We start from the raw sequence: 70,065 nt of genomic DNA on the forward strand, positions 1-70,065 counted from the left end.
CTTCCTCACCTAATTAAGAGTGGTTGAAGGAGACTTCTGGGAAATGGTAGATCAGCAATCAGAACAAATCAACTTCTTTAAGATTTGGAATCCAGGCACTGGAAAATAACAACTCAGAAAAGAAAAGAAGGAAGGAAGGAAGGAAAGAAGGGAAAATTGGAGCCCAAAGAAAAAGAAAAAGTGAAGAGAAAAACCTCAGTGCAGAAAAAGGAGGAGGTAACCTGTACTTTCTGTAGTAACATGAGAGCAGAGAACAGAATCTACAAAGCCACAGTGAGTGTGAGTGACTCTAGAGGCCTCCAGGGAGAACTGCACCAGTAGATGTAGATGCTACGAGCTGCAACAGCTGGTGAGTGACTCCAGTCCAAGCAACCACCATATCCCCTGGAGAGGGTGCTTCATCAGATGCCAGTTTAGGGAAAGGACAACTGAATTTGGGACTAAGAGCAGCCATGGGTTGGCTTCATCTCAGGGCAGCCAGTGTTGCAACCCCACAGTGACTGGGGAAGGGATCAGGGAGCCATCATCAGTCCAGCAAGACATACCCATATTGTTGTAGGCTGAATGACTTAGGCCCAGCTCCACAACCAGAGACCAGAATCAACCTAAACATCTGCAGATCTGAGACTACCAAAACTAGCACCTGCCCTAATCTTACTGCAGGCTTGCTGGGATTAGTCAGCATGGAGCTACTCTCTGATACTTCTTTTTTCTACCAACAAGAACAGAGTCACATCCTGAATTGGACACTGCCACAAAACTGTAGACCCCAGAAGATAACCACAGACTCAAAATCTCACACAAAAATCTTTTTTTCTTTGCTATTTAGTTTCTCTCTCTTTTGTGTTCATTTGTTGTTTTATTGTGTGTGTGCATTGTTTTTAGTTGTTTTATTTTGTTTTGTTTTGTTTTGTTCCTATTTTTGTTTTTTTCCCTCTCCCTTTCCCTCCCATCTGCTTCACCAGTTTCTCAAGGATTAGATAATCTTCCCTTGTCCTTCACCCTTCCTTCCACTCTCTCACTTCTTTTATTTCTGTTTTTTCTCTTGTCCATTTAAAATTTTCACCCATTAAGATAAAATTGCTCTGCTGAGTGGATACTTACTGTATATAATTTTCCAGTTTGTCTTAGATCTTGTTATATAACTATAAATCTTATTCTACGGTTAAAGGTGGCAAATTAATAGTTATCCCAGTTTGTCACATTCTATGTTGTGCTTGATGCTAATGTTATTGCTAATTGTACTGCTTTAGCTAAGGTAACATAATTATTGTGGTCAATTTATCTTCTTTGTATTCCAATACCTAGATTGCTGGGGGGTTGTGTCCATAAGAAATACTATAGTTCAGTACCAAGGAACTTCATGGTAGGCCAAACAGGCAGCAATCATTCACCCCTAATAAATTAAAGAGGCAGGATCTTGGACAGATTCTAAAGGCAAAGCCAACTACACTTAGAAGACACCTCTGAAAAGTAGTCATTTCCTAAAGAGATCTCCATACTACTAATAATACTACCTACCATAAGCAGTGCAGAAAGCCTCCATGCAGAAAACAAATAAACCAAAAAATGAGAAAACATGGAAGGAAGATATAACCCATAACCTCCAACTAGCCCAAGGCAAATCTAGGGAGCATTGAGGTGAAAGAAATCAAAAACCTGCCAGTTGAATTTCATGAGATGGTGGCAATAAAAGTAACAAAACAAATCAATAAACAAAACAGAGACAATTAAAGAAATGACAGCCATAATGAAGAAAATGATTAGTGAATCTAGAGTAGATACAGATTTTTAAAATAGAGATTAGTAAAGACATTTTTAAAAATAGATTCCATAAAACAGACTCAAATAGAAACTCAGATTAAAAATTCTCTTTTTAATTTTTATTTGGATAAAAATCCTACTGAAAGTATATGCAGCAGAATCAACCAATGTAAAGATAGAATATCAGGTCTAGAAGGCTGGGTTGTGGTTGTTGATCATCAAATGAAAGACCTCTTAAAAATAGCAAGGGACCATGAAAATATCAATCCAATATCTGCTAGACAATGCAAAGAAGACTAATATAAGAGTAACTAGAATCAATGAAGAATCAGAAGATAGCACAAAAGACATTTTAAAAAAATTTTCACGGAAGTAATAGCAGAAAACTCCCCAAGCATGGAAAAACAACTTGAGATCACAGTTAGTGAGGCATATAGAACTCCAAATAATTATGATCAGAAAAAATAACACCAAGACATATAATACTCAAGATTCCAGAAATTCAACACAAGAACAAAATATCAAAAGCTGTTAGAGAAAAGAAACAACTCACCAATACAGGAAAACCCATCAGAATCACACCTGCCTTCTTAACACAAACCCTAAAGTCAAGGAGATCTTGAAGTGCAGTATTTCAAGCCCTACAAGAAAACAACCTCCAACCTAGATTGATGTACCCTGCAAAATTGTCTTTCAAAATTGGAGAAGTAAGATGCTTACATAATAAAGAACACCTGGGGGCTGGGGATTTAGCTCAGCGGCCAAAGCGCCTGCCTGGCAAGCGCAAGGTCGTGAGTTTGGTTCCCGGTACCGGAGAAAAACCAAAAAAAATAAAATAAAATAAAAAATAAAGAACACCTGAAGAAATTCATGACCTCCAAACCAGCACTCCAAAAAGTTCTAAAGGATATTCTAGAAAAACACAATAAGGACAACAATTCTAAGAATCCCAATAAAATAAATCCACCAGCAAGGCAAGCAATTAAACAGAAGGGAAAAGAAGGGAACCAACAACAGGAAAACCATATGGCAAGGATAAGTCAATATATACCAGTTATAACCATCAGTGTGAATAGTCTCAATTTGTAAACAAAAGAAAAAGATTGGAAGAATGAATCAAGAAAGAAGATCCAACAATATGCCCCACAAAATAAACACACTTAAGCAGGCATGCTGGCACATGTAATTCCAGCACTTGTAAGGGTGAGGCAGGAGGATCTGCAAGAGTTCTAGGACAGCTTGGGCTATATAATGAGTTCAAGGCCATCCTGACATACATAGTGAGACCCCGGTTTTGTTTTTTTTAAAAAAAAAAATTAATTCAAAAAGAAATTCATAAACTGAGGGTCAAAGGTTGGAAAAAAATACTCCATGCAACAGGAACCCAGAAAAAAGCAAGAGTAGCTATTCTATTTGCACACAAAGTAGATTTCGAACCAAGACTGATGAGAAGAAACAAAGAATGTCACTACATATTTGGTAAGGGAACAGTCCAAGGGGAAAAGATAACAATCATACATATATATGCAAGAAAAACCAGTGCACCCAACTATACAAACAAACACTAATGGATATGACAAATCAGATAAGTTCTAATACAATTGTAATGTGGGGCCTCGTACACCACTGACACAAATACACACATCAACTAGACAGAAAATAAGCAAGAAAATATCAGAACTGAACCAAAACTTTGAACAAATGGACTGAGTAGACATCTACAAAGTGTTCCACCCAACAACAGAATACACATTCTCAGCAGCACATGAGACTTTTTCCAAAGAGACTACATACTAGTTCATAGAACATGCTTAAGTAAATGCAGAGAATTGAAATTATCCCATGCATATTATCAGACCATAGTACAATTACATTGGAAATCAATGGCAAAAGAAACCACAAAAACTACATAAACACATGGAAATTAAATAACACCCTCCTGAACAACCAATGGGTCACAGGTGAAATTAAAGAAGAAATTAGACAATTTCTATAATTTAATGATAGTGCCAATAACCCATACTGGAACTTATGAGATGCAATGAAAATAACTCTATGATGGAATTTATGTGGGGATTTCCCACATCAAACTCAAATAACCTAATGTTGAACCTTGAGCTTCTAGAAAAGGCGGAGCAAGGGAAACTCCAAAAACACTATGAGGGAAAAAACTATGAAAATCAGAGCAGAGGGATATAGCTCAGCAGCACAAGCACTTGCCTGGCAAGCGCAAGGTCCGCAGTTTGATTCCCAGTGCCAAAAAAGAAAAAAAAGTCTCACCCAAAAATCAGAGCAGAAATCAATGCAATTGAGACTAAGAAAACAATACAAAAATCAGTGACTCAAAGAGTTTGTTCTTTGAAAGAATAAATAAGATAGACATATCGTTAGCAAAAACCTTATCCAAAAAAACAAGAAAGAAAAGACCCAAATCCATGCAATTAGGACTGAAAAAGGCAAAATCACAAAAAAATCCCTCAGAAATCCAGATCATCAATACCTATTTTGAGAACCTGTACTTTAATAAGATGGGAAACCCAGAAGAAGTGGAAAAATTCCAAGATACATATGAATTACCATAGCTGAATCAAAAAGGTATAAAAATGCTAAATAACACAATATTAGTCAATGAAACTGAAGAAGTAATTTTTTAAAACTACTAACAAAGGAAAACCCAGGACCTGATAGATTCATTCCTGAATTCTATAAGAACTTTAGAAAAGATCTAATGCTGCTAATCCTCAAACACTTTAATGAAATTGAAAGGGAAACAATACACCCAAATTCATTCCTGGAAGCAAGCATTACCCTGATACCAAAACCACAGAAGGATCCAACCAAAAAAAAAGAACTGCAGGCCAATGTTCTTCATGAACATTAATGCAAAAATCCCTCAATAAGATATTGGCAAACAGAATGCAGCAAATCATCAAGAAGATTATACACCATGACCAAGTAAGATTCATCCCAGGGATGCAGGGATGATTCAACACAAGCAAATCAATGAATGTAATACACACACTAACAGAATCAAGGACAAAAACCATATGATCATCTCAGTAGATGCAGAAAAAGTGTTTGACAAAGTCCAATATCCATTCATGATAAAAAAAAAAAACCTACAGAACATGGGAATAGAACCTGAAAGAGTGAATAAAAATTAGGAGGTATGACAGATATTGTGAAATGTAAGGAAAATGCTCAAAAGTACAGAGCAACTGGGGTGAGGGAAAAGAGAAAAGAAAGAAGGGGAAATTATGTATGTATATATGTATATACAGGATAGCTAACATAGTTGTATTACTGACTTCTATGGCTTTACTGAAAGGAACAGTTAGTGATTAATTATTTGATCAATCTTGCATGTCTTTATTTGTTTTCCTGAGAAACCACTTTGAAGATATCAATGTGTAATACAACAACCATTGTTAATTTCCTACCTCTTTGTCTGTAACTCTATATTGCTTGTATTGTTCTTATGCTATTTTGTAAATGGATGTCTGTTTGTTAATATGTTTTCCTTCTTTTATTTTTAAAATAAATTTTAAAAAAAGAACATGGGAATAGAAGGTCTTTATTTCAATCTGACAAAAGCCATATATGACAACCAACTGCCAACATCACACTAAATGGTTTAAAACCAAAAGCTTTCACTCTAAAATCAGGAAGAAGACGAGAATGCCCACTACCTCCACTCCTGTTCAGTATAGTCTTGGAAACATTAGCCAGCACGATTAGACAAGAGAAAGAAATAAAACAAATGTGGATAAGAAAGGAAAAATGTTAAATTGCCATTACTTGCTGATGACATGATACTCTACATAGAAGACCTCAAGAACTCCACCAAAACACTCCGAAAACTAATGACCAAATTCACCAGCATAGCAAGATACAAGATAGTCAGCTTACAAATCAGTAGCCGGACTTCTGGGATGATGGCAGAGTAGTAAGAAGCAGAGAAAGAGCCTCTCTGAGATTTGGTGTCCAGACACTGGAATATAGCAACATGAGGAAGGAAGAAGGAGGGAAGTAGACCCCTTGGACCTAGGAAGGATCTGAAGTGAGAACTGAAGCTCATGAGGTGAGCAAGGAGAGAAAATTCAACAAGTAAGAAGGACATGGTGGCCAGCGCCTTCTCCCTGAGCCAAGACTCACTGTGTGGGAAGGGTTCAAACCTGCAGACACAGGGTGACAGCCGGCCACCCCAGAGGACTCCATGGAGAGAAGCACAAGTGGAAGAGAGCAGTGAACACAGCGAATGCAGCGGCTGGTGGTGAATGGTACGAGATTGGGTGCTCTGTAGAAAGGGCAACTGGCCAGAAGTCATCTTGGAGATGAGCCAGCTAGACTCTGAACTCAGAACAACTGCTGGTTCCATCTAGTGGCACCCAGCACAGTTCAGGCCTACAGAAGACTTGCAAACTGCTGTGGCTGAATGGGTCTGCTTGTATTGTTCTTCTGCTACTTTGTTCTTATGCTACTTCTGCTATAAAGCTACTGCTACCTTGCTAGGATTAATCAACAAGGATCAGGAGCTGGTCTCTCCACACTGTCAGTGTGAGACAGTGAGACACATCTTGAGGTAAACATATTTTTCTTTCTTTCTTATTCTCTTCTGTTTTTTTGTACTTGTTTTTGTTTTTGTTTAGTTTTTGCTTCATTGTTCATTCTTGTTTTATATGAATATGAACATGGTTTCTAGCCTTTTGTAGTAGTTGTTCTGTTCTGTTCTTTTCATGTCTTCCTTCTCTCTTTTCCTCACCTCCTGCACCAGTTTCCCAAAGTTTGCATGATCTTCATTTGTCCTCAGCCTTGTGTCTAATCTTTTCCTCTTCTTCTATTTCTCTCTTTTTCCCCTAAGCCCTTTTTAAATTTTCCCCCTTGGGTAGGAAGAACCAATGTACTGAAATTGGCCATACTTCCAAAATTGTTATACAGATTTAATGCAATCCTGATCAAAATTCCAGCAACATATCTTACAGAATTAGAGAAAGCAATCCTAAAGTTCATATGGAACCAGAAGAGACCTAGAATAGCAAAGGAAATTCTGGGCAACAAAGGCACAGTGGGGCATCACAATCCCTGATTTGAAGTTATATTACAAAGCTACCATGACAAAAACAGCGTGGTACTGGCCAAAAAAAAAAAAGACCCAAGGATCAATGGATTAGAATAGAAGATATAGAAACAACTCCAGACACACTCAGCTACCTTATCTTTGACAAAAGGGCCAAATACCTTCATTGTAAGAAACATAGTCTCTTTTATGAAAGGTGCTTAGAAAACTGTTTTTCACATGCCAAAAATTAAACCTCGACTCATATCTCTCATCATGCACTAAACTAAAATCAAAATGGATCAAATATCTAAATATAAGGGAGACTGAGGCAGGAGCATTGTTGTGAGTTCGAGACCAGCCTGGGCTACAAAATGAACTCAAGGTCAGCCTGAACTACATAGCGAGACCCTGCCCCCAAAAAACCAAAAAGAAACAAAAAACCAAATATCTAAATATAAAAACAGAAACATTTAATCTGCTGGAAGATAGAATAGGTAAACCTCTAAAGACATATGTGTAGACAAAAACATTATGAGCAAAGCCCTAATCCCACAGGAAATACTACCACAAATCGACAACTGGGATCACATCAAATTAAGTAGCTTTTATAGTAAGAACATAAACCCATCAACAGAGTGAAGAGACAACCCACAGAATGGAAAAAATTTTACCAGCTACTCCCCAAAGGACTAATATCTAGAATATATAAAGAACTAAAAAAAAAAATCAAACCCTCCAAAATTTAAAGACTCAATCCAAAAAATGGTCTTCTGAAATGAATAGACACTTCTCACATTAAGAAGTACAAACAACAAATAAATATATAAAAAATGTCAACATCAATGGTCATGTGAGAAATATACATTAGAACAATCCCGAGATTCCATCTCACTTCAGAAAGAATGGTTATCGTCAAGAAATCAACCAATAACAAATGCTGGCAAGACTAGGGGGAAGAAGGAACCCTTCTCCATTGCTGGTGGGAGTGTAAACTCATACAAACACTATGGAAATAGGTATGGAGATTTCTCAAAAACTAAAACTAGAGGTTCCATTTGACCCACCTATTCCCCTTCTTGGTATCTTCCCAAAGAGTTAAAAAGCATCATGCCACAGTGATACATGCACACCCATGTTTATATCACATTATAAGCACACGTTATAACCCATATTATAAGCACAATTTATAATAGCTAAATCTTGGAAGCAGCCCATATGCCTATTAAAAGATGAAGAGGTAAAGAAGATGTGGTATTTATTCACAGTGGAGTATTACATAAAAAGGATAAACTTGAATCATTTGTAGGAAGATGTATGTACCTCGAGACCATATTCTTAAGTGAAACTTATTGGACATAGAAGTTTAAATGTCACATTGTTTGTCTTGTGTGAGAAATCCAAAGGATAAATAAGGAGCATAATGGACAGATACTGGGAAGCAGGAAGAACATGTTCTAAGGAGAAGAGAGTCAAGAGAGTGGGGAGGAGGGAAGAAATAGAAAAGAAAGAAAGAGGATGGAAGAAAAGATGGAAACAAAGCTTTTGTAAATAGAGAAGGGAAGAAGGATTGAAGGGAGGGGAGTGCAATGGGGAAAAAGAATTAAGATATATTATGTACACCTACAAATTCCCTATGATGAATGTGATCGATATGTATGACAAATACATTTTGTCACCAAGGAAAACACTTGGCTCCTTCTACATGTCCAACACCAGCGTTAGATAAATATGAAAATCATACAGATCAACCACCTCCAAAGTGGAAGCAAAATGTTCTAAGGTGAGAAATGCAGGGATCACTAGCTGCCTTTGCTCAAGAACTAGAGCTATAGGTGTGGTAGAAAATCAATATTAAACCAAATGGAAGACTCTTTGCACCAAGGAATTAGAAGGCAAATTTTATTACACTAGAGAGCTAGGGAACCCAGAGATTCAAATCACCAGCCCAGAGTCAGGCTTGAGTTCAGTTTAAATATAGTTTGCAAGTGGGAAATACAAAGCTGATAGCAGGTTATTACACGATTGGTTACATGGAATACAAGAATTATGTCATATATTGTCAAGCATAGTGGATTAATATTATCCCTTAGTTATTGCAGACTGATCAGGCCCTCAATCTCCCAAACGAGTGCATGGCAAAGGCTTAAATAAATGAGTCAAGTGATATGATTTTAGGGCTTCAGGAGGTTCAAAACCCTCTAACAGAATTTGAAATTCTCTGGGGGCTAAGACAAAGAACTTCTCTGAGTGACCCATATTTATTTGTTTTTCAAACAAAGGAGTAGGAGGATATTGAAAAAATGGAGGAATCTTAGCAGGAGCTTAGGAGATATTTTCCCAAGTAGTAAATTATGTTAATCAGGAGAACTACCTTATCTTTAGGTGGGCATTTATTGTAAGAGTGTGCAGCCTACAGCTGCAGTCTCCTTTTAGTTAATTGGGGTTGGAGTCAGGCATTCTCAGCTGTGGCCTTATCTTGTCCTTTGAGGTATCATGGCTTCACAGGCCACTGCAGGCATCAACTGGGACCAGTGACTCACAGAGGTTCACTTACTATGAGTCTGTTGCCCATCTCCAGACAAGGTGCCTAGATCTTGGACAGGTTTACAAGTAAACATGAAAAGTCAATCATTAATACTAAATTCTGCTCAGAGCTTCTTCTTAGTGGTCTCCATCACAGGCAGAATTGTACAGGAACATTCTGGGAGGGAGGGGGTCTGACAAGAGTAGGTAGAGTTGAAAGTGTCCTTGACTGAGCCAGTCTTCCCCAAACATGACGACCTTGAAATACTTGAAGCAAGTTGGAGTCACTGCATATTTTTAAAACACAAGCCAGACACAGTCAGTTTGACCCCATACATTGTTAAGGGGGAACATCTGGGCCTAGACAGTTAAGGCTAAATGAATGCAGTAAGCTAGCTACGAGAAAAGCAGCAGGAGCCTGTGGTCAGAGGCCTCTAGATGATTTCTAACTTTTGCTATAATATGCCTATGAGTCTGCTATTCTATAAATGTTCCCTCACACAGACAACACATGGGAAGGCTGGGGGCAGGATATGGAGCAGCAGTAGACAGGCCCCAAGATGGCCGCCAATGGTCTCCACCTGGCGAAACCACCCCACACCAGTGCTGTGGAAACTGCGACTCACTTCTGGCCAATAGAATATGGCAAAGATCTAGGAATTTTTCTGATTTAACATCCCACATCAGTTTACTTAGATTTTATTAAAAGAATTACCTTCAGTGGGCCCGACTTAATTAGGAAATAGTCTTAAAAGAGGAACTGCACCCTCCCAGAAGTGAGGTAAATCCTCCTTGTGGCTTGATGGGCCGTAGCCATGCAGAGGGGTCCACATGGCAAAGAAGCATGATCACAGCCTCTAGGACCTAAGCATGGCCTGCAGCCAGGAGCCAGCAGACCTCTGGGCCCCTCAATCACACACTGCACACAAATGTGCAACAACTCCAATCATACGTGAATGAATTTGGAAGCGAATCTTCCTTGTTAGGCCTCCAGACAATTCAACATAACTAATGCACTGATCGCAGGGCTGAGGAACACTGAGCAGAAACCCCAAAGATGATGTACTTGGACACCTGGCCTACTGAGGCCGAGAGGGAATAGTGTGCATTCCTTTAAACCATGAAGAATGTGACTTGTTATGCAACAGATGCCTCATCTGGGCAGTGACATGAGCTGATCCTTGGGAAGAGCAGGAAAGAAACAGTAACCAGAGACTCATCAATAGCCACCCTCTGTGATGCCCTGCTTGTGGCAGTTATGTGTCATCTCTGCCACCAGATAAAACATTTCAGGTAGTCTAGGAGTAAACTTGGTAAGTCATCAACTCACTGAACACTTACTATGTGCCAGGCCCTATGTTGAGCTCTGAGGATCCAGGTGGCTGTAACATGGTCTTTCTTTTAAAGAGCTTACAGACCAGAGGGGCAGAAGGCACACAGATAATGCAAATCACTCCTTCACTAGCACATATTTACAGAAGGCTGTCAGTGCAGCAGGCACTGGGCTCAGCACTATGACCAAGAAGGATAAAGACCTGCTCAGTCTGAGGCGTCCATCAGATTGAGGAATCTCAGTAGTGAGCTAAAGCCAACTCAGGCCAGCTTGCAAGAACCAGTTATTAAAGTCTTAGGAATTTTGTGGGACATTATAATTTCTGGTATTAAAAAGACATTATTAAAAGCTAAATTATTTAGGCTTACAAGTGAACAAATTTTATTTTTAAAAAATACACAAAGCCTGTTCATTCCTAATTATTTGTCCACATTTGCTGTTCTCCAGGCTCCAGAAGTTACTTACGTGTACCATACCTCCATGGTAGAACTGTCATACAGATGAGCTACAACTATCATACAGGTGAGTGCTACCACACACATCTTCCCAGCTGCACCTTTAGTGATTTCTATGATGGAGCTTGAAATCAGCCATGGTATGGGCATTTACACCACAGGAATGGGCAGACATTACAACTCAGAGTTTGATGTTTTGCTTTGTTGTTGTCTAAACCTTATTTCAGCTTACAAAAGTGATGGAGAGAATATTAGCAAAGCAGACTGAACACAAAAATGTGTCATGTCATTAACCATTACATTGTGAATAAACAAAAAAAAAAAAAAAGAAAGAAACTGAGGAAGAGTTCTGCCAGGATCTACAAACTGTTGCTAACTCAGCAGAGAGGTCATCATGCCATTGTGGTGAGCTGGTAGCATGTATCTTTTCTGCTTCACTTCAAACTTACTCAGGAAATAAAGGAAAATAGCAACCCTGTTCACAGAAGCACAGCTAATTAAGTGTGCTTTCACAGTCTAGTTTTGTCAAATCATTGACCATTTGCAGTCATAGGTCAGCTTATACAAGAAGTTGGCAGAAGCCAGGCATAGGTGCATGCCCCTAATCCTGGCACTCTGCAAGGGTGAGTAGTTCTAGCCCAGCCTAAGCAGCTTAACAAGTAGTCTCAAAAATAAACCCAAAAAAGGGTAAGGATGTAGCTCAGTGGGTTCAATTCCCAGTACCAGAGAGAGAAAGTTGACAAACAAGTGACCGTGTGCTGTAAGAGTCCATTGGCTAAGTGGAATTCATAGCACAGAGAAATGCATGTTTTGTTAGTTTTTAAATGATACGTGTGAATTGGTATCCTTTATTCCAGGTCAGTGCAGCACACACATGAACGTGGATGCACAGACTCATTTCTTTGTGCAGAACTGACGTGAACTCCCATGTCCACACTAGAGGAGAGGCCCGGGAACTGGGAAGTTACCAGCAATCCTTGGGCACAGTTCTGGGGGAGAGGTTCTCTCTGTCTCACTGAGGGTCTGAGGGGTAATTTGGGACCCAGCTTTGACAAAGAAGTGAAAAGTGTTGGGATGCTGCTTTGAACTCAGTTGAGAGGAGCTGTTAGGCTACGAACTCCTACATATCACCCTCTCCTTAGCTGGCCCAGGGCTGGGCTTTCTTCAGCCTGGTCAGGAAGCAAGTGCTTGAAGAGCCATGTCCTCTGCTGCTCCTGGTCTCAGCAGCCCCTCAACAGTGGAGAGGGATGGGAGCCATGCCCCCTGGGGCAGCAACTCCTCCTACAAAGAGGAGGGCGGCAGACTCCAGGGACCCATGGAGAAAGACACCAGCAGGCAGGGTGTTCACTCTGGCGCAGGCTCCATGGTGCACACTTTACCTGCTATTACGGTTTGGATCAAAAACATCTCCCAAAAGGCTTGTGTGTTCAGAGGTGAGCACCTCATGGATGGATTAATCCGCTGATGCGTTCAGAGCTGAGTAGGCTATTCCGAGGTGGGGTCGAGTTGGAGGAAGTAAGTGCCTGGGAGCATGACGGGAAGGGTGAATCGTGCGCCTGGTTCTTTCCTCTCTCCCTCTGCTTCCTGACTACCATGTGGTGAGCAGCTTTTCTCCGCTGTGCCCTTCCGCCATGACGCTCTGCCTACCTGGGGCCTAAAGCAAGGGACGAGCTGACCATGGATGGAATCTCGGAAACTGTGAGCCCAGATCAGTCTTCCTGCTGTTATTGTTCTCGGGTATTTTGTCACCATGGCAAAAGGCTAACTGTGGTGCAAAATAAGCAGCATGGCAGTGCAAGAGGGGCACGGTTCAGATTTCATTAGGGATGGATGTTTTCCTCCAACCGGCAGGAAGCAAATTTTTCATTCTTTTCACAAATTTTTATTGAGTTTCTATTCCAGCAGCCCACATTAATTCACAGAAAATACATTCCAAGACCCTCAGTGGATGCCTGAAATCGTGGATAGCATTAACCTATATGTGTACTATTCTTTTCCTACACATACATGCATGTGATAAAGTTTAACTTATAAATAAGGGATGAACAATAATTAATAACAACTAGTACAACCACTAAGGAAGGTCCTCAACAAACTAAAACTAGAAATTCTATACCACCCAGCTTTTCCTCAAGTGTCTTTCTGGAAGAGTTAAAGACATCTTATCACAATCATCCCTGAAGGTCCATGTTTATAACAGCACAATTCACAATAGCTAAATCGTAGAAGCAGCGTACATAACCATCAAAAGATGAAATGATAAAGAAAAAGGTATTTATACACAATGGATTACTATTCTGGTATGAAAAAGGACAAGTTTGAATTGTTTGTAGGAAAACAGATGCACCTTGAATCCATAATGTTAAATGAAATAAATCAGACAACATAAGCTTAAACATTGTATGGTTTCTCATATATGAAAAACTCAAAGTATAAATAAAGAGCAAAATAAAAGATAAACAATAGGAAACAAAGATGGATCTTTTGCAAACGGAAGGGGACCAAGAGATGGAGAGGGGGCAGGGGAGGGGGGACATAAAAAGAATTCAGGTGTGTCGTGTAGTTGTACCAACTCCCCACCATGAATGTCTACATTATATACCACAAACATGTACTAAGAAAAAAGAATAATTGTAACAGCACACTGTAATCAAAGTTGTATGAATATGGTCTCTCTCACCACTCCCTTTTCTCTTTCTCAAAATATCTGTTTCTGTTTAATATTTTCAGGTCAAGGTTGACCAGAGGTACTGGATGTCTCAGATAGAGAAGCCATTGGAGAGGACAGGAGACCACTGTTAGTCTCTGCATGGGAGACACAGCAAAAACAAGACAGACAGAGGAGGCAGATGGCAGAGCCCCCCTGATAGTGCGTTCTTGCATTCACAGGTCCCAGCCTGTGAATTTCGGGCCCAGGAAAGGCATTCATTAAATATTTGCTGATAAACAGCCGGATGGAGGAAGACCGTAAGGGTGGATCAGACCTTAGTACCAGCTTCCTTTCCCACTCCAGGGTACCTAGAGACAACCAGGCTAAGAAAACTCCCAAAGAGACTCCCAGGGTGCCTTTTCTGGGGCACCCCTGCCCTCACTCTGCCCCTCGAGTAAGACCAGCCAACCGGTACCCCAGTCTGACCAATCCACTCACAGCCCAGCAGCAGGGAGGGAAATTCCAGTCACCCTCAGGCACCTCTGCCCACCCTAAGCCAGACCCCACTGCAGAAGGGCACATCAAGCCAGCCCAGCTGCCTAGAAGCCCCCAAGGTTGATTATTCACCATTGGAATGAAAGGACAATAGTCATCAGTGTCAATCAAAACGTTATGAGGTCCCTGTAAAGGCTAACTGCTTTCTCTCCTCTTAACCTAAAAAGTAGTGGGGAGCCAGAGAAAGAGCTCCTCCAGTTCCCATTCTGAGAACTTTTCTGCATTGTTAAACCTGGGGAGCCCAGAAACACTGGGCTACAGAGAAAGACAGGAGGAGAAGCAATGCAGAGCATTGTAACTTTATTTTAATGATTATAAAGTAATACCTGTTAGCTGAAGTAAAAGGGATTGTCAAGAAGAAAATGTAAATACCTTAATCCCCTCTCCAAGAAACAGTGGTTGTTGGTACTTGCTGGATTCCTTGCAGGTTTTCAGCTGTATGTTTGTTGATTTCCTCATCGTTAACAGATGATATTCTAAAATCTGTGAGTATGTGGAAAGAGAAGGAGGTGCTGGATTCTATTTCTGAAATATCACTGAGCCTCTCCACCCCCATTTTAGCAGCCCCAGGAAGGATGCAGACAGTGTTGAAATTATGGTTGGAGCTGAAGTAAACTGTGTGGATAATAAAGTCATCCAGACAATTGGAGGCTTAGAGTGAAAACTAACTTGATTTAGAAAAATTAAAAAATGTGGCATTTCTTATATCCCTGGTATGGAGGAAAATTCACATCAGTGGATGGATGGATGGATGGATGGATGAGTGGATGAGTGGGTGAGTGGGTAGATGGATGGATGCATGGGTGGGTGAGTGGGTAGATGAATAGAGTGGATGGGTGGGTGAGTGGGTGGGTAGATGGATGGAGGGAGTAGATGGATGGGTGGGTAGATGGGTGGATGGATGGATGGATGGGTGGGTGAGTGGGTAGATGAATGGAGTAGATGGGTGGGTGTGGGTGTGGATGGATGGGTAGATGTATAGATGGACGGATGGATGGGTAGATGTATAGATGGATGGATGGATGCATGAGTGGGGGGGTGGATGGGTGTGTGGGTGGATGTATGGGTGGGTGAGTGGGTGGGTGGATGGATGGATGGATGGATGAATGGATGGATGGATGAGTTGATGGATGAATGGATGGATGAGTGGATGGATGAGTGGGTGAGTGGGTGGATGGATGGATGCATGGGTGGGTGGATGGATGGATGGATGGAGTGGATGGGTGGGTGGATGGATGGGTGGATGGATGGATGGATGGATGGATGAGGGGATGGGTGAATGGGTGAGTGGGTGGATGGATGGATGGATAGATGGATGGATGGAGTGGATGGGTGGGTGGATGGATGGGTGGGTGGATGGATGGGTGGGTGGATGGATGGATGGATGGATGAGTGGATGGATGAGTGGGTGAGTGGGTGGAGGGATGGATGCGTGGGTGGGTGGATGGATGGGTGGGTGAGTGGGTGGATGGATGGATGCGTGGGTGGGTGGATGAGTGGATGGATATGTGGATGGGTGGGTGGGTTGATACTTGACAAGAAGGCAAAACAGAGAACAGAAAGGGAAAGAGAAAGGCAGAAGAAAGACACATGTCTGCTTGTATGTGCATAGAAAATTCTAGAAGGATACACAGAATTAGTGAACAGTAGCCCCAGTTCAGAGAATATGTAAAGATGGGCATTTGCATAGATATTTCACACAACTCTTCATTGTTCTAAATATTTTATCATGCACAAGCATGTTTTTTATAATTCTTAAGACATCTGAAGTGATTTTCCTCTTCCAATATTATGTATCATATGTCAAGTTTCAGGGCAAAGGTGGAATTAGCTCACAGGTAGAATTAGGCTGTTCGGGAAATAGGGGAAGCAGCTTGGGTGATCCAGGTGGGCCAGGTGCAATCACAGGGTTTTTAGGAGAGAAGAGGGAGAGTTCCAGGGAGAGGCGAGGAAGGAAGATTGGTCATAGGAGACCTCCGGGTGTGACTCACACTGTGGATGCTCGGACTGGGCCACTGTGAAGCAGGCCTCTAAGCCCCAAGCGTCCATTCCAGATGCCACTCCAGCCCTGGTCCCGATGGAAACATTTCCCTCCCACCTCTTCGCTGCTGCAGTCAGGAAAGGATCCACACAGCAGCACTGGAAGAAGTGAATGGAGGAATGAATTTTTAATGCTTGCAAGAGAAATCTCGAAGTCGATTAGTATTCCGTCCTTAATTGTGTCTCCCACGCCAAGGCACCGATCTTATGACAAAGCAGATCTGGACACAAGGCACTTGTGGCCACGCTGGGTTTGGCCAGTTAAAGACAGCAAGGAAACCCCAAATTGTTGGTGCCTTACTGACGGCACCGCTTGGTAAGGGGTTGCTCTGTGCCTTCCTCCCCTGCCTTGCAACTGCACCCGGCCTCTTTTTGTTCCAAGGCCCGTGGGTGTTGGGAACAATGCTGCTGATCTGATGCAGAAGAGAGCACAAAGAAATGCCTGCCTAGGTCCTCATCCGGCTTCTTCTCAAAGACTAGAACTAGGAAAATTGGGCTCGTGGATATTCATTTCCTTGGTGAACCAACCCTCTGCTTTCGGCCACCGAGAAGGTCAAATATAGCCTTACCAGCCTCTGGGTGCCCCCACCACACATGAGCATGCATGCCCATGGGTGCTCACACTTAGATGCACCTGTGCACACACGTGTGCCATGGAGACCTGTGCTGAGATGCACACACGGCAACGCTGCTTTGCCGCTTGGTCTCAGATAGGCCAGGGGAGGCTTTGCTCCTCTGTGCTTTGTGCTTAGAACGAAGTATACTCATTCAGCAACTGCCTCCGCACTGGAGAAATAATCTTCAGATTAGCCTGCCTGCCTGCCTGCCTGCCTGCCTGTCTGCCTGCCTGTCTGCTTGCCTGCCTGCCTGCCTGCCTGTCTGCCTGCCTGCCAGGACCCAGCCTGGGCTCAACAAATGAAAAAGGAACCTCATTTTAGGATATTCTAGGACTTTGGGTATTGCTGCAGTATCCTGGAGCCCTCATAGCTGAGCCAGAGGCTCTCAGAGAAAAGCGTGTGTGTATATGTGTGTGTGTGTGTGTGTGTGTGCGTGTGTGTACTTTGCACTTGCTAACTGTGTTACCTTGGGCAAATTATTTAACCCCTCCATGCCTCAGTTTCCCCATTTAGCTATAGATAATAGTTCTCTGTAGAGTTTGCTGTTAGGATGAATTAAGGGTTGTGCATGTCTCTTGTTTAATAGAGCGCTCTGTCAGTGCTGAATGCTATTATTCCTAGTTCCACATTCATCTGTGTTCTGCTGTTGAGGAACACACACACACACCTTGAAGAGGGAGAGGGAGTGCTCAAAATCTGGCCTTTCATTTCAAAGGCTGTTTTGCCCCACGGTTTTCAAAATACCTTGATGTCTGTTTCTTCTTTTAAGCTTCATAAAACCTTGTGGGTGGGCGGCTGAGATGATCAGTCCCACAGAAGAAGAAAAGATCAAGGTGCACAGAAGTCACAACGCATGCCTGCGGTGCTCCTCTAAACACACACCCCACACACTCTCACAGAGAAAGGGCCTAGACGCCCAGCCATTGGGGAAGGCAGACGAAGATGGCACTTTGTGACACGCAATTAAGTGCAGCTAAGGAGGGATCGCACCTACAGGTTTCTAGTGGTGCCAGGAAATGCCTTCCTTGGGTGTAACAGTGAGGAGTCAAAGCCAGATGCACAGGAAGATCTTACTCCACGACAGGGGGGGAGACAGACCAAGATAGTAACATCTTCCCCAGGGGACATTTGCCTGGTTATTTTTCCATCACTGCTCAGGGCTTTCAAAACTGTTCATGATGGGTTTGTGTTATTTTTATACCTAGTAAGGGAAACAAGCCCTTGCTTTACAGTAACTTCCCTGAGCAGGTACAGCCGGCTGGCAGTAGAGCCAGAGTCCTGAGTCCAATGACAATAAAAAGGACAGGTGGCCGTCCCCACCTCCTGTCTGGCCCTGGGTCAGCTCTTCGCACCAAACACACTCCAGGGAAATGAATCAACCGTCCAGCATTAATCATTCACTTTCCAGACTCCTGCTCCAGCCACACCCGTATCCAGACTTGAACTTAACCCCGCGAGGTCTATGCCAGCATCTGAGAGAGAAGAAAAGGCGTCCTGGCCCTTTTCACCGGCAAAGTCAAATTCACTGATGACATTTCACACACCCATCACCCAAGATGTGAGGATGATCACAGTCAGAATTCACTGAGCCTGTACTACGGGCAATGCTCTTCCGAAGTGCCCTTTACCTCTGCAGCCACCCTGCAGCGCAAGGATGATCGTAGAAGAGGAAAACAAGGCTTGGAGGAGGCAGCCACTGACCAAGATAGTAACAGTAACTGCTGTTCCCCAGCAGTCAGGACACACACGCAGGCCAGTGTGGCCCAGGCCGTGCTCCCCGCAGGTGAGGTGGGCCGTGCACTGGGCATTTGCTTGTGTGTGGGGAACCAGCACCAAGGTCAGCCAGCCCACCCTGGGGAGCGGTCTCCTAGGCACCAGCTCAGGTCGCTGCTTCAGCAGGGCCTCCGAGCTGGGGGGGAGTCGCTGCCACCTCTGTGCCAGTAGCGAGCTTCTGCAGGGCACAATGCCGGGGAGGCTGTCCTGTCCTCCCTTCCTCCCAGGGCTGCGCTGGGCCACAGGAGGGGACTCCGATCACAGAGCCTCGCAGGACAGTGTGGAATCACAGCTCCCGGCTCTCCAGCTCTCGGGACAGAGCACCCTGTGTAGGCAGCTGACGAGGGCCCAGGTGGCTCCTTTGCTCCTTGCAGTGGGGCTTCCCTAAGGCTGGCCGAGTCCCAGGTCCCGCCCTCCTGGGGTTCACGCTAGAGTGTTAGGGCTCAGAAAACCATGCCCTGAAGGGTGTCACTTTGGCCAGGGCAGGAAGCTGTCTCAAGGTCCCTTTATCTGACAGCCAGAGCTGCTCCCCAGAGAAAAGCCACAGTCTGGAATTCCCAAGCAGTCCTATCAGATAATCAGGAAAGGGTTACCCTGGGAGGGAGGAAGAGATTCAAAGTCTTCACCACACCCAGACAGGCTTGCATGGGACCCCCGGGGCAATCACTGTCCTAAGGTGCTGAGCTCCTGTGAGGCCTGCTCCTGCCAGCAATTTGCTGTGCCCCTCCCACGTCCTCTGTGAAGAGGGGATTTCAGCTTCAACCATCCCGACCTTCTCGGCTTTTCGCATTTTGTGTGGCTCCGGTGTACATGTGGGAATTAAGTGGTATGTTATGCTGTTCCCTGGTTAGTTGCCTTTGGTTTTGTTAAAGGTCCGCCATGACATTTTATGGTGGGCAGGAAAGGGATCCCCACTTTCTCTGTCCTAGCAATAGCCAGGATATTTCATTTCAGGATAAACAAGAACAATCAAGATCACAAAGTCAAATTCACTGATGACATTTCACGCACCCATCACCCAAGATGTGAGGATGATCACAGTCAGAATTCACTGAGCCTGTACTACGGGCAATGCTCTTCCGAAGTGCCCAGCTAACTTGTGATTAGCTGAATAACAGCTCCCAAAACTCCCACATCCTAATTCCCAGCCTGTGGACATGTACGGTTTCAGGGGAGAGGGCAATTGAGCTTGCAGAGAGAACAAAGCTTGTTCATGAACTGAATTTTCATGGTACTTGGGGTTGGACCACGGGGGCAGAGTACCACTGAGCTACATTCCCAGTCCTTTTTTTTTTTATTTTGAGATGAGTTCTTGTGAAGTTGCCCAGACTGGCCTCAAACTCAAGATCGATCCTCTTGCCTCAACCATCCTGAGTAGTTGGGGTTACAGGGGTGCACCACCTCACCCAACTTCATCAGAGATTTTTAAACTGGGAAAGTAGCCAGCTAGGCCCAGTGCAATCATGGGGTCCTCAAAAGTGGAAGGGGGAACAGCAGGGAGAGTCTGACAGACGCGTGAAGAAGGAAGAGCTGTCGGAGAGCACCACAGTGCTAGCTCTGAAGACAGAGCAGAGAGGTCATGGAGACCTCTGGACGCTGAAGAAGGCAGGGGTCAGACTCTTCCCCTCGGTCTCTAGGAAGGGGTACAGCCGCGCCCAAGGAAGCCCCAGTCTGACTTCTGACCTCTAGAACTACAAAATAATAAATGTGGAAGTTGGTCACAGCAGCCTAGGAAACACCTAGGATGCACCTCCAATCTTCCAGCACGGACGCCCTCTGACCTCTGAGGAGGAGGAGGCACAGGTACCCCCTCCACAGGGGCCTCAGGAGCTGCCTGTGGCCGGTCTGTTTCCTTAAATCGGGACGGTGGGGTAGGGTTCCCTGAGGTGCTGATCCTGAGGGCAGGTCTGAATGACCAGGGGAGGTCAGTCCAGGCAGAGAAGTCAGGGGAGATGGTGGCCAGGGCTGGACGCAGGGGCCTCACTCCCACCTGGACAGGCAGCCCCAGGCACCCGTTCCCAGGAATCGCTCCCTGCTTCCCCCTGGCTCCAGCTCCTGGGCCCTTGTCTTTATTTCCTGACCAGCTAGGGGCCTTGTGTCCCCAGTATGCATCCCAACTGGGTCATATATTCTCTTAGAAGCAGTCAAGGTCAAGAAAGGTCAACAAACAGCAGGACCCTAGGGTCCCAAGTGAGCCTGAGAGCAGGTGACGGTGCCACCCAATTTTCCCTACCTGGCCTCCCTTCCCCCATGGCCTGAGGATGTGGTCAGCAGAGGTGTGGGTGCTTTCTGCTATTTCTAAGGCACGCTGTGGTATTCTGCTCCTGACTAAGCTACTTGACGCTCACCCGCCTGAGAGACCAGGGCAGAGGTGCGGGAAAGACAGCAGCGGGCACAGCCGTCTCCTGTGCCCCAACCAGGCCCTGGGCGAGACTTTATAGACTCATTTCCTCCAAGCGAGTGCTGAGGTTAAACTTCCTCCTTCCTGGAGAGATTGTTTAACGAGGCAGGGATTGCACACGGCAGAGGGCGCGAGCCCGGGAAGGGCCGGAGCAGCTGGCCCATCGAGAGCCCATGAGCTCCCCGTGCCTCTCTCCGGGCTGCCACATCCAGAAGAGGCGCCAGGGAGGCCCCAGCCCCTCCGAGAGCCAGGAGGCTGGACCCAAGGACGGGGCAGGTTGCAGTTGGCTGGGCCAGGACCCAAAGTGCCGGACAGACCTCCTCGCTTCCTCCATCAAAGCAGGGAAGTAGCAGCCTGAGCCCTCAGGTACGTCTCTGCCAGCGGGGAAAGGGGCATACTCTTGGGTCATTTTTTTCATCTGTAAAATGGGCTGATGCTCTTCCTGTCAAGACCTCTGTAATAACAACCACCTGAACACATAAAGCAGCACCTACTGTGTGTGATGCACTCTCAGTGTGACACCTTTAACCCTCCTCTTGCCTCTAGGAGCCTAGTGCCACTCCTACTCTGCGGTGGGGAACCAAGGCCCTGAGAGATTTAGCAACTTGCCCAGGCAGTCCGGCTGCGAGTTCGTGCCCCGACACTGTGCCACCTGCCGCAGACTCTAAGTCAGAGGAGAGAGGCAAGCAGCCTGGTCACCCGGGTGTGCTGTTCCTTTCAGATGAGTCACTCCGGGAGCGTTAACTAAGCCCCTCCCTCAGGTCAGGTGAATGGGGCTGCAGTGATTAACACCAGCTGTTCAAACCAGAAGGAAAAAAAGACAAAAAACCTCGCAAATTTTTGAATAGCCATTTTCTTTTCTTTTCTTTTCTTTTCTTTTCTCTCTCTCTTTTTTTTTTTGGTCTTTTTGAGACAGGGTCTTGTTGTGCAGTTCAGACCAGCTTTGAACTCACTGTGTAGCCCAGGCGGGCCTAGCACTGACAGCGATCCTCCTGCCTCAGCCCCACAAGTGCTGGGATCACAGGTGTATGCCACCACACCCAGCCTCAAAATAGTCATTTTCAAAATAGTTCTTGTTTTTTTGTTACACGTACCATGGGGATAGCCTGAGAATCAGGGCCGAGACTGCTCTGAGGAGGAGATAAATTGTGAAGATATGCTGGAACCTTAGAGGGCCAGGCAGCTATGTGCTGGGCACAGTGGGGACGCTAAAGGGGACAGAAGGAAGGGAAGGGGCAGCGGGACCCCAGACCAGACAGGGAAGGAGCCGTCGGGGAAGTGAGGTCCAAAAGTGTCACGCACAGGCCACGCACCGCTGTGGAAGTCTGGCTTTGCCCAGTGTCCGCCCAGGCCACCCGCCTATGTGTATGACCTGGGGCCCCTGCCGGCCAAGGGTCTGGGGTCTTATTACAGCAGTTGTTCCCACAGCTCTTCCAGAGCGCGGTTCCCTGCTTGACACAGGCCCACTGCTCACCAGCAAATGCACTCCAACAGCAATTCTGGAGCCGGTAGGGGTGCAGGCCGAACCTCCTCACGGACACAGGGAACCCGGGCTCTTTGGCTGGTACCCAGAGACAGCTTTTGAAAGGCACTGGAAAGCAGGATGAGAGCTCTGAGATTTGCTCCCCAAGGGCACAGGCTGGGGAGGAGAAGTTGTAGGGCAAGCCCGCAAGCAGCAGGCTCTGAGTCCATGCTCTGCCTCTCCCACCTGTGTCTCCTCAGGCCCTCCCTCTCCTCTGTGAACCTGTCTGAGCCTCTCTCACCTCAAAAGGAGGAGGGCATTAAATCTCTTGAGACTCTGACACATGTGAATTTTGAAAAAGACCATTTGTGTGAAGCACCTACCACAAAGCCTGGCGCATAGTAGGCACGGAATACAGGACAGCACTGTCATCAAAGCTGAGTGCCTACTATGTGCCGGGCCCTGGGCAAGGTCCTGGGCTTCTGGAAGGGATGGGCATGATCTGAGGAGGCACACAGCATGTCAGGTGAAAGAGTCACACCGATGACCACAGTGAAAGGAGGGGGGTGTGCTCTGGGAGGGATGTGTGAAGCTCTGTGTGATCACAAGCAAGTCACAGCGACCAGTGACGGGCATGGAGGACTCACTGTGCTCCTAGAACATTCTGGACAACTTTACTGGGACCGGCGCATTTAAATATCAGTGTTGCATGGTAGATCTTCTTATCCCCATTTGACAGAGGAATCACTGAGGCCCAGGGCGGTGGGGCTGGGGATGGGGGACAGGCCGGGGCCATTCAGTCTGCCCAGGAACACCTCAGGGGCTTCAATACACAAAACACAGGGGACCCCAGGGGACCAGAGGGGTTGCAGCCCTGGAGGAGGAAATCGCAGACGCAGAGGCTGGAGCAGGAGCCGGGAGTCCATGAGCAGGGCAGGACAGGCTGGACACGGCACAGCGCCAGAGAGCGACAGTCCTGTTGTCAGTACCATTTCCGCTGGTGAAAATGCCAGGCGCGTGGCTTCTAGCCATCAGGAAGCAGCTGTAGGAGGAAAGCTAGGAGCTGGCCTGGGCTTTTGGCCCTTCCAAGGCCTGTTGGGCCTCAGGACAGCAGAGGTGGAGCCGAACTTAATCGGAGGCTGCCTTGCAGATGCAGCAGTGGTTTGAAATGGAGAAGGCCTTGAGCAACAGGCAGTGCTCTTCCTGAAAGAAAATACTCACCAGCCAGGCCGAGGCCCTACAGCTGGAGAACAGGCCTACCCACCTGGGTAGGAGGGAGGGATCCAGTTCCAAAGCAAATTTTTGGGAAAACTAAAGGACACAAGGCTCCCCCATTGACTGAATCATAATGTTTATCAGAATCATGATTGTGATTAAGATTTTTGTGGTGGTACATGCCTCTAATCCCAGCACTTGGGAGGCTGAGGCAGGAGGATAATGGGTTTGAGTCCAGCCTGAGATACAAAGCAAATTCAAGGTAAGACTGGACTATGTAGCCAGACCCTGTTTCAAAACATCTTTTTTCCCTTTTTTTTTTTCCTTCCATGAGATTCTCTGGATTCTATACCTTCCTAGATAAAACTTGCTTTCACTGTGGAGGTCGCCATTTTGATTAACCAGAGGCCAAAATCCAGCAGCCTGTGGCAGAAAGAGACAATATTACCCGCTGGCTGGGTGTGTTCTTCATGCCTGACTCACTGACAGGCACCAATGGACGAAGCCAGAGGCTCCAGGCAGCCCCACCCCGGTCCAATTACCTCTCCTGACACAGCCAAGCTCTCAGCACAGAGAACTCGGGTGACACGACCTGGCCTCTGGGGCTAACAGACCTGCAGGGTCAGGAGAGGGGAGAGGGGAGCTCTTCTCGTGTTGACAGACAGTGCCCCTTTTCTCCAGACGCTCTCCTGGGACCCGGGGAACCCCTGTCCCATTCAGAGCATACCCACTTCTCTCAGCTCAGAGGGTTTGGAAGAAGCGCTGAGGGTACAGGGGGCCTCCCCAGAGGAGACGGCTTGGGGACCTGCTTCCATAATGCTCCTGTCGCTTCCTCTGTGCCGGTTCTGTTTTAGATGCACCCCTGCATTTGTCACTAGGTTAGGATTACAGTGTGCATGTACAGCCAAGCACTGACGGGGGACTGTGTCTGCAGTCCCCTGGCAAAATCCACCCGGGACACCCAGGCCCCCCATGGACCCACCCAGTCATAGAGACTCCCAGTTCTGAGGCCAGGGAGGGCCCTGCAAGGCCGAAGGGCGCAAACGTGACTACAGTGGCCATTTCTCAGCACCTCCTGGGTGCTGGCACCAAGCAGGGTAACTTTAGGAAAGGGGCTCCGTCAGGTCACCTGAGAGGAAAGTCCTCCTGAAAACCCATGAAAAGAAAGAGGACAGGCGCTGCCCCCGCCAAGTGAACTGGGGTCCCCGGAGCAGCCCCTGAGCGAGGCACTGGCTGCTGAGAAGAGAGAAGATGGGGACAGAACCTTAGAAACCCTCATCACCCTGGAAGCCTCCTTTCCCCATCACCACGGCTCAGCCAAAGCCAGCTGAACTGCAGACAGGGAGAGCAGGGCTCCTAGCCACCTAGAGCCATGGACACAGCCTTAGGCTACTGTGGCCCCCAGCTGTTTATATAAATAAAGTTTTATTGGAACACTCCACACTGACTCATTTACATGCTACCGACAGCTGCTTTACCACTCTGGTGGCGAGCTGAGCAGTTTTGACTGAGGCTGACAAGGACCCAACGTATCTATGATCTGGTCCTTCACAGAACACTGTCAGCCTGGACTAGAGAGCCACGGAGCCAAGTGGTTAAGGGTGTAGGCGCCAGAGACAGCCTAAGTTTACCCCGGGCACCTCTCTTCCTCTGACTCTTAGCAGTGCAACCTGACCACTCCGTGCCTCAGTTTCCCCAGCTTCCTTAGCAAGCTGTCGTAGGATCAACTGGTTAATCTAGAAGTCTCAGAGTAGTCCTGGCACCAGGCGTCTGTTGTCTTAGTCTAGGAAATGGCCCAGTCTGGGTTGGGGAGGAAAATCCTCAGAATCCTCTACCTGTCCAGACCTTGCACTTCCTCTTGTACGGCTGTGCGTGGCCCAGTTATGCCGCCATTGGTCAGAGTTGCAGAAAACTATTCAAACCAATAAATAAAATTAGAACAAAGCATAATGGAAATAATGGGCTTAATTCTTTCCAAAGTAAATGTCACCGGAACAAACTGTTCACACCCCCAGCCTTACTGTTTATGGTGGCATGGTCAATAATTGCCTATAAATACTGGGATTTACAAGGACCATTTAGGGAACGCAGGGTGGCCCTGGTTACTTTGACGAGCTCACCTAGGCCAAGGCCGCCATCACGGTGTTCGGGATGGCTTTGGGAGATGACTGGAAGCTGCGGGGGGGGCAGCTGGGTCTGGGGGTTTGCACCACTCCCGGTTGCCTGCGCTCCCCGCAGCGCCTGACGTGCAGGTGAGCACACTCGTGCGCGCCTGTATGCCTGTCCACACGCGTCTCAGAGTCTATTTCTTTTCCATCCTGAGCATGTCTCTCTATGTCAGATTGTCTGTCCCCCTGAGTCTGTCGCCCTGTCCTGTCCCGGCTGCTCGTGTTCCTATTTCCCACACAACACAGACGAAGTCCCCTGCCAGGCACCCTGTCCACACAGAGCTTCTGGCAGAGACAGGGGAATGGAAGGAGGCCGTAGGACAGACAACGGGCCCTGCCTTGGTGAGTGCGCCCAGTCCACACAACGTCCGGAAAGACAGGGACGAGGCCCGTGCTGGACTTTCCCTAGAGGCCAGTTGAGGCTCAAGCCTGGCCGTGTCCGATGGACACAGCGGTTCTGGAGGAAAGCGTTGGGCACGGAATGAAAAAGCAGCCCCGGACTCCCCTCCTCCCAAGCTCCTTTTGTTGCAGAAATCCAAGAGATCAGAAAGCCCGGTGGGGAAAGGGAGGATTTATTTCCAGGATTTTAGATGCACATCGACCCAGAACTCGCATCCAGAGTGCTGGGCGTTAGAACGAAGGAAGGCTCTAGTTTTAAGCCCTTGGCAGAGGGTTTGGTCTTAGAAGCGGGGGCAGAGGGGAGCGAGGGCACAGAAGCAAGACGCAGCAGCTAATAACTCAGCCTGGAAAGAAGACAGAGCCTGATGCCTCCCGGGAGAACGAGATGACATAACTGTTGCAGGACAGAGTTGCCAATCTTGTCTGTCCCAGAACAGGCGCTCAGAGCTGCAGGAGAGGAGGGCGTTCGAGGGCGACTGTTCTCCTAAGTGCTGCTTTACCTTCCCAAACAGCAAGTCACTTCCTCCCAGCAGCATGTGCTGCACACCCTCTGCGCGCCTTGTGCCAGCAGCAGGACAGGAAGAAGGGTGCTGAGAGCTGGAGCAGGAGGTGGCCGAACTTGGGGCCCGCTGTGAAGCAGGACCAGGCACCTTGATGGGCACACCTCACAGAGCGGGCCGCGCCAGCCAGGGTTAGCCGGGGGAGACACTCGTTTCCCACCAGGCGCTCTGCTCACACCCAGCCTCGCGGGAGAGGCGCTCTCTCCGTGCATCTGGGACAGGTCATAGCTGAGCTGAAAGGTCCTGGTACAGGAGGAAGGTGACATCCTGGCCCCTGTGATGTCACAAAGGGCATCATCTAGTACTGATGACTCAGTATTAGAGCTCAGGCTTAGCATGCATGAGGCCCTGGGTTCAATCCCCAGTGTTGAAAGAGAGTGAGAGAAAGAAAGAAAGAAAGAAAGAAAGAAAGAAAGAAAGAAAGAAAGAAAGAAAGAAAGAAAAAAAAAAAAAGAAGAAGAAAGAGGGCCACAGATGTAGCTCAGAAGCATAAGTGCTTGCCTGGCAAGCCTGAGGTCATGAGTTCGATTCCTGGTACCAAAAAAAAGAAAGGAGGGAGGGAGGAAGAAAGAAAGAGGGAGAAGGGGGAAGGAAGGGAAGGAGAGAACGCAACAAAGGAAAATGAAAAAATGAATGAAGTGAAAGAAATGTCACAACTGAGCAGGTAGAAAGACGCGGGGCGGCCGGGGTTGGCAGGAAGAGTGCATCCGGGTGGGACTCCGGCCAAGCAAGGGCACCAGCAGGAAGCAGCAGGGGTGAACGGGCCCGCAAACAAGGAAGCGGTGAGGTGGAGGCACCAGGCTGGCAAGGCTTCCGGAGGGATGGTCACCCGGCGGCTGACACCCCCTCAGGCACAGGTACACAGCATCACTCTCATTTCACAAGGAGAGAAATCTAGGCCCAGAGAGGGCGGCCCAGCAATACCCCAGTGCGTAAGCCACAGCCTGTGTCCGTCTGATCCCAAGACGTACCCTCCGTCCCAGCTTCACAGGCGTTTTGCTACCTAATGCAAGACAGCTCCACAGCCACAGGCCCAGGGGCCACAGGCTGTGCCTATGGGAGGGACGAACTTAGCAGCTGAGAAAGGGAGCCTGCGAGCCCGGACTTCGAGACAATGGAGCGAAGCATCTCCAGGGGCCAAAGGGCTCCTCCCTCCCGTTTTCCATCCTAGGCATAACTCTGATTGGCTTTCCTTGGGTCACATGCTCACTTCACAGCCAATCATGAGGACATCACAAAGCTCTGATTGGCCAGTCAGATAACAGGGTCAGGAGTCAGGATTGATGTGCTTCCAGGTAGGTGTTTCGAGTTGACCAGGAGGGTCAGGGTGGCTTCCCAGAGGAAGTAGTTTCTACGCTGAGACCCGAGGGGTGAGTAGGAGTGTTCCAGGCACAGAAGCAGAGGACAAGGGCAAGCAAGTGTGAAGGCCCAGGGCCATTGCGGAGCCTGGCTCACTCCCAGCCATCTTGCCCGCTAGGTGCCCACCTGCCTGCCACAGAGCCTGAGGGCCTCAGGATCCACAGCGGCTGGGTGGCCTCAGGCAAGTTTCTTGCCCTCTCTGAGCTTCAGCTTCCTCCTCTAGCTGGTGGTTTAATCACACTAGCCTCCCAAGACTGCGCAAGCATTTAATTCGCTCAGTCTCCAAAGACTCACTGACCACCTCCTCGGTGCTCAGGGTGGCCCTAGGCCTGCAGGACACAGGGCCTGTGGTGGAACAGAAAGAGCTCAAACACATGACTAAACAGTGGCCCCGAAGGCTCGGACAGAGGGCGTCCAGGAGGAGGGAGGAGCAGCAGCTCAGAGAGTGATTTGTGCCCTGCCCCGCCCCCATGCCTTACCTCAGCCCTGGCCCAGCTGCCCAGGTGCGCACACTCACCCAGGCCTTATCAGGGGCTGGGGGCCAGGCCGGGCCCGGGCAATGGGGCCTTTCTCCTGCGCACGGTAACCTGCATAACAGGTTGTGACGGGCTCCCGCTGGACAAGAAGGAAAAGCTGTTTTCAGGGCTGGTTCCTCTCTGCGCTGGGTACCTGCCCAGTTCTCACAGGCCGGTCCTGGACTCCAGCTCCACAGCACCCACGCCTGCCAGGGAGAGCAGGCCGGGGACTTCGGGTGCCAGGTGGGTAGCCAGGGATTGCCAGGAGGGACATCAGGCTGGCCCTGCTCCTCCCCACCCCCAGCCTAGAGCCAGAACCCCGGCGTGGCACGGGCATGACAGCCAGAGGCCCGCACTGCGCCCAGGTGTGTGCCCACCTGCGTCTCCCGCTCTCGCTGCCTCTCCGCACTTCTCAACTACTTTTCCTCTGTCCCTTCCTCGTTCTCCCTTCCTCTGCTCTGCACCATCTCTGCTCCCTCTCCCCCCCACAGCCCCACGTGGCCCCGGCCCTGATGGGATCGCTCTGTCCCTCTGCATGTGCTGTGCGGATGGCCGTGTCCTTCTGGCCCCGGGCCCTGCTCCACCAGCCTGGCCGTCCCCAGCGACCCCGGCCCTCCACCCTACAGAACGGCCTTCACCCTCGTCCAAGCCGCACTCCCGGGCTGTAGGTCTCATCCCGAGCACAGTCATGGTCTAATACACTTTTTTTAGTTGAAAAAATTAAGTTGGTAACTTGAATTTTAGGAAGTTAAAGTTTTACAAAAGCCTTGCCTCGCAACCCCAGACTTGTCACCTGGGCAGAGTTGGGCAGCTGGGAGCACGTTTACAATCCACAAAGGGAGATGTGGCTTTGTACTTGCTGTTCTTTAAATACGAAGGTCCCGTCGACCCCAGGGCCTCCACATTGCCTGTAGGGGAGGGGAGGCCGAGACACACCCAGGGAGGAAGGGTGGGGGCAGGGAGGGCCAGGTCTCCCGCCCCAGCTCGAGTCCTCGTGGCTGGACTTCGGAGGCCGCATCTGCTGAGGGGAACTCTTAGAATGAAGAAGACTCTGGGACGGGGAGGGGAAAGAAAAGTTGTGGGAGCAAAGTCACAGCAGTCAGCAAAGGCCACTTGCTGCCAGAGGCCTGAGGACGGGAGCCAGCTCAGACTGGCCGCAGGAGCCCCAGACCCAGCACAGCCACAGCCAGCACCACCTGCCCTCTCCTCAGATGCTGCAGATGTACCAGGGGCTTTCAAAACTGCCCAGTGTCCAGTAGCTGCTAGCACATGGGGTGGACATGGGGTGGAGGTGGCAGAAAGAGTGACTCTGGCCCTGCCCAGGACTCAAGAAGGGAGTAAACTTCAGTTTCTACTCTCCTGAGGCAAAAGTACTGGCCATGAGACCCATGGGGGATTCAAGGCATCAGTAGCTGGAGCCCTGAATCCAGATTCTGGATTTGCAAGTTGAATAACCTTGGCTTAACCCCCGTAAACCTTCCTCATCCCTAAAAGATAGATGATGGTGGATAGAGAGATACAGACTGCCTGGCACAAACTTCCCTGTAACATGCGAGTTCTGGTTGCTTTTCATCTTCGTACATAAACAAAAATCACCTGAGCTTCTGCTCCCTGATGGTTTTACTGAGCTAGGTAGCTCAGTATCACTTGACTAGCTGGCTAGAGGAAAAGAAGGGAGGAAGGAATGGATGGATGGATGAATGGATGGATGGATGCGTGGATGGACAAACATATGTGCATGAATGGATGGACAAGTAGGTGGACAAACAGGCAGATGAACAAATATATGGATGGATGGATGGATGGACAGATGGTTGAGTGAATAAATCAAATCGTTTATCTTAGTTACTTTTCTCATAGCTGAGAGAAAATACCTGACACCCAAAGTTAAAGGAGGAAAAGTTTATTTGGCTCACAGTCTGTGGCGGTTTCAGTCCATAGTTGACCGGCTCCAAGGCAGGGTGGCACATGGCAGAGGAGAAACAGTTCATGACAAAGCAGGGCAGGCAGAAGGCAGCAAGCAGCAGCAACCTACCTCTCCCTTTTATCCCTTCCAGGCTATCTACCCTTTGGATGGTAGCACCCACACCCAGGGAGGTCCTGCCCATTATCCACACCCAGGTCTATGCCAGACCAATCAGGGAACTAATTTAGTAATCACCCACCTTGATCCTGGCATCACACTCTCAACCCTACCTCACACCCAAATCCAGCCACTTATGAACAGCCCCACCTATGACCGCATGAAGTTAGTGGGGAGGTCTAGACACAAGGCATAGCGTGGTCCAAGAGACAGTGCCTGCCAGACCGCACTTCCTCTACTTTTGAATCTCCACACTTAAAAAGGGCATGATGATTGACAGAAGCCTCCAGAGGCACGAGTGAAAGGCAGAGGTAGAGACAGAGAGAAGAGGAAGGTTACTCTCCCAGGTGGCAAGGAGCCCAGCTGAAAGGACTATGATCAGTGCCTCTCCGCGTCTCCTTCTCCCTCCCCAGCCTCACGCGGGCCTCCGCCCTGCCCCTTTGCACCCTCTGTGAACGGCTGTGTCCGTCTGACTCTGGCCCTGGTTTTCCTGCTGAGGCTGACAGAGCTGCAAAGGAAGAGCTTCACTCCCGCTCACGTTCAAAGGCCAGGTGCCACTGTCCACCTTGATTTTCTTCTCTCCTTAGGTTGACACTGACCCGGAGCCACTCTTCACCTGGACAGGATGATGAGAGTGTCAGGTAGGGCCTGGTTCTGAGGGTTCTCACAGTTGGGCTCTGAAATTCATTCTGGAGTCACTTTCTGTCAGCAGGGCCTGTCCATCCTGGGCTCAGGTGCTTTGGTGTCTCTGTTCTCCAATAGCCTGGCCAGGATCCCGGGAGGAAACCAAGCCGGGAGCAGCTGGAATAACGGAAGAGGCAACCTTCCGCCTCTGGGCTGAGGGCCGGGGAGACTGTGGTACACAGTCAGAACCCCGGCTCTGACCCCCATCTTGGGAGCGCCAGGCCCTGGTTGGACATTAGACACAAAATACTGACCTCAAGGAGGTCTTTCCTAGCATCCTCAAAGCGCAGGGCTGGGCGTGAGCAAGGCCAAGGCCCTCTCCCCCCCCCTCAGACTGTACTGCCTTTGTACAGACAGAGAAACTGAGGCACCAAACACGAAATGCACATAACGTACTCCACCTTCCTTCCCGAACAGCGCTGAAGGGTCAGGAGCACTGGTTTTGGAGTTAGTTTACTTCTCTCTGGGGTTCAAACCCACTTCTGTCACTCGCTAGCCCAGTGACCGTGGGGAAGCAACTGCCTCTCGGGTTCCTCACCTGTGAATGAGGGTGGTCAGTAGCGTCAAGCACACGGGCAGGTGTGAGGGTGAGCGGAGGCCGTGTGTTTAACCGCTCTGCACATACCACCTGGCTCAACGCGGGCCGATGGGAGCTGAGGCCCAGGGGCAAGTCTGGTACCCAGAGCTGCACTGAGGTCTGAAGAAGCTGCAGTCAGGCCAGTGTGTGCTGGCTTTGGGGGGAGTGGTGGAAAATGTGGGGGCCACCTTGCCCCACCCAAGTCACCCTGAAATCTCTCCACTATTGGTAGCTCTAACATCCCTCCCAGCAAGCCATGACCTCAGGGCCACGGGCATCACCATAACCATCCTTGACTGATGGGTGCCAGCTCAGGGAGGCTGAGCTCCTGCCCGAGTGCACACAGCTGCCCTGAGGCCCGGACACAGGCTTCCTGACCCCCTCGGCCGTGCTCGCCTCCTGCAGCCTGCCTCGGTCCCGCAGCGGTTGTAAGGCCCGTCCTCCGGCAGCTTAAGAAAAGCTCAGACCCTGGGCCTCTCTCACAGAGAGTCTCTGAAGGTCTAAGCGGAGCCAGGACAGGCATTTTAAACTCGCCCCTCAGGTCTGCTCCGCCTCGTGGCACTCCTCGTCACCCTGCTGGCCGTGTGGCTTTTCCTTCGAAGCTCCTTCAGCCTCAGCACAAAAACCATCCGTCTGCCGCGATGGCTGGGTGAGTGGGGCTCGCGGCCCAGGTGGGCCTGCAGGGGGGACACTTCCCTGCCCACATCCGATGACTCAGGAGATGCCAGGTGTGGAGCCCCGTTGTGCACCGACTCCGCAGCACCCTGTCACCCCGTGGGGACGGAGTGTGAGACGGGAATCCCCGGACTGTCAGGGAGGCTGGAGCCAAGGGCAACAAAAAGTGGCCCAGGGCCCTGAGCAAGGCGCAGGGCTGTGCCCAGGAAAGGCAGGGAGAGGGGCTGGGAGGAGGAAGAAGAAAGAAATCCCTGTGTGCGGAGGGCTTCCTGCACTCGCTGTCCCCCTGCCTAGCTCTCCGGCAGAGCCCTGGTCCCAGGTCTTCTGAGCTCTCAGTCTCCACTTGCATGTCACCTCCCCAGAAGCCTCCCCCGAACGCTGGTCCAGCCCGTTCCCTCAGGACACCGTCACCACCCCTGCTATGCTGTTCAGGGGTTCCTTTCCTGGGCTGAGGCCTGCCTCCCCTCCCTAGAATGTGAGTTTTTCAGAGGCCAGGATTTCATTCTGTGAACACTCATCCCTCTAGCACATGGCTCAGAGCAGGTGCCTACTAAGCGTTTGATGATTTTTTTTTTTAAATGGAAGAATGGATGGATGAGTGAGAGATGGAGGAATGGATGGATGCAGATGGTTGGATGGACAGATGGATGGAAAATGGATGGATGGATGGATGGATGGATGGATGGATGGATGGGATGACAAGTGGATGGGTGGATAGACGGATGGATGGATGGATGGATGAGATGACAAGTGGATGGATGGATGGATGGATGGATGGATGGATAGATGGATGGACGGATGGATGGATGGGATGACAAGTGGATGGATGGACAGATGGATGAACTCACAAGCCAGGGGCTGGATGGCTGCTAGCTGCTTTAAGGGCACAATCTCATTTACTCTGCCCAGATGCCCCATGGAGTGCCCCTGGTGTGGCTGTGCAGTGGACTCATCCGTGGTCCGTGGCAGGGTCACATGTGTCCCGAGGAAACAGAAGCTCAGGGAGATGTTAAAAACTCACCCAGTTCCCCTTGGCGCTGTCAGACCAGGGCTGAGATCATGTGTTTCTCCGATTCAGATCCTTTCTGATCAAGAGAAGGAGGAAAGGAGAGGGCTTACACCACTGGGTCTGTTCTCCTGGAAGAACAAGAACCTCCTCCACTGACAGAGCTCCTCATAATCTGGGTGACTCCGGTCAGTTCGCAGCTTCCTGAGGCCGCCAGAAACCAGGCACCCCATCTTCCACCCAAGCCCACAGCAGAGGGCCTGGGTACCTCCTCCCATCCCACGTTTTCATGCCAGGCTGATGCCCAGCCCATGCTGGGAGGATTTAGAGGGTGCTTGGCGGCCACCACAACCCCAGGCCAGGGGCACAGCTTTTATAGACTGTGCACCGGCTCTGCAGGCCTCAAAGAGACAAGCCAGGCAGCGCAGGAGGCCCAGGAGGCTGTGCGGCTACGGTGTCCGCCACAGCGCAGAGCTGCAGATGCAGGTGGGAAGGCCAGGGGTTGAAAGGTGTCCCCGGCATTTATTTATCTCCCAGATCTCAACTAGCTGTGGTTTGACAAACAATACCTCCAACAAACCCCCATCGACGTTAAGCTCTGTTAGGTCTCCAATGCTTATGAGGCCGCTTGTCCCCCAAAGGAGGGACGAGTGTCCCCTGCTCGTGGGCTGAGTCAGAGAAATGAACAGACGTGATTACAGCTGTCACGGAACCACGGCGTGCTAGCGTGATCCAGGGTCACCTGAAATGCAGGCGGTGCACCCAGGGCGCGAGCTGGCCACTAAGACCCATGAGTGAGCCGTCCTAAAGGATGGTTTTATGTACCTCAGGGGCACCCACCCTGTGGGCACGTGCCCCTATCTTATTATTTAGGGCATTCATATTGAAGCACATGGATTTCTACTGCACTAACTTACTTCTGTTGTTGTTATATTGATAGATAATTGTTTCCTTGTAATCCGATCTATTTTATTTTATGTATTTAATAACTTGCAGTCTGTGGGAACAGGAAGCGCTAGGTGTCCCTGGGGAAGGGGCTGAAAATTTCTTCTGAGGGGAGTTCAAACTACCAAAAGCATGCATGGCATAGAAATCAGGAGGTTGACTCCCGACTTACCTGGCAAATTAGGCGGGAGATTTTCAGACAGAAGCAATAAACTCAACTTCAACAGTTTTCAACAAAACAGCATGTTCTGGGAAATCAGTGGGATCTGGCTTCAAGTATGGCCAGACCCAGGAGCCTCCAGAAAGCCTCTAGAGCTCTCTAGATCCTCGGGCTCTGCCTGTTGCTACTTCACAGGTTACAGCCCGCTTCCATGGACAGCCTCCTCTCCCAGGCGGGCACAGAGGCTACCAGCTGTCCAGATGCACATCGCTTAGCTCCGATGAGAAGGGCACGTTCTCCCTCTTCCTCCTCACAGCCCAGGGAAGGGCTTTGCTCCCAGAGAAGCATAACGGGACCGTTGGCCCAGCCTGGGTTACTTGCCGCTCCTGGGGCTTTGGAGGCAGGGAGCAGGGACACGTTAGGATGGGTGCCCGCCCCGCCAGGTCCAGAGGGAAATCGTGAATGTTCACAGGACCCACCAGAAAAGGAGCACGCCTTCTGCTGGCATTTCTGCATCCACTGGGGACGCGCTCCTCCATCCCCTCCGTCAGTAAGGATAAGATGTCTGGAAGGGTCCAAGGCCCCCAAAGCCTCCTGCACAGTTGGCAGGAAAGGAGAGAGACCACAGCACGGGCTAAGCCAGCAACAGCAATTCTATCCCCTGGGGCCCAGGGCTGGGCCCCTTCCAGACGATGGCACAGGGCCCTCTCCCAGCCCAGGGAGGGCGGCCGTGAAGCGCCCCACGTGCAGCCAAGGGCGCCGAGGCTCAGGGAGGCGGAACACAGCTCAGCGTGAGTGAGGGAGCAAACGCCAGGACCTCACAGCGCAGACCGGCTGCTGCTGCGGCCCCTTCCTCCTCCTCCTCCTCCTCCTCCTCTTCCTCTTCTTCCTCTTCTTCTTCCTTCTCTTCATCCCCTTTCTCCTTTTCCTCCTCTTCCTCCTCCTCTTTCTCTTCTTCCTCCTTTTCGTCCTCCTCTTCTTCCTCCTCTTTCTCTTCCTTCTCTTCCTCCTCCTCTTCTTCCCCTTTCCCTTCTCCTTTTCTTCAATACTGGGCATTGAACCCAGGGAGTGCTGAGCTACATCCCCAGCCCTTTACAGTTTTTTATTTTTTAAGACCTAAGTTTCCCAGTTTGGCCTTGAACTTGCAATCCTCCTGCCTCAGCCTCCCTGAGTGCTGGGATTACAAGTGTGTGCCACCATGCCCAGCGCTGCTTCTTGTTAACCTGAGTAGTGTGTGTGTCTGCATGCATGTGTGCATGTATATGTGTCTGTAGGTGCATGTGAAAGAGTATTCTTACACCTGTGTTCTGCATGTGCACACATGCATATGCATGTGTGTGCACGTGTGTGTGTCTGCATGTGCATGTGCTGTGGGTATGGCTGTGCACGTGTTGTGCCTGTGTGAGGGGTGACAGCAGTACTGAGCGAGGTCTCCCGGAGGAGGTGGCACTGCCAGTTCATGACCATAGTGCCACCTTGAATGCCTTCTTCCCACTGCCCAGCCCCGGCCCCCACCCCCACCTGTCGGGGACCAGCACGCCTCTCTCTGACCCGATTCTGCCTTCTCTCCCCAGGCTCAGCCCACAAGGAGATCCGTGAGTATCCACCCAGCCCCCCATCTTTCCTAGGGCCGCGTGTCCCAGGGTCTCTGCGCCCAGTGAAATCTGGGTGCCCAGGATCTGTCCAGCTCACTCAACGGCCAGGGGTAGTCACCCGGCCATTCACACTGGGGGGACAGGGCTCTGGGTTTTCCTTCCTCGGTCCAGAGCACAGGGCACCCCGGCTCCCCCTCTGCACCCTACCTGGCTGGGAGCCCCTGGGTATCACCGTTGCAAGGACCCCCGGCTCGGCTCAGCTGCAGGGAAGTGTCGGCGCCACAGGGACCTGAGACAAAAAGGAGGGGCTCTGACTGCAGGGGGTGGAAGTGCCCGGTGTGCCCCTGGAGGAGGGCGAGTCTCTGGGTGCCAGGCAGAGGCCGGGGGCTGCAGGCAGGAGGGAGCCCTTCAGCTGGGCCTCGGGAAGGGGGCCCGCCCTAGGCGCAGGGACACTGAGGCTCCGGTGCCAGGCTTGGTGGAGTCAGCCACACGCGCAGTGGGGACGGAGCCCTGGTGGGGCAGGAGTGCTGAGCCCCGTGGCCTTGGAAACAGGCTTCCCCGGGCCCCAGGGACAGGAAGGTGGGAGGAGGAGGACGGAAGTGATGGGGGTGTACTGTGTACACGTGGCAACCCCCACTCCAGGCCACAGCAGTGTCCACGCTTCACAGGCGTCTCAGGTCATCCCCACGCACCCCCATGTAGGCGCCATAGTTGTCCCCTCTCTGTAGTGAGGACACTGAGGTCCACTGAGTTGAGACCACCTGGTCCAGGATCCCCACCCCGCCTAACCCAGCCGCAAGCTCCTCTGCAGCCCTTTGCTCAAGGCCACTCTTCCAGCCCCTTTGCTCCCCACCCTACTATTGAGGTGACCCTGAAAAGGGCTGCAGCTCCAGGGTTAAGTGCTCCCCAGCTAAGGAGGGCATGGGATTATACAGAGCAAAGACAGCAAGAGCGAATGAAATCTATTTGCCCCCTGCTCTTCACTCCACCTCCTGGAGCTTTTGCAGTTGGATTCTAAAGCAGCACAGGGGCTCACAGCATCTTTAACACACACCATTGCTGGACAATGGCAAGTTCAAGCACACATACCACCTCCTGTCCTGCCTGCTCCTGTGGCAGACATCACCAATCAATCCCAGCACTCTTTCCTTCCAGATCCACAGGCATCCTTTGCAGTTTTATCAGTAGGCCCCTAACCGTAGGTCCAAGTTGACATTTAAGAGGAAACCTACTTACCACCTGATCTAACCAATTCCCTGATTTCACATTTGGCCAAAAAAAGCAGGAGAGACATGTGCCAGCATATTGATGAGGAACACCCGGAGGCTCCTGACCACCCTCACTCTGTGTTCTGATGACATGCCAGCTCCAGCCCCAGGGAACTGGACTAGGGGTTGGGACTAGGGTTTGGAGCAATCAGGTGGGAAGCCTCTCAGCCAGAATCCAGACAGTAAATCCTGGCTCCCCATGGCTAAGACTCCTATGGCAGCGTCTCCCTCCTCCAATAGCCTGCCTGGGGAGGCTGGAGGGTCAGGAAATCAATTCCGGAAAAGCCTCCGTAAGCTGCGCTGCTGGTGTCGGGTTTATAGACTTGAGGCAGTGGATCAGGCTCTGGGCAAACAGCAGCCGTGGTCCCCTGGGCCTGGAACCCTCCCCTCCCCGCCCTGGTGAGGATGTCCAGGCTCAAGACTAAAGCGGCCTCCTGGAGAGCTGGCAGGTGGACGGAGGTGGGGACCCCAGGCTGGAGGGGAGGAGGAGCCGCGTCCTGGCTGAGGCCCCTTCCCGGCCCAGTGCCTCAGCCAACCCTCCAGGCAGGACCCGGTCCCAGGGGAGCGCAGGGCCAGGTCCAGTCCCCAGCCCAGTCCTCTCTGTCTTCAGCCACAACCCCGGCGGGGGCCACCACTCCCTGCCAGTGCCCTCTAAGGGGTGTCCCAGGAGCAAGGACGGGAGCCGGGGCGGGCGTCACACATGGATCACGGGGCTGCCCGCTCTGCCACCCCCGTCACGCCGTGTGTCACCCGCGAGAGTCACCGGACGATTTCACGAGGCAATGAACACGAAGTGCCTGCCCGTGCCTCGCTCCCAGCAGGCCTCAGCCTTGCCCGCGTCTCTGGGTTTGCTCCGGAGCAGCTCCCACCCACACCCCCTGCAGCCAGGTGCCCTCTGCTTCTGCCTTCCTGGCCCTCCCCGTGCAGGGAGGAGCTGAAGACACTCTCCTGGAACCCACCAGGCTGACGTGCCCCTGGTGCCCCAGCTCACAAAGAGCCTTGGGGGGCTGGCTGAGCCTCCAGGCGGTGTCTGCAGCTTAGGGCCCCGCCCATGTCTCTTGCCAGCCACAGGCCTCCTGGGTTCACCCTGCGTGGGCCTCATTCACAGTCTTCAGAGGGGCCACGGGGGCGCGCGCATTACAAGTACCTGGCACCAAGTGGGAGGGCCGGGTCGGCCTGCCCACTCCCTGCGGCAGCCCAGGGCCTGGCACTTAGTAAGTGCTCATGGACGAGTGAGGAAAGAAGGGATCTGACAGCAGAGCCCGGATGTACTGTGTGTGAGCCACGTCTGCACATCCACACAGCCCGAAAGAGCCCCGCAGGGACGCGCTGTAGCCACCCATTTCGCAGATGAGGAAGATGAGTGCCAGGAGCCCGGTACCCACCAGGCCGGGGCCCAAGAGGTTGTCAGCAGAGGCCTGGGGGGGTCACCAGGCTGCTGTGACCCAGGGAGCGGTGCTCAGAGGGTCCCCTCCCCAAGTGACTCCAGTCATGAACTGCACCACGGCTCCCACACTTACTGAGGTGGCCGGGGCTGGCTCGGGAATCCCCGAGGGATGGTGGGCGGCCGGGTGCACAGCCAGGGCCCGTGCTTCGAGGGTCAGTGGCGGAGCATGAGCAGCCCCCCTCCTCCCAGGGCCCCTTCCCAAGGCGCCTCTGTTACTCCCCAGGGGTCCCCAAGTCCAAGTGTGGTCTCAGCAAGCCCTGCCCGGCCAACTTCTTCGCCTTTAAAATCTGCAGTGGGGCCGCCAACGTCGTGGGCCCCTCCATGTGCTTTGAAAACCAAATGTAAGTACCCGAGGGCATGTGTGCCTCCTTCCCTACATTTCATTCATTCACTCATTCACTCATTCACTGGGAAACCCAGGCTTCAGGGAACCGGCCTCCAACACAGCACCTGTCCTAGGCTCCCCTGAACTCCAGGCCCTTAAATCACAAATCACAGCAAACCCGAAGGGCCTTAGGGCTGCCCCGCCTTGCTAAGTCCCCTCCTCTAAGCGTCCCTTCGTCCCGCCAGCACCCCAGGCTGTGGGCTGTCACTGTCCCTGTAGCACAGAAGAGGACCGTGCGGTTCAGACAGGGTCCCCTGCCCAGCCAAAGCTGAAGTAGGATTCGAACTCAGGTCTTCCTAAAAGCCACACTCCCTCCAGAAGGAGCTCCCTAAGGGGAGGACTCAGAACCAATACCCAGACATCAAGGTGAGAGGCAGCAGGCACCAGGGCTTCCACCTCTTACAGGAGAGACAAGATACCCTTTATCCAACCTAGAGAGTAAGGCCCCAGGACACACTCACCCTGCAAAGCAAGCAGGCCGGTGTTTAAGTCAGGATCCTGAACCTGATAAAATCTGCTTGGACAAAGCAAGGAGCATATTAGTTCCCACATCTAAAAGTCTAGAGGGAGTGGGCTTCAGGAAGAGCTGGATCCAGGGGTTCAATGTGTGCCATCCAGGCTCCTTCCTACAGCACCCTCAGCTCCACTTTCCTCTGTTGTTCAGCTTCATTTTCCTTTCCTAAAAATAGACATCTCTGCCTGAGGGAGGAAAGAGAGTACCTGCTGGTTTGGCGTATTAGCCCAGCCCTGGGAAAAGAGCGTTCCCCTGAATTACCCTGGAAAGTACCAATGCTGGGTCTCCTGCGCTGCCCCGCGTCACGTGGCTGTGCCTGGTCAGTGGCCAGCAGCGCAGGAGGCTTGGCTTGCCCAGGCCTGGAAGAGAGTAGTCGGTCCCGGGAAGCAGCCGGAGTGAGAGTAGAGAAGCACAGCCCCCTGAGGACCAGCAGGAGAGGGGCAGAACGCCTGGCCAGCGCAGGGAACCAGCTGTGCCCTGCAAGGGGAGCCAGCCACCCCAGGGCCTTAGAACCTTCTGGTTCCCCGGGGCTACAGAGCCCCAGGCAGGGACCCTGCCCCTTCACCCCGGCAGGCTGTCCTGGCCCAAACGGGCCATGAGCCACTCCCAGGGACCCCAGAGCCACCCCACCCAGGAGCACAGGGACGCCCGGGTCTGCACACATGTCCCTGGAGCCCTGCCCTGTGCCCCAGGCCACACAGGCCCCATCGCCGAAGCAGGGAGGCCTCCCACACGCGGTACACACTGCGTCTCACTCCTTCTGCCCGCAGCCTCATGAGTCCCGTGAAGAACAACGTGGGCAGAGGCCTGAACATCGCCCTGGTGAACGGTGAGTGGCGCCCGCAGGGGCAGGGATGGCAGGAGGCGTGGGCTCAGCTCCTGCTCCGTGGGCAGCGGGACCGGCCTGGGGCACAGAAGGCCTCCAAGACCCGGTCTGCCCACGGTGCTGCCCGCCCCGACCACGGCACCCACCCCCACGGGATCCCTTCTCCGAGGAAGCAGGGCGCCGTCCTCCGGGCCACCCCGGCTCAGCCAGCACACACGGAGCCCTGCGCACAGCTTCCGCACCACGGGGAGGCGCGCGGGCGCAGGCCTTCACCTGTTCACTCGGAGTGTCCTTCTCAGCAGCTACTGCGGGCTGGGCCGCTGGGGCACCGGGGCAGCTGCACGCCGGAAGGACGGCCCCCAGCCTCCCAGCCCCGTGGGTGGCGCCACGAGGGTGGCCAGGGAAGGCTTCCAGGAGGGACAGTGGCCAGCCGGGCCCTCAAGGACAGGGGTGGCTGGGGGAAGGCAGGGCGGGTCCCCTGGAGAGAGGGGGCCGGGGGTAAGCCGGGGTCTTTCGGCTGAACCTGGAAGGAGGAGGTGGACAGGTGAGAGGGAGGCAAAGGGACCAGGGCCTGAGCTCGTTCCCGCTGAGACAGGGCAGAGGGCGCCGTGGGCGGGCTTAGCACGCGGCACAGGGCCGGCCCTGCCCACGAGACTTGCCCGGCTTGGAGTAGCGGCTGGGGTCAGGGAGGCCGTGGGAAGCCCCTGGGGATCACCCCTGCCTCTCCAGCCGGCCACCAACGCAGGCCGCAGGGCAGCACCGAGGCGGCTCGGTGGTAGGTGCTTCTGGACTGGGCCGGGCTGGGTAGCGCTGCCTCCAGGGTCTCTCCGCGGAACCCTTCTGTGCAGGGTCAAAAACCCTCGGTCGTAGCACCGCGTTTGTGGTGGCGGTCACACGGATGCGGGCCGAGATGACTGGGTAGATGTCCCACCCGCGGCCACGCGGGAGGCACCGTGGGAAGGCCTGGAGATGTAGCTGGGCCGACCGACCGAGACCCGGGGCGGGCGGACCTGGGCTCCAGTCTGGAGGACCGCACTGGCTGTGTGACCTTGGGCAAACTGCTTCGCCTGTCTGAGCTTCTGTCTGTTACCTGCAAAGCGGAGACGCTGAGCACAGCGCAGGCTGACACGGCGCAGGAGTTGAAGCGGCACCCGGCAGTGCCCGATGCCTGCTACTTCTGCTGTCTCTGCTGTTCTAGCTTTTCCCTCGTGAGGAGCAGGGAGGAAGCGCCCACCCGTGGGCTTTCTCATCCGCGGGTACCGAGCGCCTGAGCTGCCCGCCCGCCCTGCCCAGCTTTGCCTCCCTCCGGCTTCTGCTCCAGGCCTTGCCTCTCTCTCCTGAGCCAGAAGGGAATGGCTGCCCCTGGAGCAGAGGGCAGGGCCTTGAACGTGGCCAGGCCAGGGCTCCCGCCCGCCCCATCCCACGCCCCGCGGCCACCGGGCCGTGCCACTCACAGCCCACGCGTCCGCCCTGACCCCTGTCCCCACCAGTGGCCCTCAAACCTGAGAACCGGCCTCCTCCCTGCCTGAGAGCAGAAGGCAGAGAGGAGGTACGGCCGGAGCCAGCCCACAGGGTCCTCCCTTCGCCCCATAAACCCGGGCCCCAGGGGAAGCTGTGCCGGATACTGCCCAGCTCTAAGCAGTCAGGTGCGGCTGCGCACCTGCGCCTGGCTGCAGAAGCAGAGCCGCCATCCGCTCTGCAACACTCCCATCTAGTGGTAGCGAGAGAGAACTGCGCCTTTCCTGCAAAACTACAGGTTCTTCCGGGAGCTTGACCTTTTGCCTCCTCGCCCCGCAAAAGCAATTCAAATGACCCAACTCTGGGAAACTAAGGCCAGTTTAGACCACAGCAAATCCCCTTCCCTTCAAAGCTTGGAGATTTTCCATACAGGTGGGGATAGTGAGGACAACTGTCATTGTTTTCATTAGTGTTTTGCAGCCAAAATCCATCTGTACGCTTACCGCTGTAAGCGTTCCCCATCCTAGATCCTGCAGCCCACTGTACCCGGGCAAAACCTGAGGTCAAAAGCGCCACGCTCCCAGGAGCAGTCAGCAGGACCAGGCGCAGACCCAGCGGGTCAGATTCCTCCTCGTTCCCGGACAGTCAGCCGCGGTGTTCCTCACCTCTCAAATCAACCCAGCACTTACCGGGCACCCTCTCCGGTCCTGCGTGTTCTTTATGCGACCTGGTTCTATTCCTTCCCTGTTCTATGCTTAGACCTCAGACTACTCAGTGGCCGTTTTCGGCGAAAAGACACGCAGAATGCCTCACTTTGCGGGAAGTAACTGTTGCCCTCTTGCCCCTAGGAACCACGGGACAGGTGTTGCGGATGAACTCTTTCGACATGTACATGGGAGGTAGGTCGCGGCGGATGGGAGCCTGCTGCGGCTGGCTGGGGCCCAGGCTCCCCGCTGCCTCTGAAATGCCCTGAAATCTCCCAGGCTCAGGTTCAAGTGCAGAGTCTGTTCAGCGGGAAACTTCAGGCGACGTCCACAGAGGGGTGGGGAGCTAGAGGATGCCAACACAGTCCAGTCCAGCCTTTACCCACTGCCACTGAAGCCAGCGCCCTGGGGACACTCCGTCATAGTCAGAGGTGCCGGGGGTGGGAGCTCACAGGCCTGATGCCCGAGCGCTTCCCGTACTTTTGCCTGGCACAGGGTGTGTGTGGGCTCTGGGGCCGAGGCAGACCTTCAAGCCCAGAAGCACTCGTCCTGGCGGTTGCCCTCACTTTGCCTACTCGAGCTGTGCTAGGAAGCGTCCCAGGGTCACAGAGGCGTCTCGTGTAGCCGAGGTGAGAACAGGGCCGCCTGGCATCCGGGCAGGAGCCCTCCAAGGCTCCGGTCCTCTGTATCTTTCTTTGGGCCTCTCTGAGCGCGTGGCTGCCCCTTGGGAAGTCACCTTAGCACAGCCAGGCAGGACAGGGCACGGACCTGGGCTCGCGTCCCAGTCTGCTAGGTTCCCACCAGCAGTTTGGCTGGGGGTTTGACGCTCTGCTGTCAAAGTACTGACTAATTTTTTAATGAAGCGCCCCACGTTTTCCTTTCGCATGGGGCCCCACCAATTCCAGGGCCAGCGTGCTAATCGTGTAATTCCACTGAAGTGTTCCCTCTGTGCTCAAAGCCCCTGTCACATTCAAGCTTTACCAAGACGCTACGAACAAAGTGGTTCCTCCTCGACCTCAGGTGACAGGTGTTGTCCCTGCTTTGATGAAGAGGCCACTCCCCACCCAGTGCAACCACTCAGGAGCACCTTCCCCGGCCCGCACCTTACGCAGAATACCCCTGCACTGCTCCTAGCTTCCTTTAAAGCAGCGCACTTCTTTGCCTGAGTAAACATATCTTAACAGAAAACTGTATCATCGCCCTATGCAGAAAGCCACTATCACTTATATTGTGAGGAATGAAAATAAACACACAGATCACCTGGGCACTGACCAGCCAGAATGCGCAGAGCCCCAACTATCCTGGGGGTTCCCCGGGGAGGAGACCCGTAAGGGCTACTGTGGTTATTATTATTGTTGTGTTGAGACAGAGTCCCACTACCTAGTCTTGACTGGCCTTGAACTCACTGTGTATGTAGCACAGGTCGGCCTGGAACTTGTGGTGATGTTCCTGCCTCAGCCTCCCCAGTACTAGCATTACAGGCAGGTGTCACCACTTCCAGTTCACAAGGGCTCTTTGGCCAGTGGCTCATCACAGTGCACTGCGGGACTCTAACCTGCACGTCTAGTCACCCCACCACCCTCACTCTGCTCATCTTCACCTCCCCAGGTCTGAGCTGCAGGAGGTCGCTGCAGGGCGCTAACCCCCATCTTCCACCCACCCCCACCCCACCCCTGCTTCGAGCTCGGTCTCAGCCAGCCCAGGCCAGCTCCCGGCCCGGAGGGCGACGGGAGGGAAGGAGAGTGGGGGTCACACCCCCTAAATGCTCTGCTCTTCCTTTTCCTTCCTTCCGCAGACCCCAACAGCCTGCTGAAATTCCTCGCGGAGATCTCCGAGGGCACGCTGGTGCTGGTGGCCTCCTACGACGACCCGGGGACCAAGTAGGTGGCAGTCTCCACCGCAGATGCTCACAGTGGTGCAAACGGAACCCCTGGGCCTTCTCTGCCGGCGGCCAGCTCCCCGCTCTGACGACTTACCCCAGGGAACAGGCAGGCCAGGGCACAGGGCACAGCCTTCACGGCAGCCCTGGCCGCTGGTTACGAAGCTATGGGGTGAGGCGTCGCCAGCATGAGGTTGTCCGTGTGGAGACGGGGACCACTGCGTCCTGGACAGGGGCTGGAAGACACTCAGGGACACGGAGGAGGCTCGCCCCCTGGCGCTAGTGACAGAAAAGTCAGTGTAGTGTCAGTCTCAGTCTGTGAGGAGCTGCGCTCGGCCGGCCCCATGGCATTAGGCCACTTAGTGACGTCACGGCCACCGTGGCCTGTGTGAGTACAGTGTGACGGCCACAGTGACTGCGTCAGCGGGGACGCGTTTCGCAGAACACACCCGTCGTTAGGTGAAGCGGGAGGGTCTTAGTGTTCACAGTGATGGCGCTGAAGGAGGTGAGGCTACCGCTCAGCTGCTCCTCGCGAGGCCGTTATTTCTCTGCGTGCCACACTGCGTAGGACATTGCCCCCCCAGCCCGAGCCCAGAGGCCCTGCTGCAGAGGAAGCCCGCGGCCCCTTGGGCCCGATGTCCTCTGGCCAGGGCGCGGCTGCCAGGGTCGGGAGCGGGGGCCCCGGCTGGTGTCCTTCACACCCCCTGACCCGGCCGGCCGTGTCCCCTACAGAATGAACGATGAGATCCGGAAGCTCTTCGCCGGCCTGGGAAGCTCCTACGCCAAGCAGCTGGGCTTCCGGGACAGCTGGGTCTTCCTGGGGGCCAAGGACCTGCGCAGCAAGAGCCCTTTCGAGCAGGTGGGTCCCCTGCGGCTGCGGGGATGGAGGGCCGGCCGGGTGCGGGGAGGGGCCGGGGAGCTGTGCGGTGGCCAGGAGGGGCCCTCCCCGCGCACACCCACGTGCTGTCGCATCTCTCGGGCCCTGCCTGACCACCTGCGGGAGGCGGGTCCCGCTTGCACAGGTACCCAGGTCAGCGCCGCGCAGGGAGGGGAGGACGCGGCTCAGAGCGAAGCGAGGCGGGGAGGGCCGCAAGATGCGGGACCGGCCGAGCAGGGCGGGAGGTGGCAGGAGGTGGCTGCTGGTCTGCCAAGGCCCCGCCTCTTTGGGCCTCAGTCTCCCAGCCTGTAAAAGGGGGTTTGGGCCAGGGGAGCCCCGAGCCCCTTTCAAAAGTCCCTTCAGAGAGCGCGAACTTGCACCAGGGGAGGACCCGGAGAGCCGGGGGTCCTGCAAGGTCCCCACCCAGATGCGGAGACCTAGGAGCGCTCCCGGGGAAGAGGCTGGCGGAGCTGGGGCCCTGAGGAAAGGGCACAGCCCATCGGTGCCTCCCCAGCCTGGGGTGACTCAGGGAGCCTCGAAGAAGGGCCCGGACAGGACAACAGGCGTGAATAACGCGCAGGGCCCGGCGCACGCCAGCGGGGATGGCAGGGAGCCATGGGCGGCTTAAGCGGGAGAGCGGCGAGATCAGATTGATAGAAAGGAAAAGTAGCGCCGGGCAAGGGCTGGCCCTGCTCAGGCGTGCCCGAGAGTTGCCTGCAGGGTCCGTCCGGCCCTCGAGGAGGGGAGGCCTCTCTTCCCAGGAAAGCCAGAGACGGCGGGGGGGGGGGGGGCTTCTCAGCAGCCCGCTGGGGTCTGGGAGCTGCTCGGTCAGGGCTGGGTCCTGTTACCGCTTCCTCCTGCTCTGAGCAGGGCTCCCCGGCTTGGCACAGAGAAAACCTGGGGAAAGGGGAAAGGCGGGAGGCAGGGAGGGGCAGAGAACCAGCGGCAGACCCCACGGGCTTCTCTCCCTGGAAAACGTTGGTCTGGCGTGTGTGAGTGTGTGTGTGTGTGTGTGTGTGTGAGTGTGTGTGTGAGTGTGTGTGTGTGTGTGTGCGCGCGCGCGCGCGTGTTTCTAAATAGATATATTCAGGTCATGGAAATCACTGTCTAGACAAGGACCAGCGCACAGAGGCCCCTCCCAGAGGAGAGAGGTGAGACAGCGTCCTGGTGGGACCCAGCATGTCCACATGGCATCAGGGACATAAAAGTCTGGACCATAAAGTGGCCAGAGAACCAGGTGCAGTGGCACCTTTAACTGTGGCACTCCAGGAGGCCGAGGCAGGAGGATCTCCAGTTTGAGTCCAACCAACCTGGCCCTGTCTCAAAATAACAAAGGGCTGAGAATGTAGCTTAGTGTGAAGGCCCTGAGTTCAGTTCCGGGTGTGGAAGAGGGGTGGCCAGAGAGCAAATTGGAAGGAAGAACCCCAGTACCACCTTCCCCTGCCGCAGCATCAGCTGGCCACAAGCCACGAAGACCAGCTTGTCCTTTTCCCATGCAGGGGAAAGGAGGTGCCAGAGAAGCAGCATCAAGAATTTACTTTTTTTAGGGCCAGGGATATAGCTCAGCAGCACAAGCGCCTGCCTGGCAAGCACAAAGTCCTAAGTTCGATTCCCCATACCAAAAAAAAATTTACTCTTCTTCCTAAGTAATCGTTTCAGTTATTTTAGTGGTAGATTCTGCTGCTTACATTTTTTTTTTTCCATAAACTAAACCTGAGAAATTTAATTACAACCTTAACTCATGTTATTTTCTTTATATATGCACTAGTAGTGCTCATTCATATTTCACAGTGGCCCTGACACATACCAACAGGATGACTACAGGAGGGACTTTAACGCTGTGCCTCCATTTTCCCATCTGTACAATGGGTGCTGACTGTACGCACTTCCGGGGCTGCTGTGGAGAGCAAACATGAAAGGCAGTTTGGAGTAGTGACCCACATGCCACAAGTGCTCAAGAATTGCTAGATCTTTCATTTATTTTTTTCTTGGGTACTGAAGATTGAACCCAAGGCCTTCACAGTGAGCCCATCTTTTATTTATTATTTTGCGGCAGGATCTCGAGCAATCACTAAGTTGCCCCAGCTGGGCTCAAACTTGTGGTCCTCCTGCCTCAGCCTCCCCGAGTACCAGGACTACAGGCATGCACCACAAGGCCTGGCTTATTGACGCTATCACTCCTGCTATTGGTTGTCTTAGGCTGACGGAGGATTTGGAGGAGGGGCCAAAGCTCTCAAAGCGGTTCCCCCATCCTGGGGATGCCCACAGTACAGCAGCTTGATCCCATGTCCCAGCTGGATCCCATTTCGGAGACCTCAGCCAATTTGCAGCCCCTCTGTGAGCCTGTTTCCCTACCTGTAAAATGGGTCTGTAGCAAGGTGACGAGTGACCCATTTGAGGGTTGAGTCCTTGACAGCCTCCTGCACTCTCTGTCTCTCTCTCCCCCCAGTTCCTAAAGAACAACCCGGAGACGAACAAGTATGAGGGCTGGCCGGAGCTGCTGGAGCTGGAGGGCTGCGTGCCCCAGAAGATATTTTAGGTGGCTGAGGCTCCTCCCATCCCGGTGCCCCAAGAGGCTCTTGCCTGAGTTGGAGCTGGAGCCCAGGGGCTCGGGCTGGGCCTGCAGGGAGCAGGGACGACCCAGAAAGTGCTGGCCGCCCCTGCATGCTGTGACTCGCTTCCCCTCTGCAGAAACAAAACTCTCCTGGTCCTTCTGGACCGCCCAGCGTGGGGAGAACAGAGGTGCCGGTGGTCTGTCCCCAGGAAAGACTGACTGCTCCCACGGGAGCAAATTAAATTTATTTTTGCTGATTTGGGCTGAGCTTCCCCGCCTCGGGAGTTGCCTCCTCTCTCCCGGGTTGCACTGGTTCAGGCGCAGCTAACCAGGCTGTGGGTTGGCTGACAGCTTGGGGCACGCCCGGAGGCGGCGGGGCGGAGCTCTGTGTCGCAGGGATTCATTTGGACCTGAAAGACTCCTTGGTGCCAGTGTCCTGTGTAAGACAGACAGGAACCCGGAGAGCCTGAGGGCGGGACTCCGAGACCACCGTCACAGCCCGCTGCTTGAGGGAGAGCTTGGAGGTGGAGGAAGAGGGCGGCTGTGAGGCAGGAAAGAGGGGGGCGTGGGGTGTGGGGCCTGACGTGGGCTCCCCGGGAATGGTCAGGCAGGAGACACTGGTGCTGGGGACAGTCGGCAGTGATTCCAGGAATGGCTGAGGGGAACAGGAAGGGGAAGCAGCCGGGGAGGGGTGTCGTCAACCCAGCTGACACTGGGTGGCCGGAGCTGAGTCCCACGGGAGCCCCTGAGAGTCCACACGGAACACGAGCCTCAGAGACGCCTGCTCTGGGGAGAAGGAGCCGGGGCGTTTGCACACCAGCTCCCGCGGTCCCCTGCGGAGGCGGTGGTTTTGGGCTGTGAATTCCCGGGCCCTTCTTGCGAGGCCCACGGAGGGAGGAGAGGCATCTGGTGCTCTGCGGTACACCCCGGCCAGGGATGTCCCCGGAGCCCAGGGAGGGGCGGCCAGCGATCCAGGGCCGAGACCTGGCTGGGGTCGTGGAAAAGGACCCAAAGCCAGGACTCTGGGAAGGGTCCTGGAGCAGGAAGGTCGGTCCTGAGCCTCTGAGCTTGGGCTAGGGGCTGCGAGGGTCACAGGGAAGAAACCCCCGGCCCGCAAGTGGTGTGGGCTCCATTCCCGAGTCCTGGGGTGGGCAGGACTTCCGGTGTGCCATAGGAGTGAGGGGAGAGGAAGCTGGCGTGTGGGGACCCCTGACAGGGCTGGGACACGGGCTGCATTGCAGTAAGGTCCAAGTCCACGGCCAGAACCTAGCTTTGAGTGCACTTGGCTGGTGAGGCCCAAAGAAAAGGCCCAGCCGGCCAGTGCCGGCCTCCCAAAGCACGATGGGACAGCCTCAGGCATGAAGGGAGCGGCCTCCAGGAACTTTCTGAACTCCCATCATGCTTGTTTAACTCTTGAGAAGACATTTGGCCAGAAACCTGCCCCGGGAAAGAAAGCAGCAGGAAATGTCCACTGTGGCCATAAATACGTTTGTGTACTTGAAAACGTTTCTTTATAACAAACAAGAATGCTTATAAAATGTGAAGCCAGACACTGTGGCACATGCCTGTAATCTCAGCCTTCAGGAGGCTGAGGCAGGAGGATTGTTGTGAGTTCAAGACCAGCCTGGGCTACAAAGTGAGCTCAAGGCTGGCCTGAACTGGGCAGGGAGCCCTGTCTCAAAAAGACCAAAAAAAAAAGAATACTTATAAAATGTAAAAGGACAACCAAGGGTGAGGAAGCAGCCACTAAGGGGAGCTGGTGTGGCCCTGCGTTTAGAGAGGACAGAAAACATCACAGACTCGGGCAGAGAGTGGGGACAGGCTCTCCTGCAGACAGGGAGCTGGGAGAAGGCCAGGACAGGATAGATTCCACCAGATCCTCTCTCTGCCAGCCTGCCCCCAGGGACCTGCACCTTGGCTCACAAGAGCAAAGGAGAAGGGCCTGAACGTTATCCCCTCCGGGTGGCCCTGGGCTAAGGACTGGCTTGACTTGGGGGTGAGAAAGCCCAGGGACAGCCCCAGGTGAAATTCAGACTCCAGAGGCCCTGCTGAGTCTGAACTGGCTGACGCTGGGATGGCCTGAAAATATCCCTCAGCTCAGCTGCCTCCCCTCGCGGATGGGTCGGGTCCAGTGTCCCCCCACAGTCCAGGGTCCCCCAAAGCGTCCTGCGGTGGTAGGTGGGCCTTTTTCCGAGGTGGCTGGATCTGGAGTGTGTGACACTGGGATCAAGGGTGTGTGATTACTAAATCGGTCCACTGATTGGTTTGGCAAAGCTCGGGGTAGGATTAAGGGTGCCTCACCCTCGGTGTGAGTGCTACCCAACCCAAGATTGGGTAGCCTGGATAAAGTACCAGGGTCAGAAAGAGGGTTGGTGTGTTGCTTTTGCTCGGTGTTTGCTGCTTGCTGCCTCCTGCCTGCCCGCTTTGCCATGGGCTGTTTCTCCTCCTCCATGCCACCTGCCTTAGAGCCAGTTGATAATGGACTGAAACCTCTACAAAGTGTGAGCTGAAATAAACCTTTCTTCTTTAACTTTGGGTGTCGGGTATTTTGTCTCAGCAAGGAGAAAAGTTACTAAGACACCTTCCCTGTTCTGCTCCTTTTGTCTGTTAGCGGCAATCCAGGACCGGTTCTTAGTAAATCACCTACACGAGAATCCTCCCCCCAAAGTTGGTGTCTCGGGGCTCTTTGGGCATAGCCTTGGGATAGGCCTGAGCAGGAAGGTCTGTCATTAAGGGGGCCGAGTGAGACAGCTGCCCTACTGTCCCCAACTGCCCCCATATGGAGACAGTAGACACGGGCACGTGCTTCCCGTGCCAGGGCCTCGGGTTGGGTAGACACTACAGTCAGGCCACCCTCTCCCTCCCACGCCCTCATGAGGGGCAGGGCTCCCAGGAAGCCACCCACGAGGCCATCGCTGTCCCTCCAAGCCCACCAAGGAGACGGCACTCTTCAGCCAGCCACACGAGGTAAGTGGCCGGAGCATGGCACGCCCGTGGGACTCAGCAGTATTTTCAGGGAACTGTGGTCACCATGCGGGCTTCCAGGTCAGCACAGGCCAGTGAGTTGGATCCACATCCCGCTGAGAGGCAGTTTCCTCACTGCCACACTCAGGAACCAGGAGGAACCAGGTAGGGATGTGTCGGGAGCAAATCCAGCTCAAATCCAGCAGGGGCCCCAGCAGGGCCCCAGACCAAGAGGCACTGGGGCTCAAACTGTGCGGGAGTGGCTGACAGACTCCAGGACGCTGCCCTGGCCCTGGGGAAGGGCGGACATCCAGGAGGCAGCGTCTGCAGTGGCCATCAGTGGCTTGGGTAGGAGTTGGCCAGGCAGGGGGCAGAGAAGGGGATGCCGGGCCGAGGACAGCGTGAAGGAGGCCTGGAAGCTGGAGAGGTCTGGAGCGGGCAGAGGGAGGGCGACACCCGAAGGACCTTCTGTGCGGGCGGAAGGCTTGGGCGTGGTCCTGGGCGGGCGCGCCAGAACCTGCACTCTGCGGGAACCCTGGCTGTCGGACGGCCGGGGAGGCAAAGGGGAGGCCTCTGAGGAGCTGCTGGGTGACCCAGGGACAGAGGGACAGGGGCCCTAATTAATAGGCGGGAAAGGGGGTGCAGGGGCCATCCCAGGAATATTCAGGAGGAAAAACAGGTACGATTTGGGACCAATTTCAAACTCTACAAGCTAAACGTGGCATCCGAATTTGGGGTTTGTAGCTACCTTCTCCATCCCCGCCTGGGTACCCCCACCCCAACGCCGCAGCAAGGATGAGGCCACCAGGGCGCGTGCGTCCCGCTCTGTAATTCCGGGCCTCGCCAGCAGGTGACAGCCCACGCTACGAAGGGAGCGGCGATGCTGTGAGGACGGGTGCTGCGCTCACAGACCCGGTTATCCCGCCGCCTCAGCGAACAGAGCATTTACCCGACGGCAGAGTCACGGCAGAGCGCCTCACTGCCCTGGAGAATCACTGTGCCCCAGACACTCTGGGCCCCATGGGTTGTTTCACTCTGGGGGTGGGGCCCCTTATTGCCCACTCCCCACCGCAGTCCTCCTCCCACAAAGGCCGCTGACCACCGCGCAGGACGCCTGGGTCAGCCTTCCCAGCCTCCGCCGTCGCTGTTCCAGGACAGCGGGAGGAGGAGCGGCTGGGGGAACCGCTCTTTCGCGCCCCATCCTGCTGTGAGCCTTGCTTCCTCTCACAAGATTGTGCATCAGGGAGCAGCAGAGAAACGCCTGTCTCCGTTTTGCAGATGGAAGCAAGAGGCTAAGAAATGCGCCCAGGTCCGCAGCGAGACAGCACAGCCTCCACCACCAGCTGTCAGGCCCTGCCTCGCCCAGCGTGGGTTTTAGGCGCCTCCTTGGTGCCAGGCGCTGCCCTGGGCTCTGGGGCCACCGCTAGCCTTCCCGCCATGCCCCAGGGTCCCGCCGCACCAGGACGCTGTCCCGCCTAGAGCTGGCTTCAGAATCCTGTCAAGGGCTCGGCCACAGGCTTTCTGTGGGACTCATAAGTCATGTTCCAGCAGGACTCCAAGCAGGTGGAGAAAAATTAATAAATGTGTAGAACTCCCCTTCTCCCCACCTATCCCACCAGGAGCCAAGCTGTCGGATAATTATGGGGTGGCTGCCAAAGGAGTTTGATCTTCAGCGTCGACTTATAGCAGTTTGACTGCTCCAGCTGACTGCCAGTTTAGTCACTGCCCTTGGGAATCCTGCAAGCTGTCTTCTTGGTGCAGGAAGGAAGAGCTGTGCCCGAGCCAGGACTGCAACAGGGAGCAAAGAAGCTGGGGGCAGTGAGGCAGGGCTTGGACCCAGGGGAAGGGGAGAGGAAGAAACCGGCAGGGCCCTGGGAGCTGGAGGAAAGAGAGGAAGCACAATAACACAGAATGAATGATCGCCACTGCAGGCACTTCCCGTGGGTCATGACTCGCGTTACGATGAGTCTGGTCAGTCACAGTTAAATCCGCGACATCCTTAGACTGCTCCACTTAATCCCCCATCACTCACCCATCCCCCAGCACCCGCTGAGCAGCCGCAGTGGGCCACACACTGTTCTAGACCCGGCAGGTAAAATGATGAACCGGGCAGACCAGGTCCCAGTCCGTGTGGAGAGGAGACAGACAATAAATGCAGAAATAATGTAAGTTCAGTCACTAAGTGCTGGGCGGCCAGAGAAGGCTTCTCTGAGGAGGTGAAGGCTGAGCCTGAAGGATAAAAAGAAAAGAACCCTGCAGAGGTCAAAGACAAGAGGTGGTCAGGCAGCGAGAATAGCAAATGCAAAGGCCCTGGGGCGGGGAGAGAGGCGCTGTGATCCCGGAACTTCCTGTCAGGGAGAGAGGGAGTGGGAATTGAGGTCTTAGAGAGAAGCCAGGTGAGACCCACCTCATGGACCGGGGTGGGATTCTGTTCCAACCCCAGCCAGCACCATCCGCCACTGGAAACGCCCTCTGGGTCTGTATTGCCCTGGCCTGTGTGCTAGGGTCCCTCACCCCTGCCTGTGGGGAAAGGGTGCTGTGCTGAATGAGCCTGTCATCTGGGACTCGCCCATGGGCAGAGGATTTGTCTCCTGATGGCCCACGTGTGGTCACAACAGCGCCTCCCTGTGGAGAATCGCTGTCTCCCAGCTGCTCTGCTTAGAGCTAAACACAAATTTCATTTCCTGCTCACCGCACCTGGAGGGGAGGAGCTGCCCGCCCCCTATGGTCAGGTGTAGGAGTATGGGCATGTCAGGTGACCCAGTTCATGCTCTAATAGGCTGACCGAATCAGCCACCGGCACCTCATCCCTCTCAGCCCTGCACAGACGAGCAATGTTATCACACACACACACACACACACACACACACACACACACACACACACACACAGATGGGGATGCTGAGATTCAGTCACGTCCCCTACACGGCTGTGAGGGGCAGAGCTGCAGTCCGGGCCCCAAGGGGCTGCAGTCTTAATCCCTGCCCGGCTGCCAGCAAGGAGGAAGAGCCTGTAGGGAGGGAAGAGGGTGACTGCCAGGGCACTTGGAGAACTCGGCCGCAGGCCTGGAATCGGCCTTCAGATATTTTCCTGGCCTGTGCCCAGCTCAGCCCCCCGGCTGCCTGCTGCCCTGCTGGATGAAAGGGTTTGCTCCCCGCTTCTGCTCCCAGCCAGCCCTGGGCCCCAAGTGTCTTCAAAGGCGTGCCCGGCCTCACGCTGACGTCCCCACACAAGCCCGCCCCGAGGCCTGCACTCCAGTGCCCTGGGCAGCCTGAGCTCTGGCCCCGACTGCTGAATGGTGCCAGGCCAGGCGAGAAGGCCAAGTCCTGCCTGCCAGGCCAGCCAGGGGTCGCCTGCCACACCCAATCTGCAGTGTGAGGAGAGGGCCGCCTGCTTCTCGTCCATGCTCCCAGCTGCCTCAGTTTCCCTTCCTGAAAGAGGCAGTGTTCGGGAAGGTGAGGAGCTGGTAGGACCCTAGAAAGGCCTGGGGGCCACCCCGGGTCAGGGACAATCGCCCTAAGCCTGCCTGAGGTGTCCGGGCTTTGCAGTGGCTATGAAAGCCACCTCTGTGCCTGCAGAACGAGCCACGAGCAGGCAGGGGGCCCCGGCACCTGGAGCCCCTCGGGCCCTGGCTCCTGAGATCAGCAAGCAGGAAGGACCCCGGCCTGACCCTGAAGTCCGCCTGGGCCTGGCGCCCACCTCCTGCCATGGGAGCAATCCAGGGGAAGAAGGTAGGAACCCGGCACGTCCGGTTGGGGCCCCGGATGTGGGAAGGGAGGCTGGACCTACAGGGGAGGCAAGGCACCCACCTTGGAGCCTCGGCCAGCTCTGCCCACAGCCCCGCCCCCAGCTCCTCGCCCACATTTGCCTCTGGAAACCTGGCTGGGGTTCAGGACAAAGCCCGTGTCTGATCTCTCCCTGTCTAGAACAGAGCCGGGACGGCCCAATCTCTCCGGGTCCCTAGCCTTAAACACACGGTCTCCCCTTCCCTGAATACAGGCTCCTGGGGCACCCCTCCCTGCGCCCCAGGTCAGGGTCTGGCACAGGCGGGTGCAGGGGAAAGATGAAATGGAATAAGTGTAATGATCTGGCTGACCAGCCTCAAAGTAACTTAAGCTTTCTGGACCTCATTTCCTCATCTGCAAAACAGGAACGACGACAGTCTCTACCCAGGAGAACTAGATGAATTTAAGCATGCGAAGCACTGGGAAGAGCGCTGGGTACACGGCGGGCTGCATATAAGCCCTGGTCTATCATTAGTTATATTCATTTTATTACCCGCTTGTCTCTCAGTCTGAGCACTCAGTGCGGGTACAGACAGCTCAGCCTGTGACAGGGACAGTGCGCCCGGCATCAGTGTCCCCCGTGGGGTCGGAGGCAGCTGGCACACAGTCACTTCCTGGCCAGGCCTGGCCTGGGGGAGGTGGGACCTGCCCTCCAGGTCCTGCACACCCTCGCTGTGTGGCCCCAGGGACAGACTGCCTGGGCACAGCTGCCACCTACTTATTATGGTGAAGACCTGACCCCTCAGCTTCTTGTCAGCAAAGTGGGCCTGGAGCTCAGCTCCTGGGAAGCTCAGGAGGAGGTGCTTGTGCAGTGTTTAGGGCCCTGCCTGACACCAGGGGGCCCTGACAAACCACGGCTCTGAACCCAGACACCCAGTTCTGAAGGATAGGGGAACTCAGAGGTGAGAAGCAAACAGCAAGAAGATGGGGTGGGACCTGGGGAGTCTATGCACCCACACCACGGAGGTGAGCACAGGTCAGGTGTCCTGGCTGGGAGCCAGACTTTAAGCCCTGACATTTCCTGGTGAGGCCGTGGGTCCCTCAGGCAGCCATGGACCCAGGAAAAGCAGTGGACCTTGGATACCAGCTGAAGGCTCGTAGGGAGCCACAGGGCCTGGAAACACCATCTCCCACCCCTGGGATAAGGGGCAGAGACTTGAGCTTCCAGGGGTTGCCCCTACCCAAGTCTGGCACCCTAGGCTGGGACAGTGACTCTGCCCTTAAAAGAGCAGGTGCTAAAAAGCATGCTCAGTGATACCCAGACACTCAAAAGAAAGTGCTACTGATAACAGCTTCTACCCCGAGTGCGCCGAGCTTCAAGCGGCTCTTGGAGGCCAATAGTGTTATTACTCAAAACCCAGAGGCGTGACTGGGTCAAGACCGAAGCTGAGCGACCAGCGGAGCTGGACTGAGGCACGCAGCAGAAAGAGCCCAGCCTCTGGCCACGAGAACTCTCATCGGGCACCAGGGTTCGAGTCCCACCTGGGACCCGTAAGGGACATTTGCTTAAACTTCTGAGCCTCAGTGTCCTCCTCTGGCCAGTGAGATAACACCCTTCCCTCCCACTGGAGGCTGGCTGGGGTGCCTGGTGCTCAGGGAGTGTCAGACGGTCCTGCTGCTGGAGGCGGCGCTCAGCAGGGAGACACAGCCACTCCGGGTCCCTGAAGCAGCCCCTTCAGGACTGGACCCTTGTCCCTCTGTCAGATGTTTCTCCAGACCCCACAACGCTCAGGTTTTTCACAGCCCGGGATGAGTCCTTTGCCAAGCCACTCACTGCTTGGCGTTCATCTTCGTTAAAGGAAAGTTTCCTTGGCTGAAACAAAGGGGAACAAAAATATGGGCGCTCTGGCTGAATTTGATGGACGGTCTTAAAGATGGCGTCTGTCCTGACAGAGCAGAAAGATGCACAGTTGGCTGCGATCTGCAGCTCCCCCAACAGCCATCCTCAGGCAGTGGAAGGTTCTGCCTGGCCAGCTCAGCGGCACACAAGGACCCCTCTAGGAAGCCCTGAAGCTCCTTCCAGGGCTCACCCGGCTCTGCCTGCCACCCCAGGCTGTTTTTCTCAAGGCTCGGGGTCCCGCATCCTCTCCTCAGTGGTGAGTGACTGGCCAGGATAGAAAACTCAGCACCAATAATGAATCAGAGGCACCGAGCTTAAGAAAGGAAGATGATTCATTTGTATTGAGGAAAAGAAGGCCAAAGCTCTCTGCCCCAGAGAGTAGGCAGGTGGTCTAGAAAAAGTTGGAGACCCAGGAGCCCTTTGTCTCTGGGTTTTTTTTAATTAGGAGTAAGGGCCTTTCCTCCCAGGTGGGTTCCTGGAGCTCGTCACACATCTGAGCAGTTCCCTGGGCTGTCTTTGGGAGGACCCCAGGTTACAAGGCCCTAACAGGGCGCCATGGCCTACCTGCACATCACTTTTGCTGGGCTTCATTAGACTCCCTCCTGCCCCTGTGTCCTTGTCAGGGCCTTATTTCTGGGCCTTATAGATTGGTTAGGAGGAGCCTTATAGAATAGGCAGCTTAGAGCTAGTGTTGAAGTAAGTGGATGCATGCGTGTCTAATATAGTAATACAGTGACCCTAGAGTGAAAGTATATATACACATATATATGAAAATAATATGACTAGTATAGTATAATATATTAGAGGGTATATAATTTAGTATATAAAAACATATATATGAGTTTCCTCTTAAGTTAGGCAGCTGCCCCATGTCTCCTTTGCATTTTAGTGGCGGTGGAGAGGGGGCCATTATCTTGGTTTCCAGGCCCCTGGCTTCCCCCGAGCTTTGCCTGTCAGCTCTTTCTCTGAGTAATTCTTTCATTAGAGAGCGCTCCTTCTGTGGCTGTAAATTCTTACGCCGTTTGTGCTGTCTGGTACCTTTCTACACGCAGTTTTCCTCCTACCTCTGTCCTTTTAATTGCCCTAAAGGAATTCCACTAGTAAAACTCCTTCAGTCAGGTTAGAGTAAGATCTTCCAAGTGAGGCCCTCACTCTACTCTGTCCCTGCCTGCAGACCCATGTGGACAGAGGCAACATCTCTCAGGAGCCCCCCAAAAGGCAGAGCCCTCTTCCCGCCCAGCAGCTTCCTGACCGAGCCAGGCCCCCCACCTCTGCCTCTTGGCTTTGCTGTCTGTCACCTGACCAGATGCCCTCGTGACATCCAGCCCCCCCACAGCCGCCATCACACCCCACCCCAGCCCCTGGCTACGTGCGCCCAGACACGAGGTGTGCACACAGGTAATGAGAGGATGAAGAGACGCAGCTATGGGCCTGGCCTCAGGCTGCTAGGCACATCACCTGTTGGGGCCTACACCCTGCCTGACAGGAGCCGGGCAAGCGGGGTGCTCCATCTGCTCCACCTCATAGAAATCTCTCCAGGTCAGGACACTGAGGCCCAGGGCACCAGCCGGAAGTGGTAGGGCCAGGGGTTGGCAGGGCCCAGCCGGGCAGCATTTGCTCGGGTGAGCCAGGCCTGTTACATTCTTATCTGAAGTCCTCCTCAGCACCCCAGCCCCATTATACAGAAGCAGAAGCTGAGGCCTGTGTTTGGAGCTGAGCCTCTCTGAAAGCCAGAACTCACCTGCTGGGTGATGCCTGAGCCTCAGTTTCCCTATTTATAGAGTGGCGATAAAAACAGAACCTTCTTTGGCGTTCTTGGTGTGAGAATTAAGTGAGGGGAAAATGCTTCACACGTCCCTCCCCACTGGGTCTCAGTTCCCCATCCGGGAACCGGAAAGGTCAGGTTCAATAATTCCCAGGCCTCTCCACCACGGTAAAACTGACAAACGCCAGTGACCTTTCGGAAGAGGATGGGTACCTTCCTGGACGTGTCAGAGATGAGGTTCAGGGCACTGACCTCGCTGTGTGTGTGTGTGTGTGTGTGCGCGCGCGCGCGTGTGTGCAGGTGTGCGTGTACCTGCGCGTGTGGAACTGGAAATCAGAGGGGAGGGGCACTCTACCACTGCGCTACGTCCCAGCCCTTTTGCGTTTTTTATTTTGAGACAGACTCTCACTAAGTTTCCCATGCAGGACTTCGGCAAAAGTGCTGAGATGAGGGGACAGTCACTTTGTTCTTACCGGGATGCCGTGGGAAATGGAAGCCTGGTTCAGAAATGACTAATAACCTCAGCGAGAGCACAGCGTTCTGCTGAGCGCCGGCCCTCCAGGCTCGGAGCCCTGTGAGGCTGACTGCTCAGGTCGCAGGCCCTCAGCCGGCTTCGGACGCCACATCCCCGAGGGCTCTGGGGTCAGGTGGGAGCCCGCAGGCTCCAGGGAGCTGTGACTCCAAGCCCGGGACCGCAGCGCAGCTCTGGCTCCTGCTGTGACTCCATCTGCTGTCCCTGCGTCTCACAGTCCCTGAATTCTTCCCCTCCAGCCCAAGCCAGCCTGTAAACACGCTGTCTTCCCTTCACCACCAACTCCGCCCACCTCCTTCACCCCACCCTCTGAATGGCCTGGGCTGAAACCTCGAAAAAGTTAAAGCTGAAATTTCCTCCCTGGCAAAGCCCAGGGCTGGGGTGGGGGGCTGGTGGCAGCTAAAAGAGGCACTTGAAGAAAGGCAGGAAGAGCGTATAGTTTTCTTGTCCCCGAAGGCTTCCCGACGGGCTGGCGTTCTCCTCTAACCCTGGCCTTCTTCCCGCCGGCTTCACTGTCCGGGGCTGCCTTAAACAAGTGCAAGGGTTGTCACTGCACAAAGGAAAACGTTGGATGGGCCGGCGAGCCCGGAAACCCAGCCACCCTCCGCCGGGGGAGACTTGCGCCCAGGCGCCAGCTTCGTTGGCCCACAGGAGGGACTGCTGCTTTGTAACTTAGATGAGGGGAATGGGGAGCTGGTCTCAGAGCTGCATTTGTACAAGTGGGCCCACGGGTGTTGCTAAATCTGTGGGTTGTCCCAGAGCTAGGAGCCGTCCAATCTCCCAGGGACTCCATGGCACTGCCCCTGGCCTGACCTCCCCAGCCTGGGGCAAAGCCATGGTCCTCTCAAAGCCCTTGGGTCTCCCTATCATGCTGCCCATGGCTGTGGGTTCATCGCTGGTTCCCTGATTCCTCCGTGAGGGGAGGGAGGCTACGCTCGGCTGTTGGTTTACCACTGTGTCCCCAGTACCTAGTACCTAGCAGCTAGTGGATGCTCAGAAAAATGAGAAAGTGAGAGGGGGAGGCTGATTTCCTCTAAGTGACTCGAGGTAGGGTTGCGGCCAAGGTCGTGAGGTGGTCCCTGCAGATCCTGGGGCTGAGGGCTGGCTCTCAGGCCCCTCCCCACCCGCCAATGGCTCTAAATCTGAGGCTCATATTCCTGCATTCCCCACTCTGCCTGTACCCGCGCTCCATCGAGGCCAGCCCAGACTCAGAGGGGCTGAGTTTGCTGCGGAAGAGCACACAGCCAGAGCCGGGCCTGAGGCGGGCTACACCTGGCCCCACAGCCAAGGCGCTCATCCACTTGTTTTCCAGGCCTCGGGAGGGAAGCTGTTCACCTCCAGCCAGAGAAAGGTCTCGAGAAGAGGGACCTTAAAGTTCAGAAGAATTTAATTTCTCTCCTGAAAGAGCTAGGAGGTGTGGCAGGAGGGGCAGCTCAGACTCCGGCTTTCCTGCAGGCAGAAACCCAAAATCGCACCCCCCCCCCGCCCCCGTGGGGCCTCGGATCGGCTTTCAGAACAGCGAGGCTCCTGAGCCTGCTCTGTCCCGGGGAGATCACAGCTCTGGACTCTGACCGGGAAAGGGCCCGGCTCCTCCCCTGAAGAGAGCTTGGTCAGGGCCCCGCCCACCTCGGGCCTGCTCCATGCGGCCAGGCCTGCTCCCGGGGTCTCAGCCCTCCCGTCACCGGATGCCCATTTCCAGGTAATCTCGCACTCAGCGGTTCCTTAGAGCCCCGAGCCTCAGTCTTTGCCCCCAGGAGGCCCAGGTTAAGTCACACCCGAGGTTAGTTATCCTCTTTCTTCCAAAGTCTCCCAAGGCTCCTTTCACAGAAGTGGAAGAAAAGGCACAGTGAACTGATGTTCCTATAAATATCCCCTTCTTGCCGGGCTCGGTGGCACACGCCTGTAATCCCAGCACTCGGGAGGCTGAGGCAGGAGGATCGCTGGGAGTTCGAGACCAGCCTGGGCTACAAAGTGAGCTCAAGGCCAGCCTGAACTGCATAGCAAGACCCTGTCTCAAAAAGAAAAAAAAAAAAAAAATCCCCTTTTTCCTCAAAGATGATGTTTGGGGAGGTAAAACCTTAATTTTTCTTTATAATTGTTAAACTTTTAAATTATTTTATTTAATTAGTAAGCATCTACAAAAGCTTATTTGGAAAATATACACATACATAACACACGGACACAAACACCGCTAGATATAACCAGCAGGTAAAGATAACAAATGGCTGCCCCAAAGACAGACCCTGGGTCCCTGCCCCCTCCCCCGCCTCTGATGTCACCACTGTCCCAGGCCCTGTCCTAGAATCTTTAAGTGCTGTGTTGTTCCAGTCCCAACTTGACATGAATGGGATCAGTGTGTGTCACCTACATTTGCTTTTTTGTTTGTTTTTTTTTTTCATTTAATGTTATGTTCCTGAGATTTATAGTGTGGCTTTGTGTATCTGGAAGATGCATGTCTTCGAATCCTCTGTGTATAAATATACTAAAATGTATCTGTGCACATCATTGCTGGAAGTGGATAGACTTTTGGGTTGGTCTCTGAACTTTAGCCACCCCTAAACTGCGGAGTGCACTGTCTTATATACATCTGCAACACACCCTTGTCACTTGGGTGTCAATCCAGAAGTGTGAGGCCAGTACATTCTAACCTTTACAAGATAAGGCCAAACGGGTTATAGCAAATTACGCCCCACCGGCAGTGTAGATGTGTCCAGCTGTCCCACACATCACCAATATTTTATAGTGGTCAAGCTTATTAATTTTTGTGAATCTGGAGGCGATATACTGGTTGGTTTTTATTTTTCATTTTTTAAAAATTCACAACCTTGATTTAAAAGATGTATTTAGAAACCTGTGAATATTTTTCAAGCGCCCATGGAGTATCTACAAATGTCGACCACACTGTAGGTTATAAAACAGTATCATACACACCCATACTGCACGTCTACGATACAATGAACGGGGAATAACAATCATCATAGAGACAAAAACAACTGAAATGTGCTTGGAAAATGTAAAACACTTTTAAATTGACCAAAGGGAATATCAAGAAAATCTTTAGGCCAAGTGATACTTAAAAAAACCCATATATTAAAATGTATGAGATTTGGCTAACAGTACCTAAGAAGTTTATCATCTTAAATGCATTTAGAAAAGAAGGTTAAGATATGTTAAATGTCAAAATTAAGAAATTGGTTAAAGAACAACAGGGTAAATCCCAAAGAACATAGATGGAATAAGAAATTAAAACGAGTGGGAACTAGAGTAGTGAAAAGTAAGTATAACCACAAGGATCAATCTGACCAAAAGTTGATTGTTTTAAAAAGAGCGGAGATTAATATGGCTGACCCTAAGCCTGCAAAAATGTAAACTTTCTAGATTCATCTAGAAAATGTTACTGAGCAAAACTGGCTTGAGGGGAGATAGAAAACCTGAACAGTTAATAACATTCAAAGAGATTGAATCATGAGATAATCTTCCTACAAAGAAACCATCAGTTTTATAGGTGAGTCCTATTAAACTTTAAGAGAATTCATCAATTTGGTTTTATGCAAAATGTTTCAGACAAGAGAAAATGAGGGGTTATTTCCCACTTCATTTTATGATAATAAGGTAACTTTGATATCAAAACTAAACCAGGACAGTGAATGTATAATAAATGACATCACAGCAGTGCTCTCATGAACTTAGATGCAGAGGATAAAACAGCAGCTCCTGCTGGTCTGGGTACCGTGAGCAACACAGCCATGCTGCAGCAGGAGGCAGAGGCTGGGCAGCCTGGGGGACAGAGGCTCTGGGGCCAAGACTGAGGACCTGGGGAGCCAGGCCAAGTGGCTGAGCATGCTGCAAGGCCAGCTGGCTAGAGTCAGTTGTAGTACAGCACTCAGATCCTGGGCTGTGAAGTCAGGCACACCTGTGCCCCAATTCCCTTGCTTTGGGACCTTAGCTATGTCCTCGACCTCTCTTAGCCTCCACTTCCTCACCTGCAAAATGGGTTAATAGAGTCTCTGGAGCACAGAGGTTGGTACATAGTATGAGCTCGATAAACTGCTATTTTGGCAGACAGGCAGTTGGCTGGAGCTGAGGGGAGAATCTGGCTAGCAACATGGAGCTACCGGCCGTCCAGGGAGGCGTAGCTGAAGACCCAGTGGAGGGAGAGGAGGGAGTGGGGTGGAAGAGAGGGGAGAAACCGCTCCCTGTGCTCCTCCCGCTGCTGAAAAGTGAGGGTGCAGGGTGAGCTGGCGCGGCTGTGGGTGGCAAGGAGACCACCCGCGCCCACGCCGCAGGCAGGCAGTGAGCCTGGCCTGGGCAGAGGGGGCGACAGGGCGTGGGCTTCGTCCTTTGGAGTTCCTATTACTCCCCACCTTGCTTCACTTCTGTCAGCTCTAAAAGTGAACTTTGCTCCTGCTGCTGTTTACAATATTTCTGATGCCTTTTACTCGGATAAATAAAGCATTTTTATTGTAGAGAAAGTCAGAAAGCATAAGCTGGGGACCCTTTAGGACTTTCGCCCATGCACCTGGCTCCCGTGTCCTAAGTAAGACAGGACAGTGACTTCCTTTCCACACCCCAGGAGTCCTCCCACGCCAGCACACGCCGCAAGGCGCATAGCATTCCTCCCACAGGGACACGCTGTGGCTGAGCAGCATGGCCAGGGGTATTTGGGTTGTTCTTGACTCCCTCTCACCCTGGTACGGACACCCTGGCACATGTCCCGTGTGCTTTCCTTGTGATGAATCCAGCTTCGGGCTTGTGGTAGGGGCTGCTGAAGCGGGGTACATCATGTGTCCGCAGGGATGAGCAGGCTTCCCCAGGACAGGGAACTTGGCCTTGACAGTCGCTCCCCAGGGTCACGAGCCACGGCCACAGAGAACACGGTGTGCAGAACGTGGCACACCAATTCCTTTCTTCACTCTCAGACAGAGCAGCTGGAGGCATGTGGCACCACACAGCTTCATTTCAGAAATGGTGACTTTCCATTGAGTTAGCAATTCTTATGTGCAGGGTTCCACTCAGGTACCTTGCATGAAGTCAGTGCTACTGTCAACCCCATTTTACAGATTCCAGATAAGCTCAGCGAGGCTAGGTGAGAACCCCTAGGAGCCCCAGACCATCTCAGAATGCACCCTCTGAGCCACCCACTTGCCCAGGGGTCACTGCCCCCATGAGGTGGGTGGGGTCCCAGACCCCAGGAAGCAGGTCCGATGATGCAGCATGTCCTCAGTGATCTCCAGGTTGCTGGGGATCTCTGGGCTATATCCATCCGGACCTGCCTGTAAACAGACCATACACATCACGCTGCCTGGCCAATCCCACTGAAGCTATACTAGCTGTGCGCCACCTGCTCAGGGCAGCGCCCTCTCTGGAGCTCACGGCCAACTGTCAAAATCCTGCTGATCCCAGTGCAAGCCTGTAACCCCAGCATTCCCAGAGGCTGAGGCAGGAAGATGGCAGGTTGGAGCCCAGCCGGGGCAATTCAACAAGTCTGAGGGAGAACTTGTCTCAAAATAAAAAAATAAAATAAAATTAAGGGCTGGAGATGTAGCACAGTGCAAAGGTCCTGGGTTCAATCCATACTGTGGAGAAAAGAAAAACTCAGCTGACCCCAGCCTGGGTGGGAGGAGCGGCCTCTCCACCTGTGGGAACACAGGGGCCCGTGTCAGCTGCCGCCCAGACCAAAGGCAGTACTACCTGGCACGAAGCAGGCAACTCCAGATGCCAGCAGAGGAAGCCAGCATTTCCTAGATGTTTACAGCCACTGCTCTGCCCACTCACAGAGGTGGACAGCAGGATGGCCCTCGGGGGGCCACAGGGCCCTCCAGGAAGAAGAGCACGATAAAGATACGAGTGACGCAGGTACTGAGTGCGTCCCACGCACCGCGCCATGCTGGAAGCTCGTGCTGTCTTGTGTCATCTTCTCAGCCATGCTTTGATTATGCCCATTCTACAGATGGGGAGCTGAGGCCTGAAGAAGTGAAGGGATGGCAGAGTAGGGCATCTCAGAACAGGGACCCACAGCAGACCATTCTCAGCCGAGCGCCTGAGCCCTTTTTCTCCTACCCCTCAGCACATCCGGGGAACTCCGGAGAAATTTAGCCTAAGAAAGGACTTGCAAATTTGGGTTCTAGCACCATGCAGCGCGCTCCCCACGCACAGCGACTGGGCCCTGTGCAGTGGGGCAGGCTGCGCCTCATGAATGGGCCGAGGCAGCCTGCGTTGGCAAGCCTGGGACAAAGTTCCCGTTTGCCACTTTCCAGCTGTGTAGCTTGGGAGAGTTGCTTCACGTCTCTGGTCCTGTTTCCTCACCGATGAAAGGAGATTAGCGATACCCATTAGTTTGATGGGTATAGCAGTAAATGAGGTGACCAGCGCCAGGATGGCCTGTGGAGGTAGACCCTGGAGATGGGAATGTGCCGCTGTCTCTACGGTTCATTACAAATCAGCCCCCAAAGGGAGTGGCTGTGGGCACCTCTCCCCACGTGCAGTAATGCTGTGACAGTCCTGTGGGCAGCTCATGTGCTGGAATGTCTGCGGGCACCAGCCTGGGCAGAGACAGCTGCCTTCCGCCCCAACCCTCCAGCGAGCAGACAGAAGTAGCCCAGCCATGCCCAGGCCAGGCCCCCTGTGCTAGGCCTGCAGGACAGAAGGGTCACCCATGGCCCCCTCAGAACACTCCCCATATCCATGTCAGGAATCCACGAAATGGCTTCCCGCCTCGCCGATCTTCTAGCTGGCTCTGAGCGACACCGGGGAGTTGGGGGTTGTCGCCGGAGGGCCCCGGAGAGGAAAACAGGATCTGCCTCCAGGCTGCCTGAGCCCCAGGGCAGCGTTCGGTAGACGTCTGCAGGCTGAGGAGGACCTGGTCGCCCCCCACGCCAGCCCAGGGAGAGGCCAGGAGGAGCTCACTGGGCCAGATGGTCCCAGTGAGGAAGGGGCTGGGGGTGCAGGGAGATAAAGTAGTCCATCTTTGTATTCTTCCGCACCCCTGTCTGCATTGTCTACAACGAGCAAGTGTTAGTATTGCAGTCAGGAGAAAATACTCTTTTGTGTGAGTTTAGTACTCATTTCGTTCTGTAAAAATGAGTGCCCAGAGGAGCTAAGCCACTTGCCCAAGGCCACACAGCTAGAAGCAGGCGGCTGGGATGGATGCAGTGTGCAGTCCCACCACTGGCTCCAGGAGGAGCCCAGACCCTCCGTGCTGGGGCGGGCTCCAGCTCCTACACGATGGGCCTCACTCCCTGCCCCCACTACCAGGCCTTGAAAGTGCCCCCCCCCATGCCACCAGCAGCCCAGCTCCCCTGCCAACCCCCCGACCCCCACAGAGAGAGCCACGGGTCCCTACGCATCTCGGGAAACTGGCCAGTGGAAAGAGCCGCACGCAAACCCCATCCCCGCTCCGCCGACTCGCGGCTTGTTCATTAATAAAAGAATGCCTGGGCTATTTCAGGCACCTGTAATTTTCTACTTGAATAACCAGGGAAGTGGCTGCCTGCCCGCTCCTGCTCCTCTGGCCTGCTCACGGCGCCAGAGCGGGGGAAACGTGATCTCACCTGCGGAACGGGAGCCCGGCCAGGCCTCGCTGCTGATTTCTTGCCTTCGCCCTGTTCCAAAAAGCCCAGGGGTCCCTCGTGCCACCTCCGGGGGGAGAGCGGGAGGTAGAACCGGACGGATCCTTCCAGGCGCAGGAGGAAAATCCAGCGCTGCCGCTGGCCGGCCATGTAACGTCAGACAGATGACTCGACCTCTCTGAACCCCCATTTCTGCCTCCGTAAAATGGGGACAAACACACCTCCTGGCAAGTTTAGGCGTGGGCGGTGCCGGGCTCTGCGGGCAGTGGTTCTGTTGCTGCCACAGCTGGTCGTGTTCCGGGTACAAGGACCAGGCTCTTTAGGAAGCACATGGCCCGGGGCAGACTCACTGTGGAGTCTTAAGCCAATTCCCCCTTAATTACTGTAAGCAAAATTATTTTTTCTGGATCAGAATACTCGGTGATCATTATTGAAATTTTAGAAAAATGAACAAAGACCATTAAAAACCATGATACTCCTAACTCCTGGCATTGATTGAGCACCTAGTTCATGCCAGCTCCAGGCCACGTGCATTACATTCACTATCTCTAACTTTCCCACGTCTGCGCCCACGTACAGATGAGGAGCTGGGGCTCAGAGAGGTCCCGTGACCCACCCACAAGCTCTGGCCCCCGGGAAGGGCCCACAGAAACCCCAGCTTCTCACTCCGTAAAGCCCCTGGTTTCCGTTTCTTATTGCTGCACAACAAATGACTACAAGACTGGGGATGTCAAACCGCACACATTTCTCACCGTCTCCACAGCAGGAGCTCAGGCTCCCGGAGCTGGGTCCCCTGCTCAGGTCTCACAGGCTGCAACCAAAGCCCTGGTCAGACTACATTTGCGTCCAGAGGCCTGAAGGCGGAGGATCCCTCCCCAGCTCAGAAAAGTTGTTGGTAGAATGTCATTTCCTTGTGGCCGTCAGACAGAAGTCCCGGGTGTTTGCTAGCTGTTCCTTGGAGGCCCCAGAGATCACCCACAGCTCCACCTCAGGCTGGCTGCTGAGCCAGCGAGGAGTCTCTTGCTAGAGCACACCAACAGGACAGGTCACGCTCACTGAAGTGCATGTGCAGACATATACACGTGTGTGTTCACACAATCATGAGCCCGCCACACCCTCACCCTTGCCGTGTTCCATGGGTAGCACAGGTCCCAGCCACACTCCGCGGAAGGGGCCGCTGCAGTGTAAAGAGCAGTCCTGGGGAGTCCCCCAGGCCCTATCTCCCACGCCACCCTCTCTCCACCAGCCGGCTCCTCTTGGCCCACCAGAGTCCTCAGCCCACTCCAGCCTACAGCTGCAGAGGCAGCTCTGTGCTACACATCCTGTGAGGCCCAGGCAAGAGGGTCCTGACATTTAAGGGACATTTGAACCCCAGCCCTTGCAGCCATGCTGTGCAAATCCTGGACACAGAGCAGAAAGGACAGCACCCCGTGGTCAGGAGGTCAGAATGGACAGGAGGGCAGGGGGGTTGCAGTCAAAGGCACTTGCGGTACTGAGCCCTGGGCTAAGAGAAGACAATGTATTGGTCAGACTAGGAGGAACAGCTCCACGCGAGGCTGGACCTGGGTGTTAAGTGAGGTCCCCAGAACCTGGCCCCTCTCTTCCTCTGGCTCCGCTTTCTTCTGGTTGACCCATCCTGGGGGGCCAGTTGCCTTTCGTGGAAACTCCTGGCCACTGCAGTACTGATCGTTCTTACAGGTAGAAGAACGGAAAGGGTGGAAGGGAAACAGGTACAGGGCAGGATTTGTCGACAACAAGATGTTATGGAAAATGAAACTAAATTAGTAGCCTGAAAGGTAGAGGACTGGAATGCAGAAGGAAAAGCTTAAACTGTGCTCTGAGGTCCACGGCTTCCAGGATGTTCCACAAGGCTTAACTGGGTGTGGGATGATCCAGGGGTTTCGGGTCAGACAGGCTGGGTTAGGCTTCTTCCTTCCTCCCAGTCTCTGCTCCCACACACCCTGCAGCGAGCCTCTGGGAGGACGTGGGGGGGGAGCTCAGCACCCCTGAAGGAGCAGCTGTCACTTCTCCACCAAAGGGAGCCCCTGAAGGCAGTGGAGCAAGGCAGGGAGGCAGCAGGCATTTTTTTGAAAGAATACAAAGGAAGCTCCATAGCAGGTGACCGTGTAATCATCCCGGTAAATGTGATGAGCGCTCAGACCCAGGCTCAGCGGCAGAAACAGGAGTACAGATGTACAGCAGAGACAAGATGTAAGAACACACAACTCGGAAAGCGCTGTTCATCCTCGTGACGGCAGGAGTGAAATTTAATAATGCGAATGTTAGCTTTTTGCTGAACACAGGAGCAACAAAAGACAAAGGGGGGACTGTGAAGTCACACCAGCCTGGCTGGAGGCCCAGTCACTGCGCTGTTTGCACTCCCCTCCTCTGAGCCTTGGTGTCCCCATTGAATGAAGACCATGAGCCCTTTCTTGTGGTGACTGTGAGCATCCCAAGGTGCGGGGGGAACGCCCAGCTCCGAGCTGTACTCACACTTACAGCCACAATGGAGGACCTGGCACCGCACACCGTACCACCAGAAGCCACGTGGCGTTTGACAAAAGACAGACAACTGTTTCCAGACAGTGGGGAGCAAGTAGTGAGCAGCAGGACTGTGTACCCTCAGCCCGGGCTCTCAGCTCGGGACAGTTTCCCAAGATGGCGCAGGACAGTGGAGCCCAATCAGAGCAGGGCAGTCCCTCTGAGCCCCAGAGACAGAGGTCAGGTTTGGGGCAATGAAAGCAGAGGGAATCTGCAAGACAGCGCACCGGACAGGAGGGAGGTGCAAAGCTAGGAGGCCCTAGAGTCCGTGTGGGGCCACCCGTGACACACAGTCCGTGCCTCAGAGCTGCAGGATGTGTACACAAGCTGAGACTACTGCGTGAAACTCACCAGAGAGCAGCTGCTGTGGGGTTGGGAGTGAACTGAGGTATTAACGGTCAAGCAGTGCTGGGAGACACTGGAGAGACCCGCACCCCAGGCATCAAGCTGAGACCCAAAAGGTTGGACCTTAAGAGTGAGACTGTTAACACAGCCAAAAGCCAAATCCTTCAAGATCCTTAGAGGAGGGCTGGGGATTTAGCTGGGCTGGGGATTTAGCTCAGAGGCAAAAGCGCCTGCCTGGCA

At 53.4% G+C, this 70,065-nt stretch overlaps 1 protein-coding gene across 6 annotated transcripts; it reads left to right on the forward strand.

Annotated features, from left to right (window-relative positions):
* Positions 1-21,246: 21,246 nt before the first annotated feature.
* On the forward strand, positions 21,247-48,742 carry Fam3d (family with sequence similarity 3, member D). Of its 6 annotated transcripts, XM_005387283.2 has the most exons (11): positions 28,277-28,344; positions 28,452-28,514; positions 31,519-31,572; positions 32,734-32,841; positions 36,553-36,573; positions 39,512-39,629; positions 40,958-41,016; positions 43,320-43,370; positions 44,971-45,055; positions 45,787-45,913; positions 48,381-48,742. In XM_005387283.2, the coding sequence occupies exons 3-11, from the start codon at positions 31,557-31,559 to the stop codon at positions 48,468-48,470; spliced, it is 675 nt and encodes a 224-aa protein (XP_005387340.1). In that variant the 5' UTR covers positions 28,277-28,344; positions 28,452-28,514; positions 31,519-31,556; the 3' UTR covers positions 48,471-48,742. The 6 variants fall into 6 exon arrangements, with proteins under 6 accessions (XP_005387335.1, XP_005387338.1, XP_005387339.1 ...); XM_005387278.2 differs by lacking the exons at positions 28,277-28,344; positions 28,452-28,514 and adding an exon at positions 21,247-21,536; XM_005387281.2 differs by lacking the exons at positions 28,277-28,344; positions 28,452-28,514 and adding an exon at positions 27,551-27,831.
* The last annotated feature ends 21,323 nt before the right edge of the window (positions 48,743-70,065 follow it).

The sequence above is a fragment of the Chinchilla lanigera genome, unplaced genomic scaffold (genome assembly GCF_000276665.1).
Source record: "Chinchilla lanigera isolate Chin_1 unplaced genomic scaffold, ChiLan1.0 scaffold00029, whole genome shotgun sequence".
NCBI classification, from domain to species: domain Eukaryota; kingdom Metazoa; phylum Chordata; class Mammalia; order Rodentia; family Chinchillidae; genus Chinchilla; species Chinchilla lanigera.

Coding starts and splice junctions, on each gene's coding strand:
- Fam3d (XM_005387278.2), top strand. Junction 41,017..43,319: donor GAACATCGCCCTGGTGAACG/GTGAGTGGCGCC, acceptor TCTTGCCCCTAG/GAACCACGGGACAGGTGTTG. Junction 45,914..48,380: donor GCAAGAGCCCTTTCGAGCAG/GTGGGTCCCCTG, acceptor CTCTCCCCCCAG/TTCCTAAAGAACAACCCGGA.